This window comes from Mytilus californianus, unplaced genomic scaffold (assembly GCF_021869535.1).
Source record: "Mytilus californianus isolate M0D057914Y unplaced genomic scaffold, xbMytCali1.0.p SCAF_6, whole genome shotgun sequence".
Lineage (NCBI taxonomy): Eukaryota > Metazoa > Mollusca > Bivalvia > Mytilida > Mytilidae > Mytilus > Mytilus californianus.
Window position 1 is genome coordinate 61,262,201 of NW_026262712.1, and position 72,089 is coordinate 61,334,289.

The 72,089-nt window shown below is 31.9% G+C and overlaps 3 long non-coding RNA genes across 3 annotated transcripts; 2 read left to right on the top strand and 1 right to left on the bottom strand.

Moving 5' to 3' along the window:
• Positions 1-10,802: 10,802 nt before the first annotated feature.
• Positions 10,803-14,529, bottom strand: LOC127704172 (uncharacterized). Its single transcript, XR_007983173.1, has 2 exons — positions 13,851-14,529; positions 10,803-11,918 (listed from the first exon to the last, which is right to left on the bottom strand). It is a non-coding gene; the product is annotated as an uncharacterized LOC127704172 (long non-coding RNA).
• Positions 14,530-39,878: 25,349 nt separating this feature from the next.
• LOC127704165 (uncharacterized) lies at positions 39,879-42,461 on the top strand. The gene is made up of 2 exons (XR_007983165.1): positions 39,879-40,011; positions 41,803-42,461. It is a non-coding gene; the product is annotated as an uncharacterized LOC127704165 (long non-coding RNA).
• Positions 42,462-68,068: 25,607 nt separating this feature from the next.
• LOC127704168 (uncharacterized) lies at positions 68,069-69,849 on the top strand. Its single transcript, XR_007983169.1, has 2 exons — positions 68,069-68,409; positions 69,055-69,849. It is a non-coding gene; the product is annotated as an uncharacterized LOC127704168 (long non-coding RNA).
• The last annotated feature ends 2,240 nt before the right edge of the window (positions 69,850-72,089 follow it).

The following is a 72,089-nucleotide window of genomic DNA, read 5'->3' on the forward strand; positions in this document are numbered from 1 at the left end:
ATTCATTGTGTTGTTACTGTGTGTAGGTAAATACTAGTCTACACGTAGTCTGCACAGGTCTTTTAAACACTGCTTGGATATAAATAAACGTAAGGTTTTAGATCAACATTGGTTTACTAGTGTTGCCAAATGAGGAAAAAAAATTTAAGTCTTCTTTTCTCAAATACTGAATTAAAGACACTTTCAAAACATTGATATTTATAAAATTACATTATACATTATCAACTTTACCTTGTAAAATGCAACATACTAGGGATAATATTTGTATACATGTTTTCATTTTAATCATGGCCACCATCCCATCAGTATATTCAATATAATATTTTTCACAACGTTTGGTCCCACTTCAATATTATTATAGATAGCTTGAAATATTCGACAAACAGCCACAATGACAACCACAACAAGTTTAAAATATCTACACCTACGTTTGTTTTTGTGTAACATGTAAGTGCGTAATCAGTGTTCGCTTCAGTGGAGGATTAACTAGCATTTTAAAGAGGTTAGGCAAATGTATGCCAATTTCATCTTGGTTATATCATAGAAATTTCATTTCATAAGTATGTTAATCTTATCTATAGGTCCTTGTATGATAGCTTCATTTGTTTACTTTTAGATTCTGACAACAAAATGTCACATATCTGAACATTGCATCAAATGATAAAGCCATAAGCATGACGACAAATACAATTTGGAGATATATTTCCTATTATGAATATTTATCTAAAACATTAATAAAAATTTGCATGTCAAATCATCTATTGAAATTTTATCTACAATATTGCCTCTGAAATACAAATAAACTAGCCATTTGTTACCACTAACATAGGTACCAGAGGACAGTGGATAACTGATCATTTTTGTTTGAAATATTTCCAGCCTGTATAATGACACCACTTCCTTTATCTAAATTCTCTACTGTTTCCGTTGAATTGATTTTGAATTACCAACATGCGGGAAGGTTTACAGGTTTTGATATGTCTTGAATAAGAATAAAAAATTTCATTAAAAATTAAATTGTATATTCGCAATGTTATTCTCCTCGAGCTCCTTCGTTTGGATATCGAAAACCCTCAGGAGGTATAAAATTACGTTATATTATATATTCCATCTCTTACTTTTCCCTTCCATTAAAATGTTTTGTTTAGAGCGAAACATGAAATTGTATGTGTCCAGTTTCTCATTAACATCTTATATAATGCTTAAGGTGAAATACCACTACTGTTTTTCCCCTATTGATCTTTGTTAAATTTGCACTTTTCAAAAGATTGTGCAGAAATTATCTTTGTTTCAAATAAAGAAATACTTGGCATGAACGAATTTTTATCCTATCCAGTACTACAGACAACATTTTACATAACATTCTATTGCATATTAGACAATAACCATCGCTGGTAGTTAACCAATCAAGTTTCACTCTTTGTTTCCTGTGTACAAGCTTTATTTTTCATTTAAACATATTTTATTTGTTATTACATATAACAAAAAGGATCAGACAAAAGTTATCACAACTTAGATAATCCTCTCCTAAATATAATAAGCTATAATATATAAATATAAAGACATGCAACAACATTAGATAATTATAGATTTGTACAATAGTATAAGCTAGTACAAGCTTTAGTAACCATGTAACCTCAAGTTTCCAAAATATTCTATGAAAACACAAAAAAAAAGAATGGTGTTTTGAAACACCGAAGATATATGTTTATGACACAGACTTTTTTTACTGCAATGAAATGTAGGATTAATTTCCTACAACTGTCAAATTCAATGTAATATTTATTCGATCTTGTTAATTATGCAACCGGATGTGACGTACTATGATTTTGTGGTATTGCAAGTATCGCTTAAGTATACAGGATGTTAAGGTCAATTCGAAGAATTCGACAAATTTGGAATCATGCGAAGTGTAACTGTTTGATTCCTTAATTTATTATAAGATAAAACACATTTTCCCAGCAGTAATTGATAAGATGACTAAGACTATTAACTCACAAACTGAAAAGAATTAAGTGTACCAATAAGAGAATTTAAAGATTGACCATTTCATCTGCACGTCTCAAACGGCCATTTTGCTATTAACAACACCTGAATAGTCTCTGGTATAAATAATGATCAATCATTCATTCAAAACATTCAGACTGATCGACTGCGGTAAATTCAGTACTGTTAAGACATTTTACTTGCAGTCAATGCAATACTGTTGGGAAGCTTTTCAGACAATTCATTGTGTTGTTACTGTGTGTAGGTAAATACTAGTCTACACGTAGTCTGCACAGGTCTTTTAAACACTGCTTGGATATAAATGAACGTAAGGTTTTAGATCAACATTGGTTTACTAGTGTTGCCAAATGAGGAAAACAAAATTTAAGTCTTTTTTTCTCAAATACTGAATTAAAGATACTTTCAAAACATTGATATTTATAAAATTACATTATACATTATCAACTTTACCTTGTGAAATGCAACATGCTAGGGATAATATTTGTATACATGTTTTCATTTTAATCATGGCCACCATCCCATCAGTATATTCAATATAATATTTTTCACAACGTTTGGTCCCACTTCAATATTATTATAGATAGCTTGAAATATTCCACAAACAGCCACAATGACAACCACAAAAAGTTTAAAATATCTACACCTACGTTTCTTTTTGTGTAACATGTAAGTGCGTAATCAGTGTTCGCTTCAGTGGAGGATTAACTAGCATTTTAAAGAGGTTAGGCAAATGTATGCCAATTTCATCTTGTTTATATCATAGAAATTTCATTTCATAAGTATGTTAATCTTATCTATAGGTCCTTGTATGATAGCTTCATTTGTTTACTTTTAGATTCTGACAACAAAATGTCACATGTCTGAACATTGCATCAAATGATAAAGCCATAATCATGACGACAAATACAATTTGGAGATATATTTCCTATTATGAATATTTATCTAAAACATTAATAAAAATTTGCATGTCAGATCATCTATTGAAATTTTATCTACAATATTGCCTCTGAAATACAAATAAACTAGCCATTTGTTACCACTAACATAGGTACTAGAGGACAGTGGATAACTGATCATTTGTGTTTCAAATATTTCCAGCCTGTATAATGACACCACTTCCTTTATCTAAATTCTCTACTGTTTCCGTTGAATTGATTTTGAATTACCAACATGCGGGGTGGTTTACAGGTTTTGATGTCTTGAATAAGAATAAAAAATTTAATTAAAATTAAATTGTATATTTGCAATGGTATTCTCCTCGAGCTCCTTCGTTTGGATATCGAAAACCCTCAGGAGGTATAAAATTACGTTATATTATATATTCCATCTCTTACTTTTCCCTTCCATTAAAATGTTTTGTTTAGAGCGAAACATGAAATTGTATGTGTCCAGTTTCTCATTAACATCTTATATAATGCTTAAGGTGAAATACCACTACTGTTTTTCCCCTATTGATCTTTGTTAAATTTGCACTTTTCAAAAGATTGTGCAGAAATTATCTTTGTTTTAAATAAGGAAATACTTGGCATGAGTGAATTTTTATCCTATCCAGTACTACAGACAACATTTTACATAACATTCTATTGCATATAAGACAATAACCATCGCTGGTAGTTAACCAATCAAGTTTCACTCTTTGTTTCCTGTGTACAAGCTTTATTTTTCATTTAAACATATTTTATTTGTTATTACATATAACAAAAAGGATCAGACAAAAGTTATCACAACTTAGATAGTCCTCTCCTAAATATAATATATTATTATATATAAATATAAAGACATGCAACAACAACATTAGATAATTATAGATTTGTACATAAGTATAAGCTAGTACAAGCTTAAGTAACCATGTAACCTCAAGTTTCCAAAATATTCTATGAAAACACAAAAAAAAGAATGGTGTTTTGAAACACCGAAGATATATGTTTATGACACAGACTTTTTTTACTGCAATGAAATGTAGGATTAATTTCCTACAACTGTCAAATTCAATGTAATATTTATTCGATCTTGTTAATTATGCAACCGGATGTGACGTACTATGATTTTGTGGTATTGCAAGTATCGCTTAAGTATACAGGATGTTAAGGTCAATTCGAAGAATTCGACAAATTTGGAATCATACGAAGTGTAACTGTTTGATTCCTTAATTTATTATAAGATAAAACACATTTTCCCAGCAGTAACTGATAAGATGACTAAGACTATTAACTCACAAACTGAAAAGAATTAAGTGTACCAATAAGAGAATTTAAAGATTGACCATTTCATCTGCACGTCTCAAACGGCCATTTTGCTATTAACAACACCTGAATAGTCTCTGGTATAAATAATGATCAATCATTCATTCAAAACATTCAGACTGATCGACTGCGGTAAATTCAGTACTGTTAAGACATTTAACTTGCAGTCAATGCAATACTGTTGGGTAGCTTTTCAGACAATTCTTTGTGTTGTTACTGTGTGTAGGTAAATACTAGTCTACACGTAGTCTGCACTGGTCTTTTAAACACTGCTTGGATATAAATGAACGTAAGGTTTTAGATGAACATTGGTTTACTAGTGTTGCCAAATGAGGAAAAAGATGTAAGTCTTCTTTTCTCTAATACTGAGTTAAAGACACCATCAAAACATTGATATTTATAAAATTACATTATACATTATCAAATTTACCTTGTAAAATGCAACATACTAGGGATAATATTTGTATACATGTTTTCATTTTAATCATTGCCACCATCCCATCAGTATATTCAATATAATATTTTTCATAACGCTTAGTTCCACTTCAATATTATTAAAGATAGCTTGAAATATTCGACAAACAGACACAATGACAACCGGAAAAAGTTTAAAATATCTACACCTACGTTTGTTTTTGTGTAACATGTAAGTGCGTAATGAGTGTTCGCTTCGGTAAAGGATTAACCAGCATTTTAAAGAGGTTAGGCAAATGTATGCCAATTTCATCTTGTTTATATCATAGGAATAACATTTCATAAGTATGTTAATCTTATCTATAGGTCCTTGTATGATAGCTTCATTTGTTTACTTTTAGATTCTGACAACAAAATGTCACATGTATGAACATTGCATCAAATGATAAAGCCATAAACATGACGACAAATACAATTTGGAGATATATTTCCTATTATGAATATTTATCTAAAACATTAATGAAAATTTGCATGTCAAATCATCTATTGAAATTTTATCTACAATATTGCCTTTGAAATACAAATTAACTAGCCATTTGTTACCACTAACATAGGTACCAGGGGACAGTGGATAACTGATCATTTTTGTTTGAAATATTTCCAGTCTGTATAATGACACCACTTCCTTTATCTAAATTCTCTACTGTTTCCGTTGAATTGATTTAGAATTACCAACATGCGGGGTGGTTTACAGGTATTGATATGTCTTGAATAAGATTTCAACTTCTTCTTGCAACGTTGACTTTAAAAGGATTTTGCTACTTTTTTTGTCCTTTTTGGTTATATCACTGTTTCGGTTTTTATACATCCTTGGCTTTCACATCTTCGGATTTGAACATTTTTGATGAAGATAAATCCAGAAAGGCGCTTCCGACATATAAAAAGTTATTTTCATTTTGTTCTCAGTAGGAGTTTTAATTTTGAGACAAAATACATAAAAGATACCAGGGTTATAACTTTGTACGCCAGACGACGCTTGTAAAGTCTACAAAACTCTCATCAGTGACGCTCGAATCCAAAACAGGAGAAAGCCAAATAAAGTACGAAGTTGAAGAGCATTGAAGACTAGATTTCCGAAAGGTTTTTGACAGATGATTGTATAGAGTTACGTAAAGGCAGCTGAATTGCAGCATAATTCAAACAATTAGAGAAACTCGTTTGGTTTTACTACAGGACTATATCAATTTTCCTAGAAATTCCCTAATTGTTACCTTTCAAACGAACTACTACAGGTTATTATAACGAAGAGAACAAAATTTGGAAAAAATCGTCATTAAAGGACAATAACTTCAAAACGGATTCTACCGACGATTTCAGTAATGATGACTTAAGTTAAGATCTTGTCATGATGATCATTTCGCTTTTTAACAACTCTATCTTTCTATTAAAGTTTTTTAGGTAAGATATTAGGAAAAAACACAACAAAATAGTAAAATTTTACATTTAAGGTCAATTACTCCTACAAGAAGTCGTCTGACAGCTTTTGTGACTTCGACTGCAGGTATATTTCAACATTCTGAACATTTTTGCTTCCGTCAGATTTTATCTATTCATTGCGGTTTTCAAGATAATAGACATATCTTGCATTTCACCTCTATGTTCTTGTGTTAGCCATGTCGGCCGTGTTAATTGGCAAGCGGGATCATCGGAAACATTTTTTAAGCGTAATTTCCAAATAATAAAGTTTGGTCAAATTTGGCCCACAAGTTTCAGAGGAGAGGATTTTTGTAATAGTTAATGACGATGAACGAAGGAAGATGAACGACGGACGACGGACAATGGATTCCAAGTGACGAAAAAAGCTCACTTGGCTCTTTGGACAAGGTGGGCTAAACAAAAGGAATGAGCTATATTGTGATTAAACACGCCTGCATCTTTCTCAATCCACCATATTTTGCAGTCCGGGAACGAATCAGATCGGCCACAACATTTGGAAAAATAAGCAATGACAACGTATACCATGAATTTTTTTTATGGTTATTTTTTGTCAATAAATATACCAAATTAAAGCTTCTACCTTTTATATCCAATATAATGAGTCCTACTTCTGGGGGTTGCATTTTTTGGTGTTTAATTTTTGTGTTATCGCATATTTTATTGGGATTTTTTTTCTGTCAACTATTAATGTCAAGTTCGACATTTCTACAACAAATTATAGGATCATATCCACAACTGATCTATTACAATGAGTAATTTATGATATTCCAGTACCACATCTGACACAACTGTTGATGGCACAACGACTAAATATACAGGGCCAATATGCATAAAACATCTTAAATTAAGTGTTTCTTAAGCTTATATTTCACTAAGAATTTCCTTAGTAAAGTGAAATTCTTAAGTCGTATGAATAAAATTACTTAAGTCTTCAAGTGATTAAGGAGATCTGTTCTACTGGAAATACTATTCTACAATATTTCTTCCATTGGAAACTATTTTCACGAAGGACATTCTATTTAATAACATAGCACTTGACATTATATTGCATATCTAGTTTAAGTGTGGTAAGTGGGAGACAGCATCTGTGAATTGAATATTCGAAAACATTCTGTTCTACATCGTCTTTATATTTGTCAGTTTATCTACAGCTTCTCTCTTTTGCTGAACTCGTATACCGCGTTTTCCACTTGCACCATACTGATGTTGTCGACATGAGGAAAGTTTGTCTTTCAACTGAAATAGCCCAATGCGACGGACAGGACAACGATGTGCAGCTTTCACTTACTTCTTCAACTTAGAATGACTGCCTCCTAGTTTATTGGTATATAATGTCCACTGTCTTTTGTTCTTCTGTCCTGTATAGTGTATCCACAAATGTGTACGAATACTCTGTAGCATAGACAATCAGTTAGACGTTATCAATGTGAAGGGTGGTGTATGTCATAACGTAAGACTGCATGAGCAGACGGTTCAGTTATAGAATTACGCTGACGTCGTATCCGCTTAGAGGATTAGGTGGTCGTCTAACGACTGCACATGGCAATTGCGACCTATTTATGTACATTTAAGAGAAATACTTTAATACTTTGTTAAACGTCACCAGTGTCTGAGCAGAAAGTTGATGAACCAGGGGTATGTCAAAGAACGTCTCGTCCTTTTTCTAAAAAAGTTCATCGGAAGGTACCAAGACCTTGTTGATAAATATTCCGTATCAACTTCACAAACAATACATGATGGTCTTGAAGTATAGATTCTGCATACTGACGTTGTTTATCATCTTAACAACGTGTAATATTGTTCTTTCATTTGTCTTTGTTCTATTATTAATATTACTTTTACTGTTTGGTTTGTTTTCTGTGATATCCATTTGACGTGGCTAGGTACTTATACATCCCGTCAATGTGTTTGTATTATCTTTAATTTTTACTGGTGTGTTTTGTATATGCGACTTTTTGTGTTTCTGTGGTTCTTATAACGTGACTCTGTACTTTAAAAGATCCCGTCATTATGTTATTGTTCTATTATATGTCATTATGTTATTGTTCTATTATAAATTTGAAAATACTTTGAACGACAAACGACAAATTTATTTTACTCGCGTAGTGGTATTTACCATATGTGGATTCTTAAGGGTTCTGAAGAACTTCTGGACAATTATAAATCTCGGTCTATTTCTGAAATTAATTCTAACATAACTTTTGATTTTTTAACCCTGTATACCAACATTCCCCATGTGAAATTATAAAATTGTTTTGAATAGACATTGAATGACAAACTTTTTTCTTATGTGACGTTTACATTTTCTGACGTCAGACACGCGAAGCAATGAATGTGGGTCTTAATTTGATAGATGCTTTTGTGCTTTTTTTGTAAATAATTGTTTGTTTTGATATTGTAACACAGTGATGACTGCTGTACCCATATTTTGACTATTTTATTTATAATGTCTGTTTTGTTCACGCATCGTTGTAAATATAACGAAATTTGATAAGACTGTCGTACAAGTGAGAGGTTTAGCGCTATAAAACCAGGTTCAATCCACCATTTTCTACATTTGAAAATGCCTGTACCAAGTCAGGAATATGACAGTTGTTGTCCATTCGTTTGATGTGTTTTGTCATTTGATTTTGCCATGTGATTAGGGACTTTCCGATTGAATTTTCCTCGGAGTTCAGTATTTTTGTGATTTTACTTTTTTTTTTTATATATTTGTACAAATACTACAGATACAAGTGGACGTGGCCGGGTACTTATACATCCAAACAGACTTTTATCATTTTAGACATTTTACAAGTATGAGTAAGTAGATAATTTGTGATGAAAAGGTATCACAAAATGTTTACCAACTCATAGTCTATTTTAAACATTCATTACCTCTTTAAAAATGTTATATCATAATTATTTTTCCATTTAAATCTTTGATGTACATATTTAAATATCGTCAACTCCATTCTTAAAAAAGTTTTTAAACATCAAAAGGCAATTTATTTCATTTATTTGTTTACAATTTCATTTCATTAAATTGTGTATTTAAACCACAAAAAGAGCATAGTTTTCAACTGAAACCACACAAGATTAAGATTTTGTTTTACTATTTCTTTTTTAATAAAATTTTCATTTGAAACAAATTTCTTATCATCTTTTTTTTAAATTGAAAAGGGTTCAGTACTATTTTGTACGTATTTCCGAAGAATTCACTTTTGTCTTTGAGAGTTCCAGATGAAGGTAAATCCAGAAAAGCGCTTTGGACGCATGAAATTTAAAACGTGTTTTATTTATTTTTTTCACCATATCATTAATGCTTAAAATGACTAAAAACTTAAATTCACATAAATCTTTGAAAAAATTAACAATTATTCAAAAACTGTCGAGAGGGATCATACCAAAATTGTATTGAAAGTATTTACATAAATTGCCTTTTAGATAAAGTAAATCTTTTTCAATAGAAACTATAGAATTGATTTATATACTTGTTTTTTCTGTGTGTGTTTGTGTAAAACTGATAGCCGAATTTCTGTTTCAAAATATATTCTATGTTTTTCCGTCCTGTATATGTATGACATATTTACCACTGGATTTATACCAACAAACAATTAACCATATACATTTTGTAAGCAGTCATCCCATTAATCAATCAATAACTGTTATTCTGACAATGACGTGAGTTTTCCACATGATAATCTTGTTTATCTAATTGTAGTGGAATTAGTCGAAGTGAAATCATGTAAATGTAATATATATAATGATAATATAGTTAAATGTTGTATTTAAACTGTAATACTGGGTTCAATGGCGATTATACTATGCGCCTCATGTTATGCAGTTTGCTATACACGTGTAATAGTACAATATGATTTGTGACGAATTCGACATTGCAGTCTCTGTAATAATTATTTCTTCTAATCAATCAAACTGTTAGTAAATATTCGTAGGACATCAAACTGTGAAACTATTTTGTGTCGATATGCTCATTATCGTCACTGTGTTAAACTTTAACATCTGTTACAAATCGTGAGGTCAGATTTGTTAAAGGGTCCTGGTGAATGTAATCTTAGTGTAATGTCAGCAAACTAGATTCAATAATAAATTTTGTTCACGGAACCATAGGTACTAAAAAATACTGTGTAAACGTACTATATTTATTATGAATATTTTTACACTCAATAAAATGAAAATGTAGTTTCTGTACTAAATAAAACATATTAAATTGTTTGGCCTTTGGAAATCACTCAACTATCTGAAAAATAATTTTGCTTCAGGACTTTGTCAGGAACCGGTTCTTTCGTGGAAAGTACACAACTGACAAGCCACTATGCCCAACTTGAACAAGACAACTGATATAAGAATGACAAAGCGAAGCTTCATCATTCCGCGTGACGGTGGGCTACAATGTTTTAAGGTGTTGAGTTGAGATTGGAGATGTTAAATGAAAAATGCTTAGAAAATGAATGAAAATTATGAATGATAAGTGAAATATTTCAAAAGGTGCCTAGAAACTCTGAAGAAATAGCGATTAGAAATTAGATGAGTCTGAGAGACCCGCAAAGTATTTAGAATGAAGAGTCCCTCCGGGATCACCTTCAATAAGTCAACGAATAACACAATGATAAGGCAAATGAAAGAAACAAAATATACATATAAAGCAAACGTGCAGTTCTTGTGTCCATAAATTCAAAACTGACTATAATATAATCTATGATAAACAGACTTAGCTAGTTGCTGTTGTGCATGTTTTATAGAGGTTGGGTGAGTGCGAATATAACGCACATAGCAATCTGAAGACCAACGGCCTAACGTTTTTATCACGTGATCCTCTATTTTAGCTTGACCAGCTACGGTTCCAGGACCTATTCTAAATAAGTGACCTGAAAAGTTTTTAGGATCATAACCGCATGACTCTGAAACATGTCCGATTTTTGTTATAAAAAATTTTCTTTCCATGGCTAAATTGCCAATTGATAAGACGATATACACGTTTTCCTGATCTCTAAATATCTTTTTAAAACACGATAAGGACAAATATGACTATTAATTTGATGTAACTGAATATCTATACCCTTACAAAATGAATCAGTTTTTGACTGTTTTAAGTGTAGGTTAGTAACATTGTCTGTGAATGAAATATCTGATATACATAAATTAATTGCAGGTTTAAATTGTTCAGATTTGATAACAGTTATTTCGCAGCATCGGAGGAAGCCAAAGAAAGAAATCACGCTAGCTGTTTCTATCATGAAGTCAATGAACTTTGAAAAAAACTCCTTTTTGTAATCTCTTTATAATTTTTTCAAGAATATCAAAGTGATTGGTAGCCTTACTCTCTTGTTTTGATTTTGAGATCGTTTGACAGAATTTAAGATCAATGTAAGCTATGGAAATAGTATGCCGTTATACAGTTCTAAGGGATCACTACAATTTTTCTTTTAACAGTTGTACCTTATTCCACATAGATAAAGTTTAAGGGTTGAATAATGAAGTTTCAGAACTGTTTGACAATGGGCAACACAATATATGAGAATTTCTTCCGAAACTGGGCATACTGGGCCAAGTTATTTGTAAATGTCACATTATTTAACAGTAAAAATCTCTAAAAATGCATGAAACCAATATCATACACGTCCTTGGTCCTTTTAGATATAGACGTCGTCCATAGTTGTTTGACAGTTTGTTTTAACACCAAATTACATCTGAGATATTGGGACACGGTTCCGGAAGAGAGTCTGCATCCGGTGCCATGGTTCTGAATCGTTGTATCTGAAATCGAGATAAGGCATCACTTATATCGTTATGTAAACCTGGCACGTGTTTTGCACTAAAAAAGGAGTTGTTTGTACATGCGCACCATGTTAATTTTTCCATGAACTTCATAAAATACAAACATTTTGATCTGCCTTTCCTTATAATTTCGACTGTAGACATATTATCAGACCAAAATAACCCTTTTTTGTTTTCCATGAGACACCCCATAAAACAGCTGCCACAACGATTGGATACAATTCAAGAAATGCCATTGAATGTTTACTGTTTGTGATCTTTTTTATTTCGGTCGGCCATGACGAATAAAACCACTTTCCACCAAAATATTCATTAAAACCTATAGTTGACGATGCATTCGTGAATAATTCCATATCGTAATTAGATATAAATGTAGAATTATGATACATATTAATTCCATTCCAATTCTTTAGGAATCGTAACCAAAAATCGAGATCTATCCGACATTTTTTATTTAAACGCACATAATGATGTAATTCTTTCGCTTTGGTTGATAAATTGATTAGATAAGACACAAATGACCTGCCCGGTAATATAACTCTTGATGCAAAATTTAAATGCCCAAGGAGCTGTAGAACTTCTCTCTTAAAGCAAGAGGATCTGACACTTATACTTGAAATAAACTCACAAATTCGATCAACTTTTTCCTGAGGTAAACGGGCTTCAATTTTTTGTGAATGTAGGATGATGCCAAGATATTCAAGACACGTTGCAGGGCCAACAGTTTTGTGCATTGCTATTGGAACATTTAAGCGTTTAAAAATCATAATCATTAATGCCATTGATCCCTCTCCGTCTGCGTGTGGCGGATCGATAGTTAAAAAATCGTCTAACAGGTGTAAAATGTTATTGACCTTGTAATTGTTTTTGGCAATATAACATATTGCTTGTGACAAAGTATCGAATGTAATGGTACTAGATCGGCAACCGAAAGTTAATCGCACATAGAAATAATATGTTTCCTCCTATTTAATGCAATTATTACGACATTCAAGGGTTGGTAAACTAGTCACAGATACCTTAGTGTCAAAACCATATTTTAAACCATTGCATAAGTTAAATACAAAAGATGTGTCACTGTGATTTTTAAGTTCATTTTGTAATACGTCTACGTGAATCGGAGTAGTAGCTTGTAGGGCAAAGTTAATATTTGATAGTCATTTTTCGGAACCGAAATTCTGCTTTGGTGTAGGAGTACCAGTCTTAGCAACAGTGTTTTTAAATGTGTGGTTCTCTCTATTTTTCTCGGTATCGTTTTGTGTAGATTGACGATGACAGGCGGTTAAGCTATGACCAAAGTTACGACAATTAGAGAACATGTGTGAGAAGAGGCAACGACCGTCTTTATTACAGCCAGACATACTATTGAAATTATTGCAAATTTCTTTCCCGTTGTGGTAAAAACGCTTCCTACCACGAATATCGGAATTACCGCCATTTCTCATCAGATGTGGGGTAGATACGCTTTTCTCTGATAATACAGTGGACAGAATTTATTATCATGGTCAACCATGTGACAAAGCTTGCAAATATTGATTTCAACGCCCGCACCTATCAAAATAATTAGGTCGCGATCCCTTTTGCTCCAATCGACTTTGATTTGTTTTTCATGAAGTAGTGTCGCGGACTTTGCTGAGAATAATTTATGGTAGTCGTAGAACTTCTGACCATAAAAATTACTCTATTATATCCTCGTAGGCGTCTAATTCAAATCTCCTACCTGGAAAAGCAGATGTCATTACACGCTTGAATTTTCCGAAGGCCTTGATAAATTCCTGGATTGTTAGTTGTTGATTTAAGCGCGGGTCTGGCTTATTCCCTACATTATTCCCATACTGTCTGTCAAAATGGTATGTGATTGGGGACTCTCGAAACAAGGAATAAGGAGAAAAGCTAAGTTAATGTCCTTACCGTGTATTATTTGTTTCTGCAAAGCTGTAGAAACTATGTCGACATTAGGAAAACCATCAGAACGAACTCCTGTTCTATTAAATCCATGAGGTAACGCATCCGGTGTGTTTAGTATCGACGGTCCGGTTTTACTGGAATCGTACCATTGTTGTACATTATACGGTTTGTTAGTATTATAGAGCTTCTCTGTCATCAGGGTATCGACGAATTTCTGAAGGCCATTTACGCATTGTGACATAGTGTTAAAAGCAGCCACCAATATATTAATTAGTGTTAACATTTTCCGTAGCAGAAGAAGTATTGTCAATGCTTTCACGGCTTTGTGTCTCTGTTGAAGCAGTTTGCGTATCAGATGGAAAACTGTCTGCTGCACTTAAAGTATTTTCGATGTCTCCTACGCGAGCATCACTGTTTTTGTTACCAATGTTTTCTGTATACAACAAGAGTTTTAACAACGTTTAATGTGAAGTTTGTAGGCACTTTGAAACTAATTTTTGACAGTTCATCCACCATTTCGGTTTTTGTTTTCTCAGAATTAGTTTTTGTCGCAACCGTTTCAGTACTATATGGTTGGAAACGGGATTTTCGTTTCGTCGGATTTAATTTGTTTTACTTGGAGGCATAACTTATATCTTTGTAAACAGTGTTTTGAGAATAAGATTTAAAAGCTGTTGCCACAAAGAGCAATTACTAAGACTGTTATTTAACTTGTTTCTCACGTGACACATTAATTATAAAACTGGAAGTACGCAACTTTATCTAACCTATATGTTTTTGTGACCTCTTAACCGATATTTAATGTCGAGTAACGGATTATGCAGAAACGGGTTAAGAAAAGTCAACAACACCATTAAACAGCAGTGAATAATCAACTCATCTATAAACCATGATTATACAATTCTATAATCAACCAAAATACCATGCCAATCTACAACCCCACCCCACCCTCAAATGAAAAGAATTTGTGCGAGCAAACCGATTTTCATAGCCTTTTCAGATGTTAAACATTATGCATTTGTACAAAATAACATTTAAGGTTATATACATATATTAAGTAAGCACGTACAAATAAATCAAAAGAAAAAAAATAGCATGATTGTCATGCGTGCATACATAGTGAACACTTTTCGGAATACACATAAGTGAGTTTGAGACTAAAGGGTATGATGTTATTAATCAAATATCCACTGCTATCTCTAATTTGTTGATTATAATATTTAGCTATAAAAAAAAAAAAATTATTTCTGAAATTATTATTTACTGATTTATTGGAAGCAAACACATTCTTTTTTCTGCAAAACCGCATACTTCCGGTACTTTTTGATTTAATTTAAGGTACCTTATAATTAAGGATAATCTGAGGAGCTATCTTAGTTTTAGTAGTTTCATACATACCACATGTATGGCGTGACTTAAAACGACGAAAATTTTACTAAGGCAATATTTAGTTTAACATGCTTTATGCATACCACTAAGTTTAGTATGGAGGAGTTTCCTTAACTTAAGTGTTTGCTAAGGAAACTTATGACTTCAGAAGCTTTATGCATACGGGCCAAGATTTTGTTAACATGAACTCAGCTTAACAAGGTAAACTACGCGAATCATAGGGGAAAACAATTGTATATGACTGTGTATGGACTACGAATGCATTCCTAAAGTAAAATAAAAATATACACGACGAGAAACAAAATAGAATATAAAGCTTGCAGTAAAACAACTCTTTGTGTATGATGTATTTAAACTAACCTTTATATCATTGCTGCTATTCCGTCGTGTAAAATAAAATTCATACACTAATTTATTTGTCACATGTGGTGTTCAAGGTATTTCGCTTTTCCTAATCATCGTAGGAAACGTTTGCCTTCGTTTGTAGTTTTATAATACACTTTCAATACGTTCCAACTTATGATCATAAAACGTCAACACGAAATTGAAATTATTCTGACTAAAATCTAGAGTACAGTTAGGCGCGAAAAAACGCGAGACAAAACTGAAAAACCCATGACAAATAAGCAAAAGACGACACGAAATGACGAATAAGTCCACAAAACACAACATTAAACAATAAAGACTTGGCAACACGAGGTAAACCAAAAAATTCGGATTTTAATAGGTGCTTTGGAAGGGTAAGCAAATACTGCTCTTCTAGTAGCACTCACTAGCTTTGTGTAGTAGAGAGCTCGTTTTAATTCTGTCCTATCCCGTATTTTTGTTAATTCCTATTCATTTTTCTGTTTAATTAATCACAGATACAGTTAAGATTTCCTCACATCTGAACTTAAATCTAGAAAATGACAAGGACATTCGGTTAAGAACAAAAATTTTCGACAAATTGGATGAGCACAGCATTTTTTTTAGAGTCATCACCGAATTTGTACTCACCATTAGCACAAGACGGATACCTCATGTGGAATCTGCTCACCTGAGATCATCCCCATTTTTTGGTGGAGTTCAAGTTTAGAACTCTTTAGTTTTCTATATAGTGTTCTGAAGATTTATTTGTCTTTCCGTCGTTTATTTGATTATTGCCATGACTTCTCAATTTAAGTTTTGAATGTAATCTTGTAATCTTGCTGCCAATTTTTTCTCATTTTATTATACCGGGGCTTTTATAGCTTATTTTTTGTGAATATTAATTCAAATAATGAATAAAAACATTCAAACAAGTATTTATTCAAAAACTTTATTTGGTGTATGTCATTGGTCCTTGTTATAGATTCGAAATTAGCTTTATTGGCCACGAGACTTGAAGAGTCGATGTCAAATACAGCTTATGGAGAATCTATAACAGGGCCAATACAGAAACTTCAAGTTTATAACACTTTTATTAAATGATTCAGAATCTGATTCAACAAACCTACTGTGAAGTAGTTGCAGGAGTTCGTGCTTGAACTGTCGCAGTCTAGACGAATATTTTGTCAACATTGATGAAATATCTGATTTCTCGTCCATGTACTATGTTAATTCAATTTATTTTATCTGGCAAGTATGAAGTAGCATGGAAGATAAATTAGACTTTTTAACCATTCATACTCATAATCATCTGCGTTCTAATGATTGGTCGACGAAAAGTAACATTGATAATATTTTAAAGTTTCACAACCGAAAGGCTGGATATATTTCCGTTTCAAATCGTTATACTGTGAAAGTACTTTTATTCGTGGGATACCAATTTTCGTGGTTTTCTAGGAAGGCTTTATCCACGAATTTAAGTGTCCAACGAAATAAATCAACTCTTGTTTAAAGCAAGACATGAAAAGATCCACTGTAGGTTTGACTACATGGATACGGGCTTATAATATAAAGAAACAAATCAACAAACCTTCTATGAAGTAACTTATGCAGTGGCGTAGCACCAGTGTAGCATGTACAACTTTAGATAGGATTTTAATCTTAAAATAACCTAAGTTGTACGACTGTTAACCTTTTTTATTCTCATGAAAAAATAGTTTTGAAAGATGAAAGTCAGACTTCCGGTGAAGATATACGATGATGAAGTGTTCATTTTAACTCTTTAAAATTCTCAATAAAAATGATTAGTGTCAACACTTCTGATTACACGTCTGCATCAATTAAAATGTTTACTTTGCAATTTCCTTCAATGAGACAACTTGTATTTATAGATAAATCAGATTATTTCTGAAAGTAATTATTCTATTAAAAATTTGATGAATGTTGTTCGAACGAAAGACAAACATGTAAGTGAAAATGATACCATATGATTATTTTTAAGAATGTTTGTTTCTAAATTGTCCATCCGACTGTTTTTCCCAGAAAACTAAAATCCACGAATTTAAGAATCCACGAACATGTAACTTTTGCTTAACGAAAATTGATACCCACGAATTAAAGTACTTTCACAGTATACCACGGAACATGATTTAAACTGCTTTGTATGTCATTGTTAGTTACAAAATTTAATAAAGATATATTTAATGTATAAGATACGTAAAACGCTAGGTGAAGCGAAAACGTCCCGTATAAACCTACGGGTTAGTTCAGATTTTTTCTGTATTGGACCGGGCAAAACGATATATTGATATCAAATGGACAACGTTATCAGTATTGCACATGCTGATTTGTACGTTTTAGGGCTTTTTTGATCACATCATTTAACAATACATTATAACTAATTGGAATAATCTGAATGATTCTGTCCAGTATATACGACACCTAATTATTAATTCAAAAAGTCCGAAGGTGTTTATGTGCTTATTAATTCCATTGAACACTTAATATATACAATGATTTTTAAACGTTTGTTTTTCAAAAGTATTTAGTGGAATTAATAAACACTATCTTCGACATTCTTCTTATCGATTGGTTTACTTCAGCAGAAAAATGGATTTTTTGTGTAACTAACTGGCTTGAATTTATTTGAATACCAGTTTCCCGAGCAAAAATGTAATATAGTTCGAGGCAACAGTAGTTTACAAATGCCCAAATCTTATAAATCAATTAAGAAGACACAAATCAAGGTGATACAAAGGAATGGAATCGCATCAACTCCAAAATGAGCAAGTTCGACTGCATTGAGAAGGTAGGCGTTATTTGCTCTATGAATCCAAATACACACGCAATTTTTATGATTGAAGTTTCGACATTTAAAACAAGTAAACTGTAAAATGTAACAAAAACATTACGTGGACCGAACTTATGCATATGTTTGTCTCTGGAACGACATAATACTATTGAATGAAACAAATAATAAAACCTGATATAGTTTGTTAAGTGTATTCTAATTGAAATAGTTTCTTTATATTTTTTAAAATCAAATGATACAAATTATTGATTGTCATTAGAAACACATGTAAGGTAAAATTTGATGCATGTTTTACATGAGACGCTAAAAAGCAACTGAAAGAATTGAACACAAAGAATGTCAATCTCAGTATTTTCCTGGTTGATCATAATATTGGCTGATATTATGTATACCGAGAAAGTTTCTTACAAAACATGAAATATTAATGAAGCTGTGGTGTCTTCCGCTATCTTGGATTTTGAAATAGCAGATAACAATGATCGGTCTAGATCTTTAATGAAATGCGCAAATGTTGAGAGTAGTCTGAATTCATGTGTAAGACTTTTCATGTTTATATAGAAAACTATGTGTTGTATCATATTTTACGGCTGTATTTTACAAAGAAAAAACATATTTTTGTTTGATTCATTTTTTTTTTCCAACTTTGTCAAATAAGGGGAGATAACTCAGATAAAGTCACTTTTATAATAGAGTGTGTCCAATTTTTTCTATTTTTTATCTAAAAGCATATTATCAGAGCTGCCTTCTCATATTTAATCTTAAAATTCTATAGTGTAGTTTTCTTTTTATCACACAAAATTGTGTTTTCCATGCATAATTTATGCAAAATCTGACAATTTTGCATAACATGTAACGTGAAAAAAAGGCCTGGTGACCAATACTTTTTATTATATTTTTGAAAAAAGCATGGTTTCAACTACATTTTTACAAATTATCTGAAATTCCTATGGAGTTTAATTATGACCCCCAATCTACCTTTAATTACTTTACAGTAAATAATGAATTCATGTTTAGTCCTGTATTGTATTGGATACCTAAACTACATAAGTGTCCTTACAAACAAGGGTATATTGCTGGGTCTTCAAAGGGCTCCACGAAACCTCTTTCTAAATTATTAACATCTATTTTATCTGCAATCAAAGCCGGGCTCCAAAGTTATTGTGAAACTGCCTATTCTAGAGGTGGCGTGAATCAGATGTGGATACTAAAAAATTCCAAAGATCTTTTAGAGTACATACAATCTAAGACTCTCTCATCTTGCAATAGTATTAATACATTTGACTTTTCTACACTTTACACAAATATTCCCCATTCCAAACAAAAAGACGAATTGAAAGAGTTGGTATTACTGTGTTTCATTTAAAAAAAATGGCGAAAGTAGATACAAGTATCTTGTCTTGGGGAGGGATAAATCCTACTTTGTAAATAATCACTCTGATTCAAACAAAAAATTCTCTGAAACTGACATTATCAAGATGCTTGATTTCTTGATTGACAACATATTTGTTACGTTTGGAGAACGTGTTTTTCAACAGACTGTTGGATTTCCAATGGGAACCAATTGTGCCCCTCTTCTTGTCGACTTGTTTTTTTATTATTATGAGGCTGACTTCGTACAGGAACTTCTTAGGAAGAAAGATAAGAAGTTAGAAATATCCTTTAACTTTACGTTCCGCTATATAGATGATGTTCTCTCACTAAATAATACAAAAGTTGGTGACTATGTTGAATGAATCTATCCCATCGAACTAGAGATAAAGGATACTACAGATACAGTTAAGTCTGCCTCATATCTTGACTTACATCTAGAAATTGACAATGAGGGTCGGTTGAAAACAAAACTTTACGACAAAAGAGATGATTTCAGCTTCCCAATTGTGAACTTTCCATTTCTATGTAGCAACATTCCAGCAGCGCCTGCATACGGAGTATATATCTCCCAATTGATACGATATTCCCGGGCTTGTATTTCCTATCACGATTTCTTTGATAGAGGATTGCTGCTCACAAGGAAGCTATTAAACCAAGAGTTCCAAATGGTGAAGTTGAAATCATCCCTTCGTAAATTTTATGGACGCCATCACGAGTTGGTTGACCGTTATGGATTAAGCGTTTCACAGATGATATCGGATATGTTCCTTATGTCGTAACTACACTACCCTTCACTTTTCACGAATGTGACCTTCCGAATTAGACTATTTACCGGATTTGTAATAACATAAGCAGCACGACGGGTGCCACATGTGGAGCAGGATCTGCTTACCCTTTCGGAGCACCTGATATCACCCCCAGGTTTTGGTGGGGTTCGTGTTGCTTAGTCTTTAGTTTTCTATGTTGTGTCATATGTACTATTATTTGTCTATTTGTCTTTTTATTTTTTGCCATGGCGTTGTCAGTTTGTTTTCGATCTATGAGTTTGACTGTCCCTCTGGTATCTTTCGTCCCTCTTTTGTTGCGTTTAGAGATAAAGTACATGGATAAGTGGATAGTGCTTCTGCTTTTTGTTTATCTAATACCACAAGGTAAAGTAGATGTTGTTTGTATTAAGTAACTGTGCATTTGTGATAAATTTTTGCTCAGATCATTTTATAACGATTTCTTATTTCTTTCGCGTTGCAGATATAATATACAATTGTTAAAAACGACATAAACCCGCTGCATTTGTTTGCACCTGTCCTAAGTCAGGAATCTGATGTTCAGTAGTTGTCGTTTGTTGATGTGGTTCATAATTGTTTCTCGTTTCTCGTTTTTTATATAGATTAGACCGTTGGTTTTCCCGTTTGAATGGTTTTACACTATTAATATTGGGGGCCCTTTCGGTGTGAGCCAAGGCTCCGTGTTGAAGACCGTACTGTGACCTATAATGGTTTACTTTTATAAATTTTGACTTGGATGGAGAGTTGTCTCATTGGCACTCATACCACATCTTCTTATATCTATATACAATGTAAACATCGATCTTGTTCAAAAGAGATAAATATAGATTCTACTACTGCATTGAGTGTGATACGATTTTTATCCACTCGAGACAGTTAAATTTTCAAATTTAAAACGTGAAGCTTGCCGAGCGTTTTAAATATTTAAAATTTAACTGTCGAGAGTGGATAAATATCGTATTGTACGATATCTGGTGGTGGAATCTGTTTCTCTAATGATTTTTGAACGATAAGCAGAAAATCTTAATCCTTCTTTTCGAACGACCTGCAAAAAGATGTGTTCTTTCTACGTGACGTCATCAGGCATGGTCGCCTTTTTTCATGACGTCATGGGAATTTCAGAGGAAAGAAAGAAATTTTAACGTCATAATTGAATTTTGACCAATGCAGAACTGAGTTCAAATAAACCAAACGTTGATTGAATAAAGATAATCAATATGTCAGGAAAAGGATAAATCGAGTAAGAATTAGAGAAAAGAATATTCAAAATCATAAGTCAAACTCGTATGTCGAAAACAAACTGACAACGCCATGGCAAAAAACAACCAAAATACAAACAGTACTCAAAAACAACACAGAAAATTACACAACAACACGAACCCCACCAAAAGCCAAGAGTGATCTCAGAGGTTTTAAATTTCTATTCAAAATAATAATATACACTACTAGATGCTTTAGATCTATTTTATAAAGTCTTAAAATATGTCATATCAGGTTGTACTGTAGTTTTAGTGGTCGAGAATATAAAATACATGTGTTTGGAACAGTGGATAACTGGATATCACGTTTGAATGTATTTTATAATTTTTCAAAATCGTTAAACTATAGGATTATTCAAAAGGCAAAGCTATATGTCAATTTTTACTTTAAATATTTCGGTTGTCTTGTAGTTGTAACATATTTCAAAACCATCCGTACAGGAAACTCTACGCATGCATTTCGCAGTGTGGCACTACATAATTAAAATTTTTGGTTGTTCTTTAATGAAATATATTCAATACTGTACACTTTTAATATCTAAAGAATGTAAATATGAATTTCATCCGGAATGGAGAATATCAAAAAGAAAGAAAAAATGCATTACTGTGTGTTATATTATTTACCACTCCAGCACTGATGCACACGACGGTGTCACATGTGGAGCAGGATCTGCTTACCTAAACGGAGCACATTATATCACTCCCGTTTTTTTTTTTGTTGGGTTTGTGTTGCTCAGTCTTAAGTTTTCTATGTTGTTTTTTGTGTACTGTTGTTTGTATTTTGGTCTTTTTCTCTTTTTTTTTTGCCATGGCGTTGTAAGTTTATTTTTAACTAATAAGTTTGCATGACCCTTTGTTATATTTCGCCTATCATTTTCAGACAAACTTTACACCTAAAATGTTTTTAGAACTGACTTGTTCAGGAAATGGATTTCCAACAAAATGGACACAAGCATCATCAGGTGTTACCATGGTTATAGACTGATTCGTTACAGAAACTTTTAAACGACAACGTACTTCCAGTTACACCAAGACAGATTTCTACAGGACTTTAAATATTTAAGTAAGCAATAAATGTGGTTGTTATATTTGATAGATGCCTTTTGTGCCTCTTTGTTAAATGTTTGTTTGTTTTGAGATTGTCACACAGTGATGACTGTTGTACCTATATTTTGACAGTGTTACCTTTTATGTCTGTTTTGTTCACGCATTGTTGTAAATATAATGGAATTTGATGCGACTGTCATACAAGTGAGAGGTTAAGCGCTATAAAACCAGTTCAATCCACCATTTTCTACATTTTTCTACCAAGTCAGGAATATGACAGTTGTTGTCCATTCATTTGATGTGTTTAATCATTTGATTTTGCCATTTGATTAGGGACTTTCCGTTTTGAATTTTCCTCGGAGTTCAGTAATTTTGTGATTTTACTTTTTTGTTGAATAAAGAGGGATATTATTCAGTAAATAATAATAAATTGTTAGTTTTACACTCTATGTCTACTACAGATCAATTCTACGTCTACTACAGATCAAATCTATATCTACTACAAATCAATTCAATGTCTACTACAGGCCGATACGGCATATATTTATTCTATATGAATGTAACATCTGAAGTCATGATTTGAAAGAATAATTTAAGCATCTATAAGAATAGCTTTTAACATTTCTTTTTATAACAATAGTGTAACTATGTGTGTTAAAGGGAGAGGTGATAATATTAAGAAACATGAATTAGACGTTCTGGAACTATTCTGTTGGATAGCTTTCCACATGACTAAATTTGTACATGCATTTTCATTTTAGGGGTATTTCTTAAATGACATATTTAATAATTTCTCATTAAAGTAATATGATTTTTTAGCATACAGTTTTGTAAAATCTTGTTTGGCCTCGGTGCTCTCTGCTCTTTTTTATGGGAGAGGGGTGAGGGTGAAATATCTAAGTAGTCTAATTGGTTTATCTGCAGTGATCACTACCATGTCAACACCGACGTTGTGAGTTAGAACCCAGTTCATGGCAAAAGTAAGTTCAACTCTGATCTTAATTGCTTATTTTGGAAATTTTCTGCAGAAGTTCGTTGGTTCTCTCCGGCTTCATCCACCAATAAAAACTGGCTGCGATGAAAATCTATATGTACTGAGAGTGGCATTAAACACTATAAACTCACTTAATGTTGTGTTCATTTTCACATTCTCACTTTCAAATGTTATCCTTTATTAGTTTTAGAACTGAATTGGATCAATTGTATTAAACATCTGTCGACGCTATTAGCTTGTATCTATAAAGCTAATCCATTCTACAGAACTTTCAATTGTCTTGGAAATTGGCCTGCAGAAATTAGAGACAATGCTTCATTTGGTGGTTTTATAGTTATGGAAATGTACGACGATTTACCTTGGCCATACTGTGGTGTGAGTAATTAACCTGTGCAAAATTGCTCTTTTTTGTAATGATTGATTTCCAATCACTACATAACCTTGGCGAATGTAGACACAGTTTTCCAGATGCAGTAAATTTTGTATTGGATGCGAATAGGTATAATACTGACACTTCCTTATCATTAAAGATATAACTTTTAAATAGTTATCGGTTTCTGGACGAGTGTATCACTTTACTATGTCTTGACATATTGCATTTAGGCAACTTAGAATTGTCTTATACATTGTTACTTCCTAATTTTAATCTGGATACAGTTTAATTGATTTTAATGTTTCATTTTTCACAATTACAATGAATGAACTACTTCACTCGTTATGGCTTTGTCGTTGTATGTTGAGCCTTCGTCTTACAACTGTGTTATCAATGGTTTTCTTTTTAATTTCGTTTATTTTTTACAATTAACACATAAGTTGTCGTGTTATAGAAAGAACAAACGATGTATACTGTAGTAGAATTGTTTGGAAACTTAACTATTATATTGAATTAATCGATTCGAAATTTAATCAAATCGTGCCAATGAACTAAAAACCTAATAGGTCATAAACCATCCCAATCTCGGATAAGTTATGAAATTCCGATAATAACGCCAAATGATATACATACTTTATTATAATATAAAAGCATTATTTATCGATTGATGTTAAAATAATATTTTTGTAAACGATTAACAATATGCAGTTTATCTACCTAAAGATTCCTTGAACTTCTGGTACTAATGAAACAGGCACCTTCACTGAGATTGCTGTGTCAGTGGAGTAATTGTTAACAGCGTGTGCAATAAAAAAAACAAAAAAAAAACCTGCTAGCCTTATTAGACAATTATATATCATTGCAGTAGTGCTTGAACCTGCTTTGAATTAATTATAGTGGCACCATGTGATGTGTACGTCAACAACGAGGCAGCAATTAAATAACAAACAATAATTTGAAAAATATATCTAGTAAAAGTATAGTTCATGGCATCATCACTGGTCCATTTGTACATTGATGTAAAAAAAATTAAACATTCTACGCGTCCGTCATACAAGTGAGAGGTTTAGCTGCTAAAAACCAGGTTTAATATACCATTTTTTACACAAGAAAATATCTGTGCCAAGTCAGGAATATGGCAGTTGCTTACCATTCGTGTGATGTGTTTGAGCTTTTGATTTTGCCATTTGATACAGTGCTTGCAACCTTAGGCGTTACTGTTTGACGTGAACTTGACTGATCGGTGAATGATCGGTGACGGATGTTAGACTGATTGATGACTGATCGGTGATCGATGACTCATAGAATCCGTCAGATACGTCAAATAAGTTATGTGAGAGTTACCGTGACAATGGTCAGCGATCGATCAGTAAAGTAATTATATGCATGGATCGGACGGATACTTATATAATTAAAATTCTTATATAAAACGAACTCCACAGTATTTACATTCGATAAACGCGGAACTCTACGAAGACACCTTTACTCGTTAATTTATAATCAACTTGGTCGCAATAACACATAAAAAATATATAAATTACTGTTCACGCATTATATGTATTACTTCATATTCTCTTATTTTGATAGAGAATGCAATCACTTCTTTATTATTATGGAAGTTATTGACCGCCAGACTAAAATGTTGTTCGCAATGTATAAAATTACTAATTTTTCTTCTTTTGATAAAAAATATTGCAATGTTATTTGTAACTAGTTATTTCAAAGGCCTCGAGATAAGTTTTTTTATAAGAATTTTAATAATGTAAGGAGAATAATACTTAAACTTTTGTTTGTGTTGAATACATATACAATAATTTCTTTATTTTCATAAATATTATGAACCGCCATTTGATTTCAGTACTTTTTGTACATCAGGATTGGTTGTTTTTCAAAAATTATGTTGAATTTCAAGGCAAAGATACTCAATTGTTGTTCGTGTTGCTTAAAATGCAAATATTTCTTCTTTTTTATCAGAAATAATGGAACGTCAATTGCAATGAGTCATTATAAATGCCTTTAGATAAGTAATTTTGTATCAAATTTGAATAATTGAAGGAGAAATATGCATTAACTTTTGTTTTTGTTGAATAAGAATGCAATCATTTCTTTATTTTAATGGAAATAATTGACCGCCATTGGATTTTGTACTTTTTGTAATTCAGAATTGGTTTTTTTCATAAAATTAAAAGAATATCAGAGAAAATATACTAAAATGTTGTTTGCATTGTTTAAAAATACCAATTTTTCTTTTTTAAGATAAAAAAAAATGCAATGTTATTTGTAACTAGTTATTTCAAAGGCCTCGAGATAATTTTTGTTTTATAAGAATTTTAATAATGTCAGGAGAATAATACTTAAACTTTTGTTTGTGTTGAATACATATACAATAATTTCCTTATTATGATAGAAATCATGAACCACCATTTGATTTTTAGTACTTTTTGTACATCAAGACTGGTTGTTTTTCATAAATTATGCTGAATTTCAGGGGGAAGATGCTAAATTCGTGTTGCTTAAAAATGCAAATATTTCTTCTGTTATATCAGAAATAATGCGACGTCAATTGCAATCAGTCATTATAAATGCCTTTAGATAAGTAATTTTGTATAAAATGTGAATAATTGAAGGATAAATATGCATAAACTTTTGTTTTTGTTGAATATTAATGCTATGATTTCTTTATTTTAATGGAAATAATATTAACTGCCAATGGAGTTTTGTACTTTTTGTACATCAGAATTGGTTGTTTTTTTATAAAATTAAACGAATATCAGAGAAAATATACTAAAATGTTGTTACATTGTTTAAAATTACCAATTTTTCTTTTTTTTTTTTTTTTGATAAAAAAATGCAATTTTGTTTGTAGCTAGTTACTTCAAAGGCATCAAGATAAGATTTTTTATGAGAATTTTAAATATATCAGGCTTAAACTTTTGCTTGTGTTGAATATGAATGCAATAATTTCTTTATTTTGATAGAAATTATGAACCGCCATTTAATTTCAGTACTTTTTGTACATTAGGATTGGTTGTTTTTAAAAAATTATGCTGAAATTCAGGGAAAAGATACTAAATTTTTTTTCGCGTTGCTTAAAAATGCAAATATTTCTTCTTTTATATCAGAAATAATACAACGTCAACTATAATCAGTCATTATAAATGCCTTGAGATAAGGAATTTTGTATAAAATTTGAATAATTGAAGGATACATATGCATTAACTTTTGTTTTTGTTGAATAAGAATGCTATTATTTCTTCATTGTAATGGAAATAATTGACCACCATTGGATTTTTGTACTTTTGGTAGTTCAGAATTGGTTGTTTTTCATAGAATTAACAGAATGTCAGAGAAAATATACTAAAATGTTGTTCGCATGGTTTAAAATTACCAATTGTTCTTTTTATGATAAAAAAAATGTTATGTTATTTGTAACTAGTTATTTCAAAGGCCTCGAGATAAGTTTTTTTATAAGAATTTTAATAATGTAAGGAGAATAATACTTAAACTTTTGGTTGTGTTGAATACATGTACAATAACTTCCTTATTATGATAGAAATCATGAACCGCCATTTGATTTCAGTACTTTTTGTACATCAGGATTGATTGTTTTTCATAAATTATGCTGAATTTCCGGGAAAAGATACTACATTTTTTTTCGCGTTGCTTAAAAATGCAAATATTTCTTCTTTTATATCAGAAATAATGCAACGTCAACTGCAATCAGTCATTATAAATGCCTTTAGATAAGTAATTTTGTATAAAATTTGAATAATTGAAGGAGAAATATGCATTAACTTTTGTTTTTGTTGAATAAGCATGCTATCATTTCTTTATTTTAATGGAAATTATTGACCACCATTGGATTTTTGTACTTTTGGTAGTTCAGAATTGGTTGTTTTTCATAAAATTAAAAGAATATCAGAGAAAATATATTAAAATGTTGTTCGCATTGTTTAAAGTTTCCAATTTCCTTTTTATGTTAAAAAAAATGTAATGTTATTTGTAACTAGTTATTTCAAAGGCCTCGAGATAAGTTTTTTATAAGAATTTAATAATGTAAGGGGAATAATACTTAAAATTTTGTTTGTGTTGAATACATGTACAATTGCAATAATTTCTTTTTTATGATAGAAATCATGAACCGCCATTTGATTTCAGTACTTTTTGTACATCAGGATTGGTTGTTTTTCATAAATTATGCTGAATTTCAGGGAAAAGATGCTAAATTGTTTTTCGCGTTGCTTAATAATGCAAATATTTCTTCTTTTATATCAAAAATAATGCAATGTCGATTGCAATAATGGGTTGTTTTCCGCAAAATTAAATAAAAATTAGAGAAAAGATACTAAAAGTCTTTCGCAGTTTTTAAACTCTAACAAATTACCAATATTTCTTTTTTTTTTTTTATAAACAATTCAGCAATATTATTTGTAACTAGTTATTTTAAAGGCCTCCAGATAAGTTTTTTTATAAGAATTATAAGGATGAAAATACTTAAAAAATATTGAAAATAATACACAAAAATTTGCAATAAATAATTATATCATTTCATTTTCCATAGCATTTTCGGAAAAAAAATCCCAATCGCGATAAAAATCGTTTTAGCACTCTTCGGGTATGAAAATATATAACCTAAATAAAAACGAAAATCACCATTCTTTTATAATAATATTTAAAATCAGTTTTATTTGCACATTTCTTTTCTTTATAAATTCTTAAAACTTTGCTGAATAATTGCTAAAAAAAATGTTGATCTTTTGTACTTGAACGTTTCGTATTTTCCGTGGCGCCATTTTAAATAAATGATACGAAACTAAGATTCCGTAATTTGTATTAGTTCATCATTTGACGTTGTAGAGTTCAGTCCGTCAGAAAGGTCTATTGGTTCATCCGTCAGATCCGTCCGATCAGTCAAAATTTTTACTATAAGTCTGACGGATTGGTGACGTGAGTTTCACGCGAACTTGACTGATCGGTGACTGATTGATGACCGCTGACTGACTGCTAAAAAAGTAACGCCTAAGGTTGCAAGTACTGTAGGGACGTTCCGTTTTGAATATTCCTTGGAGGTCGTTATTTTTGTTTTATTTTTACCTTTTTAAGATGTATAAAAGGGACACACACTATTTGCTTTATACCTAAACTTACATATATTAATATATACCAGTGGACAATTGAACATGAACTATACTTGATAATAGAAAAAAAACTCACTACCGTTGTTTTTGTCTTTGTACATAAAAATTAAATATTGAATCGTTTAAAATGAGATTTAGCTTTTAAAAAATATGATTCAACGATATATATTGTACGAAAGCATTTTTCAAAATCCAAGAATGTTTCTTAATAGTTTAATTTTGGAAAAAAATAAAGCATCAATTGCCAAGTTCTTGGTAGTTAATGGTAGTTAATGTTACTTGTATGTAACCCTCACCTCCATATTCCTTCTAAACCTGGTTTAGTGACCTTCGTTTGATCACTCACCGTCATAGTTGCTTCATCTCTTAAGTTGATTGTTTTATTCAGTATAATTTAATGTCGTTAATACAAAAGTTACTGTTCCTTAAAAGGAACCATGGTTGACAATGACTTTCTTTTAAAGGGTCAATAATCTGCTCTTTCAACACTTCAGCTATGTGCTATTAATCTTTTATACCGAATGTTGCGCTATTGTTGTCATTTAAATCCTTGATATAAAATTAAAATTAGTTTGTTTTGAAAAATAGTCTTTTACATTATTGATATGAAACTAGAATTATTGTCTTTCAATGACCGTATATTCGGATATTATTGCCAGGTATTCATTAATGCAAATAATGCGTTTGTGTGAGTGTCTCAATAATGAGAACTCGCATTCGAAAATCTGGTTCATACAACTGTATATCTGTATTTAACTGAAAATCGCAATAATTTTTCTCGCATTATTGTACATTCTTCAAAACTCGCAATAATAAATGCGATCAATAATTTCCGATTTACAGTATTGATTATTGATTGCCTAACACGAAAATATAGCATAAAACATGTATTTAGCGGACCCATGTAGTAGAATAGAATGTCAGTAAAAGCTAGAAATTTTAACATGAAGCGAACCTTTTATTAATAATAAAGCTGCGACTTCGAAGATAAATTTCGTGCTGACATGCATTATCATTAATATGGTAATAATTATACATTAACTGTTCACAAAACGTTGAATAATTGAAAATACGAAGGATTTTCTATCCCAGGAATAGATTAACGTAGCTGTATTTTACAAACTCTTTCGGAATTTTGGATCCCCGATGCTCTTCAACTTCGTATTTTTTTGGGTCTTTTTAACTTTTTTATTCGAGCGTCACTGATGATTCTTTTGTAGACGTGAAATTTTAAAGCTAGGTATATATGATAAGTTTATTCTTTAAGTACCACGGATTATAGTTGTAAACAAAGACGTTTCACCCCATTTATTTAATTTAAGGACAAGACTAAGATATAGCATACATATTTTTTTTATCTGAACGTTTTATATATCTTTCAGAGATATAAAGTTGCAACGGACGGAGTAATAACCTTGTCTTTGTACCTCTCATTGAGTGAAGGCACATGGCTTCCTGTACACTGTGACTCTCCATGGATAACGAATAATATGATCAATCTGGGTCCTCTAATTATGTCAGAATGCAGTTCATCCCTGTCGTTCCATGTATGTAGTATTAAGAGTAAAACGAATATTTTTTATAAACAAGTACATAACATCAGCATAAAAATCTATATATATACTCAAGGAAAAACATTTATTTTCACGAACAAATATTGATGTGTTCAAAAAGGTTGTACCATTTTTTACAATCAGTGATCAATTGATCAAATAGATCTCTCATGGATACCCATAATGCCCAAAAAGGGCTAAATATGATTGGTTATAGATTACATTATTTTCAAATTATTTAATATATAAAATTTATGCAGTATTGAAATACATGTATTTGTTTCTGCATTCTAGGGACAACATCTACAAATTCAACAATTATAACAACAATTAACGTTTCAACATCTAAGAAAGCAGAAACTGCAAAACTTCCCTTTGATAGACCTATGGGTACACAAACAACTGGTGTTCCTGTAATTCATGTAAAAACAGAAGATTATATTTTCAAAGTAGCAAATAATCTGACTACGATGACTCACCAGGATACAGATGTTTCTGTCCCTTCCATGGTACTAAGTTCTTTTACAGGTATTTTTTTTTAGTAAAATGAAAATCCTTCAATATGAATGAAATTAAATGGGAATTATTGTCAATGAGAGAGCTAACGAACGACATAAAATCCTAAGAGTAATGAGAGGTCAACATAGTTTTCATAAATAGGCAGATGTTTACACAAAATATCAAGCTTTAAATCTCCCTGTGTCTAATTGGGATTAAATTAACCAGGCTGTCTTTCACTTACACTACATTGCGTATAAAAATAAGATATATAAAAGAGACAACCAGACTGACTTAGGTCTCAGGCACATATGGCGGGGCTTAATAGTTGGTTAATCTATCTCAACCCTTCTCCCACGTAATAATCGATCAGTGGAATAACAAGATTCTCATTAGAATTGGTTCAGGAAAACACTTAACTCTTTGATACTATAGATTCAGAAATTATTGCGTGCATTTATTATTGCGATTTTGAAGAATGGACAAAAATGCGATTTCAGAAAAAAAAACGGCATATAGATATATGCATCAGATATTCGAATATGACTTCTTATTATTGCGATAATCACCCAAACGCATTATTCCGTTAATAAAAACTTCGCAATAATTTCGGAATTTACCTTGACACCATAAAATATAACAAAAGATGCAACTTCAGGCAATGATGATTTGTTCCAAAATGAGAAAAAAATTTGATATTGGCTAATTAATGTATTCGAACTTTAAGAAAGAACCAACTGCTGTTTAAAAGTAGGCTTATTAGAAATATATATCGTCACATAAACATAAAACAAATGTAATTCATTTTGTTTCCTTATTTACGTTTTATCTTACGCTCAGGATAAATTCGAATATCACGGCCCAGGCCATTTGTAAATTTCCAACAAATCTATAGTTTCCATGAATTAGTTCTTACTTAGATAAAACATTTGTAGTACTGAAATTATATTAATTAGTACTTGTATTTGATTCTGCACTCTAGGGACAACATCTACAAATTCAACAGTTATAACAACAATAAACGTTTCAACAACCGAAAAAGCAAAAACTGCAAAACTTCATTTTAACTGGTGTTCCGGACATTCACTTAGGACAACAGAAGATGCTATTTCCAAGTGACAAATAGTTTGACTTCGAAAACGCACCAAGAAAACAGAGGTTTCTATCACCTCCCTGGTACCAAGTATTTTTACAGGTTATTGTCTATAAGAAAGAAAATCCTTCAATATGAATGAAATTAAATGGAAAATAAATGTCAATGAGACAGCTAGCGAACAACATAAAATTATAAATGCTATCAAAGGTCAACAAAATCTTTAACAATAGGCAAATATCTACACTATATATCAAGCTTTAAATCTCCCTGTGTCGATTGTGAATAAATTTACAAGGCTGTCTTTCACTTACATTACATTGCATATAAAATATAAGATATATAAAAAAGACAACTAGACTGATTGAGGCCTTAGGCACGTATTGCGGGGCTAAATAGTTAGTTTTTTTATATCTCAACCTTTCCCCTTTTATTTCTTGATCAGTGGAATAACAAGATTGATATGCATATTAAACATATGTACATATACAATTAGAATTAATTTTTTAAAAAATCACTTAACTCTATGATAACTATATACGATATAACAAAAGATGCAACTACACAGGCAATAATGATTTGCTCAAAACAAACAATGAAATATTAGATTGGTATTTCTATATCATGTACATCTTTTTTATAATGTGACAAATATGCATGCATATATTGTCCGATTTTAGTGTTCTTTAGTGTGAGTAATATTATGCTGAAATGTCTCGTCTTACAGTACCTTCTTCGCGAGAGAGAAAAAACGCCTTAGTTTATTTTTGATTGTCTAACATCGACACTGATACAATTCTATCATGCTTTCAACACAATCAGCATTGTCTTCTATTATAACTTAGTATTCCGTTTTTTTCAAAATGATAATGAGTTTAATATTTACATGGCAACTGTATTATGATTTTAAAACAAAACATTTTAAAAGTAGGTTGATTAGAAATATATATCTTTACATAAACATACAAAATCTAAGACTTTTTTATACTTATTTGCATTGTACCTCGAAATAATCAAAAGAAGTGGTCTTAATGGAATCTTTGGAATACCTATCGTTTTCTTATTATAGGCATTGATTCATCGCTGGAAAAGGCCTTCTGAGACCAGACGAAAAATCTTCATTTGGCCTAATGAATACTACCTAATTTTTATTTTTATTTATTTCTCAGCTCTGGTTTCAAAAACTAATAAAAGAAGACAACATCAACGAAACTTTAACATTTCGATTGGCCTGCATCTTTATTGTTTTTTTTTATTATTTATTATTGATCTTTTTTTATATTTTTTTGTTCAATCTACAATGCATACATACACTGTGACAAGACATAAGTAAATAAGATATATGCATGTACCATTGGTATTATGCTACAAAGTAATACAAAGGCTTGCAACTTTGTGCAAATTCAATACTCCTCCTTACAATTTAACCATTGTATTGGTGGCATTACATTACGATATACGACTAATGAAAGTATTTCAATTTTCATTTTTTTTTTCATGTTTAAGAAAGTTCGCTACTTAGTTTCAAAATAACAAGCTTTTCATAACACTAGTATATATTGATAGGGGATAAATAGAGGAATTAAAAAAGTCAAAAAAATATATAAGTCAATGTGCTTGTTTTCGAGATATTCGCCATTGAAATTTTTGCGGGAAAATGTTCTCTCTTGATTTTTCATAGCTTTATCATTGACAAGTTTAAGTTCTCAAAAATTTTTAAAAATAGCAAAGATTTTATAAGACTTTTACATATCGCTTATAATTATATATGTAAAAAATTAATAAAAAGAAAAATGGGGGTCAATGGCCAAAATTTTTTAATGCATTCAAATGAATAAAACCAAAGGATTCCGAAAATATGACAAAAATACCAAAACATGACAAGCGAACATCCTTAATCTCCAATATATAGCATAGCTTGCTTATCGGATGTGTGTACCTAAAAAATATAACAATGCTAAAGAGCATGCAGCTTCTTCTCCGATTTTGTAAATCTTTACAAATGTCTTGATTAAATTGTAGTTATTGATGCAACTGTATATAACAGTTTAAAATTGAATATGTATAAAAGAGAGTAGTGGCTTACGTTTATAAGCAGCAGGCAGAAGAAACATAGTATCTGTCAATATTGATGCGCACGACTACATCTAAAAACTCTTCAGTGATGTTAAATGAAAAAAAAATCTGGGATTCTGAAACGCACAAAACCTTTTAAAATTTCAAAATTGTGAATGTTTAACGTCGATAACCTAATGTATGCAGTTATTCAAAGCAGAGGTCGTGATTGGTTAAAAACGTCCGAATCAATAAACAAGACGACGAGACTTTGTTTTCATTTTGGTGTACGAACGATAAAATTGCCCATAGGATCTCTCCTACTTGCAAGGGTCTAAAGTCCTAACACATTTAAAACTTTTCATGAATCCTGAATTTTGATTGGTGCCCTGTGGAAGATGTGACTAATCAGCAGTCAGCTGTATTTTATCGAATAGGTAAATCCCGATCTAGTTTTGAATGATTGATTGACAATTTTACATTGTCAGTGTATTCAGGCGTCAACGTAGCCAACGTAGAACATTGAAATATAACGACTGAGTTATTTGGGTTAAAATATACTAGAAAAAACATATTTTGATATGACCTATATTCGTTATGTTTAAGTAACAACTGAAGAGACATTTGAGGTACAGTACCATAATACAACTAGATAACTTTGTCAAATCTCTTGACACTTATCAAAACAGGGACAGACGCTTTTCCTTATCTAAAGATTAATTTTGTGCATTTTATTTTTTTTTTTTTTTTATTTTATTCTTTATTTTGATAATGAATGGATTTAGATTGTTTTTTTTCCGAAGTCAATATTATATACTTTTACAGTGACAGCAGCGGTAGCTGGCGAGGTACAGGATTTCGTGTAAAGCACTTTACGATTTCTTCGTTGTTGTAAGATTTTTTCATTCTAATACACCAATAAGGTGCTATTTTCGTACATGAAATGATACTTTTAATATAATCCTGAAGCGTTAGGTTTATGAATAAAAGTCTCGGATGTTCCTTCAGAAATTGCAAACTCAGAACTCTATAAAACTATATTATAAATGTATGTCAATGAGGATTCAGAATACGATTAACTACACTACTTTGTTATTATGTTATCCACTGATTAAAAGCCTATATTTTGAACTGACAGCAATCAAATAATAGTTCATTTAAGTAAGCGTATATTATATGATTGTAAAAAGGAGACATACGTACAGCATATGTACTCAACATCATTTTAATTTTAGAGTATGTAAAACAAGTTGAATAAACACGTGTGTTTACCTAACACTTTATATGTTTCATTCTTTTCTTCATTCGGTGTGATTTTGCTAAAAACATAACACACTGCGCTAGTAATAATTTATTTTGATATTTCGGCTGCAAGTGTGACCGAAATAAAACTTAACAGACGACTGCGTTGATGGTTTTGAGAAAAACAGTACTAACAGTTGTTTATTTTTCAATAACATTTGACGGTAATCATTATCTGGTAAAGTACTTTGTTTACGAATTTATCACACAATAACAGTATATTCAAGAGAGAACATTAAGACATCAACCGTCATTGACATGTTTTTAGTCTCCATTTTGTGTGTACGAAACGATGCACGAGACGTAGGTTTCTGTCTTGCTAATATCGCAATATGCACATAAATGTTTGTATAATTCTATATTTTATTTCTAAAATACCTTTAGAGAGACGAAAACATAGTTATGCAAATGGCTGATATTTTTGTTTGAGCATATAGTTTTTCTTAAATTGTTTAACATTTCATAGCGGTATAACATGTTACTTTTATTATTCTTCCCTAAGTTTAATTATTTTGTATTTACATTGTATCATACGTCAAATTTATTTGTTCAGTGTATGTTCACTGGTGTTAATATGTCCTTTGATTGAGTTAAGCAATTCCAGTTGATTTTTTATAGTGTTTCTTTCTATGATGTGTTGTTACACTATTGTTTCAGAAAAAGGGTGAAGGTTTGGTACCATTAAAACGTTTAAACCCGCTGCAATTGTTTGCACCAGTCCTAAGTTAGGAATCTGATGTTCAGTAGTTATCGTTTGTTGATGTGGTTCATAAGTGTTTCTCGTTTCGCGTTTTTGTTTTTTTTATATAGATTAGACCTTGGTTTTCCCGTTTGAATGGTTTTACACTAGTAATTTTGGGGGCTCTTTATAGCTTGCTGTTCGGTGTGAGCCAAGGCTCCGTGTTGAAGACCGTACTTTGACCTATAATGGTTTACTTTGATAAATTTTGACTTGGATGGAGAGTTGTCTCATTGGCACTCATACACCATCTTCTTATATCTAATTATGGTTCGGAAACCATATAATCACTGAATGTTAAGTAATAATTAACCTTTGAATCGTGAAATGATATCCGGGCTCACGATATCAAGAGTACGATCCAACGCTTATAAATTGTGTCTTTTATCCAAATTTGTAAAGTTTCTCAATCGATTTATGAATTTCGAACAGCGGTATACTACTGTTGCCTTTTTAATTCTGACGTCTTTTTAGAATTATAAATCTTTCACTAATTTGACCTTTCTATCAGTGAATTCAAATAACCACCTAAATGATGTACAAGGAACAACCATTCATAAGAAGAAAACAGGTAGTGAAACCCTAGAAATTTAAAAAAAAAAAAAACCACATTGAATATATTCATTTCTTTTAAAAAAGTGAAATAGCCAATAACGGGCAAATACGGAAAAATCGTTTTCAATGCATAAATATCAATAATAACTCAAATACAATTAAACTAAAGAAAAAGAACCCAAAACAATTAAAGACAGGAAATCCAAAAACTACAACTTTTTACTGTCAACAATAAAAAGGCGCAAACCCTGTGCGTCTATGTAACCGCTATGTATCATATTTCAAAATGTATGTATGTTAATAAGATTTATGGCTGACGATACAAATTGAAATTCATTTATAAGGCTAAACCACAGTTTTCTCTCATATAGAAATGAAATTTTAAGAATCCACGCAACGATAATAATAATAGTTGTCGCTGAGTGGAGTAAGATCGGCTTATCCTGCCGGAAAATCTGAGTTCATCTCAGGTTTATAGGCGTGGACCGTGTTGCTCAAAATTGCTGTGATGTATAAACTTACAGCGGAGTCTAATATGAGATGGAACGCTTGATCCCAGGCCTTGATGCTGAGAGTAAGCCAAACAATTTTACAAAATTCAATGTTTAATGTTTCATAGCTTAGTTTTTGAATGATACTTTTTTAATTTTCAGTTTGGTAGTTGATATAGACTTTTACTAACACACTTCTAAATCGAAGGGTAACATTACAACGCCATAGCTAAGCAAAAGAAACCCCAAAAAAACCAGGGTTGATCTCTGGTGCTTTGGAAGGATGAGAAGATTCTGCTCTACTAATGGCACCAGTAAGTATCAATTCAATGATACGTTTCTTTTTATAATATCAAAATCGAGGAAGAGAAGATAGGGTTGTCGTTTCAACAATTAAAACATACATAAGAATCTATTTAATGTAAAACTACATTCAAAATGGCTTCATACTCTTGAATATACTGCATGGAAAACAATTTTAAAGGCTTGACATGATGTTTTCATGGCCAGACATTTCAGATAGCGTATATATCAAACTTAAAAAAACATTTGATTACGTCACATTCCAAAAAGTGCGATAACATGATTTATATGTTTTCACATCACTGTCATAGCATTGGGGTTACCAATTTTACTGTACCAGATGCGACAAATAATGTCTCTTGAAATACACTCGCACTTTCAGTATAGGTTCCAAGTTATAAAAAAAGATGAAGGAAACCAAGAGAGCAAATAAAAAAACACAAGTCGCTTAGATGAAAAGACAAACAACAAAAATAAAACACAGAAAACACAGAATTCAGCAACACGAACACCACAAAAACCGAGGGTAAACTATTTTGCTACAGTAGGATAAGCTATTTCTGCTCAACTAATGGCTCCTGTTGTGTTGCTCATGCAGGTTAATACAAATGTATTATTTTCAATCAATACAGATGTCTAAGATAGTTTTGTTTTTATATGTCTTGATAGTAACAGAAAACATTTAGTTACATGAAAAATAGTATGAAATTAAAGGCGACAGAAGTTTACCGCTGTTCAAATCTCGCTAATTGATAAGGAAAAGACAAATCAAGGTAACAAACAAAATATGAGGGAATCGCATGAAATCAGCGAAACAGGTTGAATTGACGAGGTAAGCGATTACTGCTACATGTATGCATGTAACCGCAAAAAAAGTAAAATAACAAAACTATCGAACTCTAAGAAAAATTCAAAACGGAAAGTTCCTTATCAAATTGCAAATCAAAAGCTCAAACACATCAAACGAATTGAAAACAACTGTCGTATTCCTGACTTGGTACAGGCATTTTATGTAGAACGGACAAATAAATACCTGACAGAACTTGTTATCAAAGTTGAATATTTTTGCATTTTTCTATTTTTTTGAAACAGAATGAATACAGATGTTAAGTTCATTTTCCACAAGGAACCAAAGGATACCTTTTACTCGTGTACAACTTTGTTTAAAAGGCAAAAATAACCACAAAGTATCAGACCATATCAGCATAGTATATGTTTGTTGTACAACACGGAGACATGAAAAGTTAAAAACCATCCGTATATGCGAATTATATATCCCTTATTCATGATTGAAAGTAAAAGTTCAAAATAGAAGAAGTTATTCAACTTGTAGTAATAAATTGTACAAAAACATAAAAGAAATCATGAAATAAAAAGAAAGAAAACTTTTAAAACGTAAGGATAAGTAACACAAACCCATTAAATAACTAAGAAAGAACTTATTTTTCTGTATGGTAAGCTGTTCGCAATTTATGCTACACATGGTTACACAAAATTTCGTGAAGAAGGAAAACACATGAAAAATTACCTAGTCAGCCATGACTTAGATATTGAAAAAAATGTAAATTTTAGTAGTCCTTGTTGATGATCTACCTGGTTTCCTACTGCGGAACAGTATGTTAAAAACAGAAATAAAAATCAGTTATAAATCCTACATTGTAGCAATGAGCGTTGAATGTAGATCTTAATGTTAATGAAATTTGTTTTGTAGATCTATGGTAATAAATCCTGTGAGTGCTGTAAAATCTTGCTTAAATCTAAACTTTGTTTCGTTTGTATCTGTATAAATCTAGATTATTTCGGACAACGGCAAACTGTTTTCGTGTCTTTTTACAGATTTTATCAAAACCTAGCTAGCATGTAAAAACCTTGATTTTCAGAATATATATTGAAGTACAGTACATTTGTTTTACTATACTTTACTTACTTAGTGACTGTCATTCTAAATCTATTCAACAGCAAAATGTTTCGGATGATGAAACCCAGGATGAACGAATTTTTGCACATGAGGGTACAATAAAGAAATTGGAAAATTTAGTTGAAAATGTGACAAAATCAAAAGGTAATATTTATAACCTTAGGGTTTTTTTATTTGATAAAAATGAAGCTAAAATGCCTTGACTTTTTTTTATTAAAAAACAGATCTAAAAACTTCTTTATAGGTAATTTTGAAAATGGGGAGAGGTCGAAGACTACAAACTCACCACAGAACTATAATATGCGTATTGTATGACTAATTTAGAACATATTCACTCCTTTGCGTGACATAAAACAAATTAGCATTTGTAATAATCAAACATTAGAATGACCTCATTTTAAGTGTTAGCATAGCGAGTAAAAGGAATGAAAATCCTATGTTAATGGTCATTTCAACAGATGGAATGACATAGCAATGAGATAGTTTTGTGATAACCATGATAACAAAAAAGGATAAAATATTCAAAAATGGAGATTTCTTCTGCTTCAGGTTCAATTTAATACTTATTTTTCTAACATTCCTTCATTTTAATAAAAGCACACAATGTTCTATAAATCAGCTTTCCTATAATTGTATAATTTTTACATGTTTTAATAATGACAAAAAAAAAATAACAATCGTTTCAACATAAAATGCTTACTCTTATTATTGATCATTTTAAGGTCTCGTATAAAAAATTGATTAGATATCATTTCACCTACACCTATGGCCGATTTTTAGATTCTTTTTTTTTCTGTATGATATGTACCATTATATAACGTTTGCAAGGTTGAAATCTCAATGCAAATTTAAATCTTTTTATAGTTCTATTCTCCTGTTTTTACTTTTAATAATAAGACAAAAACAGTACTCATGATTTTTTCTTTCGTTCTTTTACTGTAGAAATTCCCTCCGGGGATGATACACTTCGTTAGTGAAGTTTTTAAGAGTTCATAATTATTTAACAATGAAAGGCCATTCGTGTATAGAATTTCATAGTACATGATACGCCATGTACTATGAGAAATATGTTCATTGGACGAGAATGGTTTTAACATATTTGACAATGTTTGATACCTTTTTTCGATTTTGAATTTTAGAATTATTAAAATTGTGTAACTGAATTAGTAGAACAAAACCATCGCTAATTAAAATGCAATTGCGTTGTTTCTATTACTTTCTTTATTTGCAAATAATTCAATGTTCAATCTGTAGAGTTTTATTTAAGATTTTGCTTGAAAGAATGTAGTATAGCGGACTGTTTGATGTTGTCAGAATAAAATTCAAAACTGTAGATATTACCCAAAATGTTTTCTTGAAAAACTTTCAGAGCTACGGTAAAACTAGAAAAAACCATACGTTGTCTCATGACAGAAATTATAGTTGTACTCGGCTCTAAGCAGGATAGAAATATTAGGCACAGACTCGCATTCTATCATAATCTCTTTCATAGTTTTGTACAAATAAAGTTTAAAGTTAAAGACTATATACAGTGTAGTTATTCTATATTCCTTTAATTTTGAATCCATTTTGATTGGTTAAGCCAGTTTGATAAATATTGATATATAAGACATCGATTTGAAATTTACACATAAACATACACGGAGCATTTTCTGTCAATCATTAGAGAAACAGATACTGCGACTTAAAACGACGTTTACGACAATATTGGTCCATTCCTGGTGTTTAAATTTTCAAATTTAAAAATATTTGGTAAACCTCGAGATATCTACCAACTTTTATCCTCGAACATTTCAGATGAAGATATATCCAACTGCACAGCTACATATGTACATATAACTCAAATTCTCTATATTTTTTATTGAATATAACGAAGGACAATTGAAGCTCTGTGGTAAGTTTAAAGATCATACTGACATTCATTTTTATTTGTAGATAAACCCGATCACCCTGTGATGTTTTACGCAAAAATGTCTGCAAGATCATTCACATTAAATATGTTATCGACAGTTGTGTTTGAAACCGTGATCCTAAACATCGGCGGCCATTATGATCAATTTGATGGGATCTTTGTTGCACCTAGGAAAAGCGTCTACATGTTTTCCTGGACTGTATCTATTGGTAGTGGCAATTATGTTGTAACTGAACTTGTAGTTGAAGATAAAATTATATCGGGAACAGGAAATACCGACAGCAATGGAGGATATCATTCTGCGTCGATGACGGTATTATGTAGGATGGAAAAAGATGAGCATGCTTTTATCAGAACCGCAAAACATGGTAGTACAAATCATTTTTACAGCCAACCAAACTATCCCCAAACGTCGTTTCTAGGAATGCTTGTATACGATGAAATGTGAATATTTGCAAACTTACATACTGAAATAGGTGTTTACTACCTGTAGCTTATGCATAACTCGATGAACGTTACCCGATAATTATGTTTCGATTTCTAACATCACTGAAGAGACATTATTTGTCGAAATCCGGATATGGTGTATAAATTTTTGCACCTCATGTTTGCGGTATACCATCTTCTCCGCAAGTTTATTGTTTTCTGTTTGGTATTAAATTTACAATTAATATCCATGTTACATCTCGTGATCAATTTATTTTGCAATCGTCAATGGCAGTCAGCAGGGTTTAAGAACATCAGTTGTTCGACCTGTTAGTCAAATGCGATTTGTTGAAATATACTTTTCACTTTTTTGGTCTTTTGGAAAATGTTATTTGTGCTGTATTTAGACCCCTCTACCAAGAAATTTGTTTTACATGCACACGTATAAAAATTGCGGTTTTTATCCAACGCAATCATAGGTTTGAACGTTGTTTTCAATTTAGACATATATATATATTAATATATAACACATTACTTGAATCACACAAATTTTCAACTAATTACGTATAAGAATTGTTTTGCTTATATGGAGTTTAATTTTTATTTTTTAAAGTTTAATGGTTGAATATATATGTGGACACGATAACAACCAATGTTAATACTCATGAGGCTAGCCTGCAATAATATTCATGAGCCTGAAATTATATTCATGAGATGACTTGCTTTTGATGAAGTTAAGTAAGAAACTATCGATCATTATAATAGAATAACGTGTTCTGAATATATTTCATATAAATAACAACAAAATCTAAAGTCAAAGAAGGTGTCTTCTCCCAGGTCCGCGCTTACTTAATTCAAAATGAAAGTAAATAGAAAAGATTAGTGCTCCCCTCAATATAGAACCAATAATCGATTCATTTAAAGTTTTGTGATTTGTGAATAATGTAAACTGAAACAACATTAAATGTAAAAGATGATTAAATATAAAAATGTTTCGATTACCATAAATAAAGAAATTGAACGAAAATGATGAAAGTATGCATGCTTCTTGAAAACCGGACATTCCCCCGGACAATCTATAGCTATACAGAACAGTTCTTATAAATATCTATTATTCCTTGAAGTATTTAAATATTTAACAATTATTCATAACATGTTAACTGAAAGGAATTGAAAGGAATTAATTGCCATATGGTCATTCCGTAATCTGTTCGTTGACGAATATAGTTACATACCAAAAGTACAACATGCCCTTAATACGTTCGTTTATCTTCAATTTTAAATATAGCTGATAAAAAAGAAGTGTAACCATTTTAGAAAAACAGACACAAAAATACTATAATAGTTACTATAGCAATGACCTAACAGTATTCAAAACTACGGAGACCAATCAGAGTCTTAATATAATCAGACCATTGACACTCAGAGGTAGGCATTGGCTTTAAAATTACCATTATCACTTATTACCTCGACCCGTACCAGTTTTTCATTTTGAAATGGGACTTTATTCAACGGACAGATTATTATGGAATGCCCAAATGACAATCAATTCCCTTTAATTCCCATTTTCAAGAAGGATGTCAATATTTCATCGCTTTTGTTCAATTTCTTTTTTTACAGTAATTGCTTAATTTCTATATCTAAAAATCCTGTTATTCATTATTGTTTCAATTAACAAAATTCCACTAATCACAAAATTTTAACGAATCGTTTCTTGGTTCTATGTGTAAGGAGGCATTAACCTTTTATTTAAGCTTTCATTTTAAATGGTGTTAAAAGACGCGAACCTTGCAAAAGACACCTACTGATTTAAGATTTCACTTTGCTATAAATAGAAGAACCAATTGAATATTTACAGCAAGAAGTAATTTTATTGTCATAATCTATTAATTACCAACACCACCTCATCTAACGAGGTCACATCTCATGAATATTATTGAATGCTAGCCTCATGAATATTAACGCCGGCTAGCTTCACACCAGTTATCTTTCGTATGTCTGTCTTTTTATCTATGCCAACAGATTTTTCTTTGATTTTTGAAAATATTTCTGGAATACTATACATACTAAGCTTCAATTTCTGTTTTCATGAAGGCATTTTAAAATTGGTTGTCTTGTAAGTCAGTCATTCGACTAAAACTATTCTTGGAATTCAAATTCCAAATTCCATTCTTGTGTTAAATAACTAGGGAAAAATTTAATTGTCCGGATAGTAAGCTATTCATGATTTATGTTGCACATGGTTAAACAAACATTTTTTGAAGACATGGAAAATGAGAGATCAGATGCAACACATGAAAAATTACCTGGTCAGCTATGACTTACATATTGCATAATGGTCCCCCAAATCATAATGGTGATCGAGACACTTTCAAGACGACGACTTGCCATACAAAACTCTCTGTGTTCAATGCCTTCCTTGTAAGAAACAATTTGCTGTCAAACAAAGTACACTACTGTGGTCCTTGTTGATCATCTACCTTTTTCCTACTGCGGAACGGTATATGTGTAGAACAGATGAAAAAGAAATTGGATGTTGTTATAGATTCTACATTGTAGCAATGAGTGTTACATGAATATCTTTAATTTCAATGCGATTTATTTGGTCGATCTATGGCAATAAATCCTGTGATAAGTTCCCTTTTCTACACTGTTATTAATTATTTTGACAAAAAGTACGAGTACACAGCCAAGTACCATCGAGGAAATTGCCGTAAAGATACGTGATTGGAGTGCTGTAAAACCTAACTTAACCCAACATTTTTTGTTCTCGTTTGTATCTGTATAAATCTAGATTATGACGGTCAATGGCAATCTGTTCCCATGTGTTTTACTGATTTCTACAAAACCTAGCAATCACTTAAAAACCTGGATTTTTCAGAATATACACATATCTTATGGTGTTTATATATCTCAACTTGTACGATTCGCTCGTGTATGTAACAACGTATTAGATTTTAGCGAGAGAAATTTATGTATTACTGAAAAATTATTACATCAGGGTTTTCGATATCATAAACTAGTCAAAACATTTACTAAATTTTATCATCGGTATAAGGACATCATTCGTAAATATAACTCAACATGCAGACATCTTATACGTTCGGGTATTTCACATCCAATCTTTTATGGTAATATTCTTTACAAACACAAAAATGTCAGTATTCACCTCAAAAGCTAACAAAACCTTTGAACAGACTTATTAAGAAGGGATATAGTTACGATACTGTTGTCAGGTCATTAAAGATTGCATATTTTGGCTTTAATATTGATTCACTTATAGGGTCTTTGCATCGGAATTAAACATATTTATTCTAAAACCAGTTGTTGGCATGACACGGGTTATGTTCTTCTCATATATTTTATGATGGTATAATACTAAACCCCTAACAGGAGGGATTGTGCCTGATATTCATATGATGAAGACATAATCTTTCAATCAGTTTAATTGGGGTCTGGAGCTGGCATGTCAGTAACTGCTAGTAGTCTGTTGTTATTTATGTATTATTGTTATTTTGTTTATTTTCTTTTGTTTCCTATTCTGACATCGGACTCGGACTTCTCTTGAACTGAGTTTTACTGTGCGTACTGTTGTGCGTTTGTTTTTTCTACATTGGCTCGAGGTATAGGGGGAGGGTTGAGATCTCAAAAAACATGTTTAACCCCGCCGCATTTTTGCGCCTGTCCCAAGCCTTTTGTTAGTCTTGTATCATTTTCAATTTTAGTTTCTTGTGTATAATTTGGAGTTTAGTATGACGTCCATTATCACTGAACTAGTATACATATTTGTTTAGGGGCCAGCTGAAGGACGCCTCCGGGTGCGGGAGTTTCTCGCTGCATTGAAGACCCATTGGTGGCCTTCGGCTGTTGTCTGCTCTATGGTCGGGTAGTTGTCTCTTTGACACATTCCCCATTTCCATTCTCAATTTTATTTATCATTGTCATTTTGCTTCGTTTCTGTTACCTACTCAAATATCGGACTCGGACTTTTTTATTATATATTTGCCAGAGATATAGGGGTTGATATCTAACAAAACATGTTTAACCTGGCCGCATGTTTGCGCCTATCCTAAATCAGGAACCTCTAGCCTATGTTAGTCTTGTTTTTTTTTATTTTGATTTAGTTGTGTGTTTCAGAGTGTGGCGTCAATTTTTCTCTTTGGCATATTCCCTGTTACTATTCTCTATTCTATTGAAGTATAGTACATTTGTTATCCTCTACTTCACTCTCTTTTCTTATTGAGACAGATGTTAATTGACATTATCAAACCCATACGAATCCACTTCACAAAATCATTAATTTTACTACACTTATACCCTCTTCTGCCGTATTATCAAGGAATTTTAAAAAAAAAAGAAGAAAAGTACATTGGCAAAGTGCAAATGCGTTATTCAATTACTTGGCAAAATTCTGTAACAAAGCACATGCATGAATCTATATGTGTTCCCTTTTTTTTTTGTGGTGGTTGTTGTTGACATTTCTGTATTTAACGTTTTAACTCTTGTAAATACAACATGGAGATTAGAGCGTCTGCAGTCATTGTGATTTACTTTTATTTAGTTACTGTCATTCTAAGTCCATTCAAAATGTTTCGGTTGATGGACCCCAGGATGAATGAATTTTTGCAATTGAGAGTACAATCAAGAAATGGGAAACCAAGTTGAAAATGTGACAAAATCAAAAGGTGTCATTCATAGCCTTAGTTTTGTTTTTGTTGTAATTTGAAAATAATGACATTAAGATGCCTTGAAAATATGATTGAATAAAAACAGATTTAAAAAACATTTATACCGGGTGGTTGGGACTACAACCTCACCACATAACTATAATTGACTTATATTGTGTAAGACTCATTTTTTTTTTTTTAATTTAATTAATTTTCTTATTCAATTATAAAAATATGTTGTAATGGAATGAGTAGAGCAACATTATCGCCAAAGAAAAGAAAACATACAAAAACAATCAGAATATACATACAGAAAAATATAGATTGGGTAATACATGTACAAAATTGAAAACAACACGTTTAATTATTTCATGCGTCCGAAGCGCTTTTCTGGATTTACCTTCATCAGGAACGCTCAATGCCAAACATTTGAAATCCGAGGGATGTATAAGTACCGAAACAGTTGAAGAGCTATATGACAAAAATACCTAAAATAAATAGTCAAATTCATCTAAGGTCAACTTTGCCTGAGGGAGTTGAAACCTTAGTTCCTTTATAATTTCAAAATTTATAAACGGACAATTTTAGAAAAGTTTGTTATAAATCATGTCAGTACCGAAGTACTGACTACTGAGCTGAAACAAACTGCATTAAGAATCGGAGGTAAAGGTAGTTGCTCAGGAAGGGTAGGTAGCTAAAGTAGTTGAGCGAGATGTGTTTAAAGAAAAATTATAATGTTAAAATACGACAATACGATCAATTCATAGCGAGACTTAGAGATTATCAGAAAAACACATGCACATGTGACAACACACAACATACTGAACCTTAAAAGAACGACCATTTGATGATTTTGAAAATGAATATCCTAGCTACGATAAGCATACATAGCAACAGATGAAATTGGAAATGCAATCCGACAAAAATCCTCCTTAACCCCCCCCCCCCCCCCTTTTTCCCCGATAATCAAACGGGGGTACCATGAAGAAGTGATAATGGGTTCAGGAAGATCAGTCTTCAAATCAGTAATGCGATTGCAAGGGACAGTTTCATCAGTGTCATGTTTTCAAAAACTCGGGTGAAACAGAAGTAATTAAATTTGAATTCGTTGGGCTTATTCGTTTAGGAATAAAACCATTTATTCATAGCCCCATTGCTATCTATGTTAAATTTTGCAATTTCAATATAGAAATAAGGAGAAGTGGTATGATTAATATTGCCAATGAAACAACTATCCACCAAAGTTCAAATGAAGTGGATTTTAGCAATTATAGACACCCGTACGGCCTTCAACAATGAGAAAAATCTAATACCGTATAGTCGGCGATAAAAGGAACCGACATGAAAATATGAAACTAATGGCCTAATGTGTAACAAAATAAACGAAAAAAACAAATATGACAGACATGAATCATCGACAACCACTGAACTATAGACTCCTGGCTTGGAACAGGCACATAAAGAATGTGGCGGGGTTAAACATGTTTGAAGTCTCTGATGCATGATTTTTTATTATTAATTGTTTTTGGCTTTTAACTAGCTGTCAGTAACTGCGAGTACTCTCAAATCGTTCTTTCTTTTATTTGACCTGTTGATACTAATTATAAATATAAAAAAGAAGATGTGGTATGATTGCCAATGAGACAACTCTCCACAAGAGACCAAATGACACAGAAATTACCCACCGTACGGCCTTCAACAATGAGCAAAGCCCATACCGCACAGTCAGCTTTTTTGTTATTTAATGTTATTCAGGGTTATATCTGGTATATATACCAGCTTTGATAAGTGTTTGGTATTACTATAAATTTTCACTTCGTACTATGAACATCAAAATTATTTATTTTGTAAAAATATTTCCTTTCTCTATTTGAACTGTACACGTATACCAACAAAATTATTTTAATTTACCTGTGTTTAAAGTAATTGCATATGGCTGATATTTTTGTTCGAGCATATTGTTTTTCTTAAATTGTTTAACATTTCATGTTACTTTTATTATTCTTCCCTTAGTTTATTTATTTTATTTTGTATTTACATTGTATCATAGGTCAAATTTATTGTTCAGTGTATGTTCACTGGTGTTAAAAAGTCCTTTGATTGAGTTAAGCCATTTCAGTTGATTTTTTATAGTGTGTCTTTCAATGTGATGTTACACTATTGTTTCAGAAAAAATGTGAAGGTTTGGTACCATTAAAACGTTTAAACCCGCTGCAATTGTTTGCACCTGTCCTAAGTCAGGAATCTGATGTTCAGTAGTTGTTGTTTGTTGATGTGGTTCATAAGTGTTTCTCGTTTCTCGTTTTTTATATAGAGTAGACCGTTGGTTTTCCCGTTTGAATGGTTTTACACTAGTAAGTTTGGGGCCCTTTATACCTTGCTGTTTGGTGTGAGCCAAGGCTCCGTGTTGAAGACCGTACTTTGACCTATAATGGTTTACTTTAATAAATTTTGACTTGGATGTTTTTAAGATACTAGACAAAAAAAATTAAGTTGGTAAAATGCGTCATTTAAAGGGTAATAACTCCTATAAAAAGTCATATGACAGTTTTGAATGGACAATAGGCAGATCTCATCATTCCCAACATTTCTGCCCTTTTCAGATTTTCTCTATTTATAGTGGTTTTTAAGATAAAAGACACAACTTGCATTTTAGCGTTAGGTATTCATCACATTCGCACGAAACTGTATTCATTACCCCTTTCAAAACTTCATTCTCTGTTCAATTTATGTTTGGAAACCACTGTTACGAACCCTCATTCAAACCAATACAAACTTACAGCTATTATTTCGGATATTGCAAGTCACAGACTTTTCAAACCAGTTCGCATTGGAAAAGATGAAAAAGAGAAAAGATCTTTTCTTAAACTTTCCTTTGCCAACAAAGGTCTCGATGGCGTCAACTTAGGCAATATCCTTCATCATAAATTAGTTCAGTCGAAAATACCTCCTTATTTTAAAGATCAGTCTGTACCAATAATTTCTTATACCTATACCAAACCAATTGCAACTAAAATTTTCAATTACAAACACGTTTTGCAGGATCTCAACATTGACGACTTCAAGTCTAAACCTCCTGATTGCACCTGTGCTAGTTCCCAATTCACATATAATCCGGCTGGCCACGTTATTACCGGAGACCTCAACATTGTCGATAACACTTCCCTGCGAAATTTGTTATCCAAAGGTCCGAAATATCGTGAGCCTAAATCCATCAATTGGAAATACAACTTCAAAATACTGATGGATTCAGTCGAGGATTATGCCAGGCAATGGGCTTAACGCGAGAAAGAAGACGTAGATACTCTTTCCGAATGGATTAAGGCTGTGAGGTCGTTGATACAAATCCGAATTAAGAAACTAAATAGGCATATCAATACCCACGCTACATCAATTTTTATAGACCCAAATGTTGCAAAACACTTGTCCTACCTCCATGACAAATATGTTGTTGTCCCCGCAGATAAAGTTTGTGTGTAAATATCATTACATAAACTGCTTGATAAATGAATTAGGTATTGACAATTCACTTGGAAACTCAACATATACCCTCACGACACTTACCAAAGAGGAAATCCTAGATAAGCATAGGTCTGTTCTATGTTCCTTTGGAATTTCAACCAAAGACGAAGAACTGGATCTTCCATCACTGTATTGGATACCTAAACTACATAAGTGTCCTTACAAACAAGGGTATATTGCTGGGTCTTCCAAGTGCTCCACGAAACCTCTTTCTAAATTATTAACATCTATTTTATCAGCAATCAAAGCCGGGCTCCAAAGTTATTGTGAAACTGCCTATTCTAGAGGTGGCGTGAATCAGATGTGGATACTAAAAAATTCCAAAGATCTTTTAGAGTACATACAATCTAAGACTCTCTCATCTTGCAATAGTATTAAAACATTTGACTTTTCTACACTTTACACAAGTATTCCCCATTCCAAACTAAAAGACAAATTGAAAGAGTTGGTATTAATTTGTTTCATTAAAAAGAATGGCGAACGTAGATACAAGTATCTTGTCTTGGGGAGGGATAAATCCTACTTTGTAAAGAATCACTCTGATTCAAACAAAAAATTCTCTGAAACTGACATTATCAAGATGCTTGATTTCTTGATTGACAACATATTTGTTACGTTTGGAGAACGTGTTTTTCAACAGACTGTTGGAATTCCAATGGGAACCAATTGTGCCCCTCTTCTTGCAGACTTGTTTCTTTATTATTATGAGGCTGACTTCATACAGGAACTTCTTAGGAAGAAAGATAAGAAGTTAGAAATATCCTTTAACTTTACGTTCCGCTATATAGATGATGTTCTCTCACTAAATAATACAAAAGTTGGTGACTATGTTGAATGAATCTATCCCATCGAACTAGAGATAAAGGATACTACAGATACAGTTAAGTCTGCCTCATATCTTGACTTACATCTAGAAATTGACAATGAGGGTCGGTTGAAAACAAAACTTTACGACAAAAGAGATGATTTCAGCTTCCCAATTGTGAACTTTCCATTTCTATGTAGCAACATTCCAGCAGCGCCTGCATACGGAGTATATATCTCCCAATTGATACGATATTCCCGGGCTTGTGTTTCCTATCATGATTTCCTTGATAGAGGATTGCTGCTCACAAGGAAGCTATTAAACCAAGAGTTCCAAATAGTGAAGTTGAGGTCATCCCTTCGTAAATTTTACGGACGCCATCACGAGTTGGTTGACCGTTATGGAATAACCGTTTCACAGATGATATCGGATATGTTCCTTATGTCGTAACTACAATACCCTTCCCTTTTCACGAATGTGACTTACCGAATTAGACTATTTACCGGATTTGTAATAACATAAGCAACTCGACGGGTGCCACATGTGGAGCAGGATCTGCTTACCCTTCCGGAGCACCTAAGATCACCCCCAGTTTTTGGTGGGGTTCGTGTTGCTTAGTCTTTAGTTTTCTATGTTGTGTCATCTGTACTATTATTTGTCTGTTTTTTTTTTTATTTTTGGCCATGACGTTGTCAGTTTGTTTTCGATCTATGAGTTTGACTGTCCCTCTGGTATCTTTCGTCCCTCTTTTTTTAGCCCTATGTTCTATTTCTAGCCATGTCGGTCATCTTGGTTGGCAGGTGGAGTCATTGGACACATTTTTTAAACTAGATACAATAATGATGATGAGAAGACTTTTGTAAAATCACGGACCATTCGTTTGATGTGTTTGAGCTTTTGATTTTGCCATTTGATTATGGACTTTCCGTTTTGAATTTTTCTCGACGTTCAGTATTTTTGTGATTTTACTTTTTAGAATACTTTTTTGTTTGCCTTTTTTCTGAAATCTGGGTTAGGGGCCACATTAAAGTTCAATGTAGGATTAAAACCTTAATTCACATATATTTTCTTGGACTCAACTTCCATATATTGATTATTGAACATAATGAAAGGATAATTGAAGCTCTGTGGTCAGTTTACATATCAAACTGATATTTTTTTTTGTAGATAAATCCGAGCAGTCTGTGATGTTTTACGCAAAGATTTCTAGAAGAACGTTTACATTACAGGTACAATCCACAGTTGTGTTTAAAACCGTGATCCTAAATATCGGCGGCCGTAATAATCATTATGATGGGATTTTTGTTGCCCCAAGGAAAGGCATCTACATGTTTTCCTGGACTGTGTCTATTAGTAGTGGCAATTATGCTGTAACTGAACTTACAAGAAGATACAATTATATCGGGTACTGGAAGTAGCGATAATACTGGAGGATATCATTCTGCGTCAATGACGGCATTATGTAGAATGGAAAAAGATGCACATGCATTTATCAGAACTGCTAGTTATTCCAGTGCAAACGTATTGTATAGCCATACCAACTATCCTCAAACATCGTTTCTAGGAATGCTTGTATACGATGAAAAGTGATTATTGACGAGCTTATATACTGAATATCTGTCCAATAGTTTTATCTTCCTAATTTTTGAATAAAAATTTTTTGGGCTATTCAATATTGTGAAATTTTTAGATGTAAACATATAGAAATGTTCATGCCTAACGATCCTGTGCTTAACAATTACTATAGTAAAATTCTTTTAACCGAAGCTCTTCCTGTCGACTTGTTCGTTTATTCATTTGTAACAGACTTCAGTCAGGAGTTACTCATGAAGATATTAAAAGAAGATAGAATTATTTTTAGCTTCATGCTCCGCTATAAATATGATGTTCTCGAACTACATGATTTAAAGTTTGTTGAAAGTATCAATCCAATCGAGCATGAAATATGGGTAACTAAGATAAAGCTAGGAATCTATCATATTTTGACTAAAATTTGAAAGCAAATGTTACCACATAACAGATGATTTAAGCTTTCCAATTTGAGAAAAAAAAAACATCCTATAAAATTAAAACACATTTAAGCTACATTTAAAATACTTGATATACTTGTAAATTGACACTATAAATTACAATGTACCGATACCTAAGAATTAGATTCGAATATCAAAGTTGTCTTTCTTCTTCAAACAAAACAATTTCATGTCGTCTAAAATAATGAACGTCTGTTATTAAGAATTTTCTATTACTTATTTAACTGAATAAAACTCGTCATACTTACTAACTTTGAGCTTTGGTTCTGATTTAGTCTTCTTTTTTTTTACTTGAGGTTACTTTTGTCCTAATTCAAAAATGGTAATTGTTAACGTCATGGCCTAATGGCAATTTCTTATAACTTTGAATACAATGAACCAGACATCACGCATACTTTATATGTTAATTAATTAAATTCAAACGTTTTGTTAGGACTGGCTATGTCTTTGCATGTTGGAAGTTGTTTAAAGAAAAAGATCTAACAAAAAAGGATATTCTATACGAAAAGACTTGGCCTGGACACAATGTTGAATGGGAACATTTAGTAAAACTAATTATATATATATGTGTATATATATATATCGTGTAATAATTCCAATAGTATAAATATTGTGAAATATATACATTTATATATTTGACCACAATCATAAGCCTTTTCACTGATAGGGTATTTTTTTTTTCATCTTATTTTCATAGCACATCCAGTTATATTGTTTTGTGTTTCAATCTTAATTTGAAAAACCTCGTACATTAATTTATTATACGCCAAACTTTAAAAACAATGCCATGTGTATTTGAATAGCCGTAAATATGTGACCTCAAGATTTCATATTTGGAGTGAAATATCAGTAACGGAATGAATACAATAAAAATTATGTCGGTATATTTAGTTAATACAACGTTTATATTTCAAAATCCAATCTATACGAAGGTTTGTACAATGTATGACCACAGCGTATATTTAATTGCCATTAGCAGTACCATTTCATCAGCTACAAATGAAAGATCCTTGACAAATAGAAACAATATGTTGTTTAAACTTATGAATGGAACACCTGACCGGTTGCTGTTACGGCCAATCATTTACTCAATTACCTTTACATAAACCTCACCACTGGTGCTCAAACCAGGTGTAACCAGATGAATAGCGAAATGACAGGACATTAAAACCTAAAACAATTTCAAAATTTGCTAAATCTGGCAAAGGACAATCAAATCTCAGATAAACGTTTTGAAAAAGATAACATGTGCTTCAACTTCTACCCAAGGAATAGATTACTTCGCTGTATTTGACAAAACGTTTCGGAATTTTTGGGTCCTCTATGCTCTTCAAATTTGTACTTTATTTGACCTTTTTAAACTTTTTTTATTCAAGCGTCACTAATGCGTTTTGTGTAGATGAAACGCACGTCGTGCATACAAAACTTTGATCATTGTATATATAATGAGCTTATTGTCATCCACCGGGCCGATGCCACTGCTGGTAGAGGGTTTCAACCCGAGGGTATCTCACATCTAGTAGTCAGCATCTATGTGTTGACATGAACTATCATTGATATTGCCGTGATAAGAAATGTTTACAAAGCTTTGAATTTTTCGAAATACTTAGGATTTTGTACCCCCTGAATGGAGTACCTCAGCTGTATTTGGCAAAACTTTTTGAAGCGGTCTTTAACTTCGAACTTTATCTTTTTTTTTATTCGAGCATCACTAATGAGTCTTTTGTAGACGAACACATGTCCAACTTACACAATTTTAATCCTGGTATCTATGATAAGTTTATGCCAACGTCAAAGTTATTCAATATCAACAGAGGGGTTGTGACCTCTGAGCTTGTGATACCCTTAGGCACAAAAAGTCCTCTAGCAGTGATATTAATGCAGATGTCTTACATAACACTTCATTCATATAAATAAATGATAATAGAAAATATTCATAGTAAGAAAAAACAGCGATCGAAGAAGATCATAAACTTGTGTGTTATAATCATTAGTATTATATTTCCGTTTGTATTATCTCACCCTAAGACATTACAAAATTCTCTAACCTTCAGTACATGTATATACTTTATTTAAACCTTATTCATGAACAAGCAAGACAGTTTTAGATAAAACGAGGTTTTAAAACAACCAATACACAAGACACAGGAACAAAACATATATCTTCAAATAAGATATTAAATAGTACAAATCTTCAAACAACAAAAAAATCAACATGACCCCTAACAAAGTATGAGCAAAGTGAGGAAAAGTAAACGATTTCTGCTCCTCTAGTGGCAGTCGTTGTATTCATTATGGCTTTATAATTCCGATGATGAGTCGTATTCAGTGATGTCGTCAACGCGAAAATGGTGGCAGGTAGCGGTTATGAAAAATATCATATATCCGAGTCATCTGTGACACATATATTATATACAGTAAATCAAATCACGATTGCCTTACAAAATCTTAGATAGTGATTATACTAAAGTAACCATTAAAAACATTCAGGTCGATTCATTTCAAGCTAGAGTATTCATATAGTTCCTAAACAAAACAATATTGGAAGGTATATATACTGACGGATTTTAAATACGCTACACTAGATCAATCTTTTTCTATTTTCATTTTCAAATATGCAATATTTATAAAACAAATATATAAACATAAATTTCATTCGTTACTTCATTGTCTGAATAAAGTTTGCTGTTCGACAGTTGAATTGATTACGTCACGTTTTGTTTTGTTTAAATGATGTGGTTTGCACTGAAAATCTGATTTTCTCCTTATCAATGGATGTGCTTGAAAGTATACCATCTTCTGCTTTATTATACAAGCATTTACGCAAATAAATGTTGTGGACGCATACGTTTCATCATTAGCTTGGCAGTAATCTAACACAAAATACTTTCTGTAACCGCTTTTCTTTTTTCTGTTTCTGCGGAGTATAAAAGTAACATAGTTTACAGTCATAACAGTCTATTCAGCAGCAAAATGTTTCAGTAAATGAAGTCCAAGATGAACGAATTTACAATGTGACAAAATCAAAAGGTAATATTTCGTCACCTTAGTTTTTTGTATGATTTGAGATAAAACGACATATAACACAACACTTATTTACTATTTCTTTGTAGGTAAATTAATGGATCCGTGATGTTTTATACGAAAATAGCTAACAGAGGTTTTATATTACAGACTTGATCGACAGTAGTTTTTGAAACCGTGATCCTCAACATCGGCGGCCATTATGATCAATATGATGGGATTGTTGTTGCCCAAAGGAAAGGCGTCTATATGTTTTCCTGGACCGTGTCTATTGATAATGGGAATTATGTTGTAACTGAACTGTAGTTGAAGATAAAAGTTATATCGACCGCTGGAAATACCGATACCAAAGGAGGGCATCATTCTGCATCGATGACGGCATTATGTAGGATGGAAATAGATGAGCATGCGTTTATCAGAACTGCAAATCATGGTAGTACAAGTTATATTCATGCATGCATATCAGTATATTTATTTCAATTTAACGTAGAAGTGAGAAAGTGAGACAGTACTTTTGTTTTGCTATTGTTTTGCAGTAGACTTAAATTCGTATGTAAAGTTTCATTTGTCATGGTTAGCAAAACACCTTTAAGGCTTTCAAATGAATGTTTGATGAAATATCTTGTCCATTTTTTAAGTGACCACACATTGTATTCCCATTATCATTAAACACATAAATAAGAAATTAGTTTCAGTAGCCAGGGATAAGGTATTTGCTGATTTGAAAATACATGTTATTGTGCTAAAATCGAAATTGACATTTCCGCAGTCAAAGTTGCCTTTTGATGGTTTTGACTGCTCTGTTTATGTCATTTTGTCTTCTTCTCTCTCAAACGTTTCACAGTAGCCAGGGATAAGGTATTTGCTGATTTCAAAATACATGTTATTGTGCTAAAATCGAAGTTGACATTTCCGCAGTCAAAGTTGCCTTTTCATGGTCTTGACTGCTCTGTTTATGTCGTTTCGTCTTCTTCTCCCTCAAAAGTTTCACATGAAATAATTCAAGAAATAAAGTGTTCTCTGTAAGGAAATCATATTTGTTGTTTTCATGTAACTATTTATATAAATGGATACAAGAGAAACTAAAGATAATGGTTGGGTATATTTGTGGCCCCAAAGGAAGTTAAATCTTCCATAAAGTGTGACTTGTGGCCGTAATGTTTTCTGTTTTTTTTTTTTTGCTGTGTATATTTTATGTCTGTCTGTCTTGTGATTTATGCCAACAGATTTCCTCTATATAATTGAAAATATTTCTGGAATACTTCAATTTCTGTTCTCATGTAAATTGATAAACTTTAGCCATAACAGGAAAAATTACATGTTCACATATAACTCTGCTCTAGAGAGTATATTAGTACTGGCTTATGTTTCATATGAATAAAAGAATATTTTGTTAATGACCTTTTATATGCTATTGAAGTCTTCTATGAAAACAAAAGTGGGTGATATGGGGCAAAATATTTTATCCTGAATCGTAGGAAAAAAACAAGGAGTCCGAACATCTGACAAAAAATACCTAAACCTAACATGACTATAAATGCAACAAATGAAATATTACCTGTCAGCCTAGACTTAGATATTGCATGATGGTCAATCAAATCATGATGGCGCCCAAAACACTTTCAAAGCGATGACGTTACCATACAAGACTCTCTCGGTCAATAGCTTTATTAGAAAAATCAATTTTCTGTCAAACAAATGTAGACTTTAGTGGACCTTGTCGATCATCTTCCTTGTTTCCTATTGCGGAATGGTATATTTGAAACAAAAGAAAGGAATTAGATGATATTATAGATCCTAAACTGTAGCTATGAGTGTTACATGTGTGTCTTAATTTTAATGAAATTTATTTCGAAGATGGATGTCAAAAATTCCTATGATAATTTCCTTTTTCTACACAGTTATTATTATTCTAATAGAATGAACAAGTACAAAGCCAAGTACCATCGAGGATATTGCCTTAAAATTGTGATTGGAATGTGGGATGCTGTAATACCTGGCTTAACCCAACACTTTGTTTCGTTTGTATCTGTATATATCTAAATTATTACGGTCAATGGCAAACTGATCCCATGTGTTTTAAATGATGTCTTCAAACCCTAGCAAGCACATAGGAACCTTGAGTTTTCAGAATATACATTGAAAAAGTACATTTGGCATCCGCTACTTCACTCTATTACTTTTCTCATTGACACAGTTGTTTATTGACATTGTCAAAACCGAATCCACTTTACAAAATAACTAATTGTACTTTAAGTATACAGGTACATTGACACAGTGCAAATGCGTCATTCAATCAATTGACAGAGTTCTGTCAAAAAAACACGTGGCTGCACGAAACTGTTTGTGATCCCTTTCCTGTTGTTGTTGTTTTATTCTGCGTAGAATATCATTTACAATTCTCTAATTTACGCTTGAACTCTTTTGCATACAATATGGAGATTAGACATGTTAGAGCGCCTGCTGTTATTGTGTTGCTACTTTTATTTAGTAACTGTCATTCTGAATCACAAAAATACTGAACTCCGAGGAAAATTCAATCGGTAAGTCCCTAATCACATGGCAAAATCAAATGACAGAACACATCAAACGAATGAACAAGAACTGTCATATTCCTGACTTGGTACAGGCATTTTCAAATGTAGAAAATGGTGGATTGAACCTGGTTTTATAGCGCTAAACCTCTCTCTCTCACAGCAGCAAAATATTTCGGTTGATGAAACCCAAGATGAACGAATTTTTACACTTGAGAGTACAATCAAGAAATTGGAAATCATATTTGAAAATGTGACAAAATCAAAAGGCAATATTTATCGCCTTGGTTTTTATTTTTTTACGAATAGAATTAAAATTGCTTTAAGAAATAGATTTAAAAACATCTCTCCATGTAATTATACTATGAAAACGCGGAGAGTAGACCCATTTTTATTTTAGAATGTAGAAATAACTGAATGAAACAAATCACCATCGCCAAAAGAAAAAAATAACAAACCTACAAAAACATTTAAAAACAATATGCAGAAAACTAAGGATTGAGTAATACAGACTTCATCAAGAATCGGAGGTTAAGGAAGTTGCTCTAGAAGGGTAGGCATATATGGTAGTTCAGTGAGATGTGTTTCAAGAAAAACGATAATGGTAAAACATGTAGGACAATACGACCAATAAATACCGAGACTAAAAGATTATCATATAAACACACAACAAATTGAAACCTTAGTTGAGTAGAACAGTGATTAGGAAGATTTCTCTTTAAATCAGTTATGCGTTTGTAAAGGTCAGTTTTGTCAATACTTTTCAAGAATCATTCTAGCACTCATGTCAATCAAAAGTTCACTAATTCGTGTTTTAAAGTCTTATTTGACGTCACTTTTTTTGCGTTGATCTCTTTGGCTAACTTGGCTGTGAATTTTTATGTGCTGGTTTATGTTGTTTTATGTATCCGTTTTTATTCTGTAGTTAGTCACCACTTCGGTGTTATCATGTATTTCTATTATATAGTCATTTTTATAAATTTACTGTTCGCAAAAGTATGAATTATTCTAAATACTAAGAATTTTCTTATCCCAGACATATAACCTTAGCCGTATTTGGCACTACTTTTTGGAACTCTTGGTCCTCAATGCTCTTCAACATTGTACTTGTTTTGGCTTTTGAACTTTTTTATCTGAGCGTCACTGGTTAGTCTTGTGTGGACGAAACGCGCGTCTTGCGTATTAAATTTTAAACCTGGTTACTTTTGTTAGCTATTATTCGTATGTTGCTGTCATATATGTTCTCCCATTTATTTGTATTGTAGTCCTGTCGTGTAATGTTGTCATTTTAATGTTATATTTAACATTGCCATAAAAGCGGGAGGTTTTGCTAGCCACAAAACTAGGTTCAACCCACCATTTGTTTCTTAAAATGTCCTGTACCAAGTCAATCGGTTTATGAATTTCGAACAGCAGTATACTACAGTTGCCTTTATTTAAACGCTCAGATAGTTTTAGAGAAATCATTGATTTGTAAGGTGTATATTCCTTTCTCTAGGTCTGCCTCCATAAATAGAAATAAGAAGATGTGATATGAGTGCCAATGAGACAACTCTCCATCCAAGTCAAAATTTGTAAAAAATAAACAATTATAGGTCAAAGTACGGCCTTCAACAGGGGGCCTTGGCAGATCCGAACAGCAAGCTATAAAAGGCCCCAAAATGACTAGTCCATAAGCATGAACAATGCAATCCTCACAATAGAAAAGTCAAATTACATCTAAATTAACATTAAATCGTTTTATTCTACTATGTATGCTTTATCCCATATATTGCATACTTAGTATATACTACTTTTCACTGACAAGTTACTAGGTTCGATAACATTGAAACTGAGCAATTAGTTCAATACATTTTGCTGAAGTATTATCTTCATACACGTAGAAAATGCTTCATTTACCAAGATAATATAAAGAACTACATAATGAACTAACATTGGAAATATTTTATACGATTAAGATAGTGCAATAGAAAATTATCAAAGACGAGAAGGAACAAACATATTTTCTATCTTTTTATGCATACAATAATCACCAAGAAATCCACAATGTTTCGATTAGAATAATAATAAAACCATTTTCTATAACCCAATGACCTGTATATATAGCGGAATTGCTTTTACAAGTTTAAATTGCATTGCTATATTCACAACTGCACTTGATAATAAATGGTTATAAATATCCAAACAAAGTTTCTCCAACTATGATTTTTAAGCCCTTTTAAAACATTACCACCATCTTATTCTTCTTGCAAATCAAGACACCATCTGTAATACTTGAATTTCAACCACTCTCTAGAATTATAATTTTATAATATAATTTAAACCTTCAAGTTTGTAAAGAACATTTAAAGGGGTAATATACAGCTTCCAATTAAACAAATAACAGTTCCATGATTAATTTAAAAAGTAACATTGTCATATTTTTTTATAGATATAAGAAGATGTGGTATCAGCGCCAATGAGACAACTCTCTATCCAAGTCAAAATTTATAAAAATAGACCATTATAGGTCAAAGTAAGGTCTTCAACACGGAGCCTTGGTTCACACCGAACAGCAAGATGTTGTGTTAAATGTAGATTAAGTAATTTAGATTTCTTACAATCATAAGTGTCACTAATCATGTTGCAGCCAACACATTATCTTTGCCATAAATTGTAAAATTTCCCGCATTTGTTGAATGTCAGTAGTAGATGTCGTACGCTGTGAACCTATCAGTTTTGGTTCTTTTTTCATCGGTTAGTTTCGAATTGACCTCCGATTAAAATGTAATCGTGATTTCTTTTGTCTTTGTTATTTGCAACAAATTAGATTTTCAATCTAGAAACACAATTGTGTTTATGGTCTTAATACTGTTTACATCTTTCGTGTTTTATTCTGTCTTGAACTATTGTTAAAACCAATTTCTATGTGCACGCCATGCGTCTGTTAAATGACATTTCGTTTACAATCGACACAAACAAAAGATCAAGTAATGATCTGGCTATCATATTAAAATTTGTTTTTATAGGGGCGTATGACATTTTTGAAAATTTCATTTTTTCATTTGCGCCAAAACACCATTTTCATTTGCGCCAATTATCAATTTTTCATCTGCGCCAATCTAACTTCAACAGGTAAGATCTGATGCATTTAAGACTGCAAAAGACAAACAACGGCCCCGAGTCGTTTCACACGCACAACAATGAATAGTTTTACTCACACCACCCGAAAATTTACATTTCTATGGATGTCATAAAGAAGTCCAGGCAAAAACTTATGTAGAAATCAGATCTTTCGACATGCCAGCAGCCGTAAGAAAACATGAAAAGGAAAAAAGGACTTTGTTAGTGAAAAGTATCGGATTTATGGTAGAGAAGATACCACAAGGTCGCAGTTCATCAGAAGTGTTGCATAAAAATACTCAGCTAGGACAGACTTGTTATTATGCAAATGTGATTTTTACGTCAAACTGTTACTATTTTATTTCAAAGCGTGGCTATTTTACGTGTGAAGTTTATAGTTTTAGAAACTATTACAATAAAAATATCCTGCTCGAAATACCACTTCCAGTTCCCGTATTGAACAGGGGCAAGATGACAGGCGGAAGGGATATTTTTGTTATTATATAAATAAATTCTGTAGAAAATATATGTCTCTTGACTTGTGTTAACCTGTAAATTGGCGCAAATGAAAAAAAAATATTGGCGCAAATGGAACAACAAATTGGCTTAAATGAAGTGCAGATTGGCGCAAATGAAAAACGCCGTATTATAGCTCCCTCAGTAATGATATATATTTTGCTTTAAAATGCCACTGTGGTGCATTTCCGATGAAGGTATACACAAAGTCAGAGCTAACATCTTCACATATAACTAACATTTTATATAATACTCGTAGAATATAATGAAAGGATAGTTGAGGCTCTATAGTACGTTTCCAGATTAGGTTTATATTGAGTATTCTTTGTAGATAAATCCGAGCACCCTGTGATGTTTTACGCGAAAGTATCTGAAAGAACTTAACATTACAGATACATTCCACAGTAGTGTTTGAAACAGTGATTCTCAACATCCGCGGACATTACGATCAATATGATGGGATCTTTGTTGCCCAAAGGAAAGGCGTCTGCATGCTTTCCTGGACCGTGTCTATTGGAAATTCTAAATGTGGCAACTGAACTTGTAGTTGAAGACAAAATAATTTCAGGTACAGGAAGTACCGATAATGCTGGAAGATATCATTCTGCGTCAACGACGGCATTATGTAGAATGGAAAAAGACGAACATGCATTTATCAGAACTGCTTGTTATTCCAATGCAAACATATTTTATAGTCATACCAACTATCATCAAACATCGTTTTTAGGAATGCTTGTTTACGATGAAAAGTGAAGATTGACGAGCTTATTTTCTGAATCTCTGTCCAAAAGTTCTAACTTCCTAATTTCTGAAAGAAAATTTTTCTGGCTATTCAATGTTATGAAAATTTTAGATGTAAAATATAGAAATGTTCATGTCTTACGATCCTGTGCTTTACAATTATTATAGTAAAATTCTTTTATGAGTTCTTCTTGTCGACTTGTTCGTTTATTCATTTGCAACAGACTTCATTCATGAGTTACTCGTGAAGATATTAAAAGAAGCTATATAATTTAAAGTTTGTTGAAAGTATCTATCCAATCGAGCTTGAAATATGGGTATCAAAGACAAAGCTAGGAATCTATCATATTTTGACTAAAATCTAAAATATGACGGTCGTTTGAAAACAAGATCTTACCACAAAACAGATGATTTAAGCTTTCCAATTTGAAAAAAAAAACATTCTATAAAATTGAAACTCAGTTAAGCTTCATTTGAAATACCTGACATACTTGAAAATTTACACTATAAAATACAATATACCGATACCTACGAATTAGATTCGAATATCAAAGTTGTCTTTCTTCCAACAGAATTATTTCATGTCGTCTATTATAACGAACGTCTGTTATTAAGAACATTCTATTACTAATTTAACTGAAAAAACTCGTCATACTTACTTACTTTGAGCTTTGGTTCTGTTTTAGTCTTTTTTTACCTGAGGTTACTTTTGTCCTAATACAAAAACGGTAATTGCAAACGTCATGGCCTAATGGCAATTTCTTATAACTTTTGAATACAATGAACTAGATATAACGCATACTGTATATGTTAATTAATTTAATTTAAACGATTTCTTAGGACTGGCGATGTCTTTGCATGTTGGAAGTTGTTTAAAGCAAAAGATCTTACAAACTTTAAAGGATAATCTATGATTTTTAAAGATAGTCAAATTGTGAAAAGACTTGGCCTGGACACTATGTTGAATGGAAGATTCGTTTTTAGTAAAAAAAATTATATGTATCGTGTTATAATTCCTATAGTATACATTTTGTGAAATATATATATATTTATATATTTGACCACAATCAGAAGTCTTTTCATTGATTGTTTTTTTTATTATTTTCATAGTACATCCAGTTATAATTTTTTGCATTCCAATCTTAATTTCAAAATCTCGTACATTACTGTACGCCTAACTTTAAAAACAGTATTCGATGTCATGTGTATTTGAATAGCCGTAAATATGTGGACTCAAGATTTCATATTTGGAGTGAAATATCAGCAAAGGGATGGATACAATAAACTTATGTCGGTATCTTTAGTTAATACAATGTGTGTATATCAAAATCCAACCTATACAACTTATGACCACAACGTATATTAAATTGCCATTTGCTTGGAGTTCGGTATTTTTGTTATTTTACTTTTTGCAGTACCAGTTCATGATCATTAGCTACAATTGAAAGATCCTTGACAAAAAGTAAAAATTTGTTGTTTAAAATTACGAATAGAACACCTGACCGGTTGCTGTTACCGTCAATTATTCATTCAATTACCTTTACATAAACCTCACCACTGGTGCTCAAATCAACCAGATGTAACCAGATGAATAGCGAAATGACAGGACATTAAAGCTTTAAAATATTCCAAAAGTTGCTAAATCTGGCAAAGTGCAATCCATTCTCAGATGAACGTTTGGAACAAAAGATAACATGCGCATCCAACTTCTACCCAGGAATAGATTACTTCGCTGTATTTCGCGAAACGTTTTTGAATTTTGCGTCCTCTATGCTCTTCAACTTCGTGTTTTATTTGGCCTTTTTAAACTTTTTTGATTCAAGCGTCACAGATGAGTCTTTTGTAGACGAACGCACGTCTAACTTACACAATTTTAATTATGGTATTTATGATAAGTTTATGACAAGTTTATGACAACGTCAATGTTATCTAATATCAACAAAGGAGTTATGACCTCTGAGCTGGTGATACCCTTAGTCACAAAACGTCCTCCAGCAGTGGCATTAATGCAGATGTCTTACATACCACGTCATTCATATGAATTGTTGATAATCGAAAATATTCACATTAAGACGAAACAAAAATTGAACAAAATCCTAATCTGGTGTGTTATAATCATTAGTAGTTCTGGTGTTTCTTCCGAACAGATAAGCAGTACCTGTTCCATCGAGGATAAATGTCGTTTTACTTTTGATAAAAATGTGTTAATTGGTATTAACAAACAAAAAAGGCAGGAACTTTGTTACTGTCTATTGTCTCAAAAATAACAAAATTCTCCAACCATTAGTACATGTATATACTCCAAACCTTATTCATAAACAAGCAAGAAAGTTTTAAATTGGAAAAAAAACGTTTTCAAAACACAAAACACAAGAAAATGGAACATCACATATATCATCAAATAAATAATACAAAGTACAAATCTTTACACTAAAGCAGAAGCATGTTGATCACTTAGAAAGTATGTGCAAACTGTGGAAAAGTAAACAATTTCTGTTCCTCTAACGACAGTCGTCGTATTGCTCATGGCTTTACAATTTCGATGATTAGTCGTATTCACTGTTGTCGTGAACGAATAAATGGTGGTAGGTAGCGGTTATGACAAATTATATATATCCGTTATCATCTATGACACAGATGTTACATACAGTAAATATAATCACGATTGCATTACAAAATCTTAGATAGTGATGACTCCAATGTAACCATTTAAAACTCTCATGTCGATTCAGTTCAAGCCCGAGCATTCATATTGTTACGACACAAAAGCATATGGTAAGATATATATACTGACGGACTTAAAAAACGCAACACTAGGTTGTAGTCTTGTAATTGACTGTTCCGCGCTTACATGCAAAACAGCTGATCTTTTAAAAAATATTTAAAATAAAATGCTACATAGATTTTTTTTTTCATGTACATATCATGTATGTAGTAATGTGAAATTGTGATTCAATCGAACAAAAAATGACTCATGCCACGAAGAATAAAAAGTTATGAAACCCTGAAGTCAAAACTATTTTTTTCTACTTCCTGTTTGCTGTTTTTACTAGGCCGTACCACTTCCAGTAAACATGATATCCTTCCACTTTTCTGGTTTGATATCCAAAAAAAGATGTTTTTTTTTAAATCTTAATATATGTTTCAATTCAGCATAAGCCTTTAATCAAATAGATAAAAATGAGTCCAGAAATAAATTCAGAAAAAAAATGGATTTGTTTATTTCACTCCATGTTTTGACAGGCACCAAAAACTGGAGTTGTAATCAAGACTTGTAAATATTTTTTTTTTTTATTGTTTTTATTCTAAGATATGTAATAGTTTTAAAACAATTATGAAAACATAAAGGAGTAATTTCACGAAGGGTTAAAATTGACTCTAAGTTTTTAACATTTTTTTTTTAATCAAGCCAAAATACTACAAATTTAACATAGAAATAGTTGTGATATTACTATTAATACGAAATAGCTTCAGTTTCGTTCATCACATTAAAATGATGAAGTTTTGACTCCTTACGTAAGCATTAGTTGTATTGTAATGCAGTTTTGGTAAAATTTTCAATAATCAATTAGTTTTTAGCATAATTTAGTTTGGCCGCCACACATGATCCAGAAAGTTGTTTTGTGTCTAGAGATTTAATATCATTATTGGCAACTTTTGGTTACAGAAAAATTTGAATCCTATGTTGCAGCCAAGGGTTTCCTCAAGCTTTCTGGTCCGAAAAATGTGCAAAATCATCATATTTTGACAATATGTTCATAATGTGCTGAATATGAAGCCAAGAATTTACTCTTATGAAGAGTAAATTTTAACAAAGAAGTGAGGCTTTTGAAATAGATACATAATGAACCAAATCATGGCAATTTTGAAATTTTATGTTGAAATTCAAGGCCATATTAGGTCTATGAACCTTGTCCTTTCACAAAAAATGTTTGATTCATTACTTCATTGTCTAAATGAAGTTTGCAGTTCGAAAGTTTTTTTGTTAAAATAATGTGGTTTGCACTGAAACCAAAGTTTTATCCTTATGAATGAATATCACCATCACCGTCGAAGACTGCTTATAACCAACTCCTAAATGATTGACATAAAGGTCAACTAGATCTTTTGTACATGTTTTGACGTCTTTCTTTTCCATTATAGTCTGTTTTAGCAATTCTGTGGTATAATCTGTAGGCCTTAAAATGTTTTCTGCTGCCGATTCTATGGCATTGTATATTGGATACAATATTGAGGTTAATCTATCTGTTATGACACCAAAAAACTTTGCTTAGAGATTGACGTTGCAGTCGTAAACCTGTCTCGCAAATGACATTTTTATTGACGTGGCGTGGTCTGGTCTGGTCATGGGTGGTGATTAACAAAGCCCGTCTGTCTGTACCGTTGTTGTAAGGACTGTAAAAGGAGAGTCTGGCGTGAAATTGTCTAGCAACAACACGTTGACATATTCCTGCCTACTTCAAAGTATTTATGTTCTGATTCAGATTTTCATTGCTCTGTCTCGGCATCATGGAAATGCATCATTTTTTACAGATTAAAGTGGCAGTATGGATTCAATGTTTCACGAAAAAACATTCTTTAAAAAATCATCCATTGGTTTCAAAATTCGCTTTTTGAAATTCGTGCGACGTCAATAATCTGGTATATTCAATTACCTTGGATAATTTTTCTAAACAGAAAGAAGTATGATAAGCATGAACAGCAATTATATGAAGATGAATAATGATTTGGTAAAAAAATAATCACAAAAATGTGTGTTTCATTTTTGTAGTCCGTGAGTATATATTAAAGTTCAGTATTCTCTATTTTTAACTCTGTTGCATCTTTCAATGGTGCAGTTGTTTGTATACGTCATAAAACCATAAGAATCATCTTCGAAAAATGATTAGTTGAACTTTAAAGTATACCCCCTTCTGCTTTGTTATGCAAGCATTTACGCAAATAATGTTATCAACGAATACTGTTCTGCATTAGCTTGGCAGCAATATAAAACAAAATACATTCTGTAACCGCTTTTCTCTTTTCTGTTTCTGCGGAGTATCAAAGTAACATATTTTACTGTCATAACAGTTGTATACATACAATATGGAGATCGAAGCGATCGCAGTTATTGTGTTTTTACTTTCATTCAATTGCTGTTATTCTAAGTCTATTCAGCAGCAAAATGTTTCAGTAGATGAAGTCCAAAATGAACGAATTTTTGCACTGGAGACTACAGTGATGAAATTGGAGACTGTAATTGACAATGTGACAAAATCAAAAGGTAATATTTATTTCGTCACCTTAGTTTTAATTGTATGATTTGAGAAAAACGAAATCAACCATAAAAAACGTGGAAAAAAAATCTTTTTATTAAACTATTTTACATTTTGTAGCTTGCCTGAACTATAGTTGAAAAGTTGAACTTTGTCACAAATGCTATTAAGATTGAAATGTTCGTCTTTTATTACAAAATAAAAGAAAATTTTAAAAAATGTTAAAAAAGGGTATGTAACCGATATGTGTGCGCGCAACACGTTTTTGAAAATATACTTCTTTATGTACTTTCAATGCCAAAAGCTAAGAAAGCCAACAGTCAGTTGATGATATATCTGCTTAATATCATATTAAATTTTTGTATAAAATAAAAATTCATATTAATAAAAATTTTATTTCATCGACTATTTACTCTGAACGTTTTTGATATAAAGGTAAATTCACAAATACACACCAAACACACTCTATTTTAAATTTTTTAACTTAAATTCGCTAAAATGCGCTTGTCCTGAACATGTATAAAATACTTGCCACTGGACGTTTAGCAAACGTCAGTCAATCAATATAATGTGTATTCGTATATAATGAGATTGATAACTTACGTTCTATGGTAAGTTTACAGCTCATATTTATATTTAATATTTCTTTGTAGATAAATTAATGGATCCCGTGATGTTTTATGCGAAAATAGCTAGCAGAGATTTTATATTACAGACATTATCGACAGTAGTGTTTGAAACTGTGATTCTAAACATTGGCGGCCATTACAATCAATATGATGGGATTTTTGTTGCCCCAAGGAAAGGCGTCTACATGTTTTCTTGGACCGTGTCTATTCAAAATTCGAAATATGTCGTTACAGAACTTGTAGTTGAAGACAAAATCATATCGACCACCGGAAATACCGATAATGCTGGAGGACATCATTCTGCATCGATGACGGCATTATGTAACATGGGAAAGGATGAGCATGCGTTTATCAGAACCGCAAATCATGGTGGTACAAATTATTTTTACAGCAAACCAGTCTATCCACAAACGTCGTTTCTAGGAATGCTTGTATACGATGATAAGTGAACATTTACAAACAGAAATTCTGAAATCGGTGTTTACAAGATGTTGCTTCTGCATTGATCACTCGATGAAAATTATCCGATATATCAACATATTGCTTGAAACATGCAAATTTTCAAATATTTATGTATAACGATGCTCTGTGCAAGTGAAGTTTAAATATTATAATATGTGTTTTTGTATACATACGCATCTAGATTCGATGTTTTCTTTTCGTTTACATAATGACATGTATGTATCAGTAGATAAGTTTCTTGAGTTCTGACCTGATGCATGCGTATTAGTATACTTATTTTAACCTCATGCATACGTAAATTACATCTAATTGTCAAGCTTAACAAAACACCTTTCAAATAAATGTTTGATGAAATAGCTTGTAATCTTTTTTTTAAGTGAACACATATTTGATTGCCATTATCTTTATAAGACCCATTTGTAAACAATGAGTTTCAGTGAGTGCGATTTGTTCAGTAGCCAGAGTTTCTATATTGCCTGATTTGAAAATACATGTAGTTGCGCTAAAACTAACAATGTAACTTCCTCAGTCAACGTTCCCCTTTGTCAGTTTTTGGCTGTTCTGTTTATTTCACTCTGATTTTTATTCCAACAAACAATTTACATAAAGATTATTTCAGAAATAAGTCTTGCGCGTAAGAAAATCATATATTTTAATAAGGGGACGTGATATGATTGCCAATGAGACCAATATCCAGCAGAGACCAAATGGTGTAGATGTTAGCAACTGTGTAACGCCGTACGACCTACAACAATGAGCAAAACAAATACCGCATAGCAAGCTACAAAAGGCCTCAACATAAAACAATATCAAATCATTCAAATGAGAAAATTACCGGTCCGATTTGTGTTGTTTTCATGTTTTTACTATAGAATAGCTATATGCAAGAGAAACTCAAGATAATGGTTGGGTATATTTGTGGGCCCAAGAAAGCGGATAAAGATTCCTAGACCGTTGATGTAGAGTTAACTTATAAAATGTGACTTACGCTCGTAAGGTTATTTTTTGATTTTCTGTGTATATTTATACCCCCGCTTTAAAATAGAAGTGGGGGTATACTATTTTACCTCTGTCCGTCCGTCCGTCCGTCCGTCCGTCCCAAGAATAATTTTCGTCGCATCTTTCTCAGGAACTACATATAAGGATTTCTGAAATTTGGTTTCAGGGTTTATATAAGTCACCTATACCGTGTGATTCGTTTTCAGATTCATCACTCAACAACTTCCTGTTTACCGAACACTTACATCATTTTACACATGACATTCAAGTTGAAAATTTTCGTCACATTTTTCTCAGGAAGTACATTACAATGATTTCTGAAATTTTGTTTCAGGGTTTATATGAGTCAGCTATACCGTGTGATGCGTTTTCAGATTCATCACTCAACAATGTTTATACCGAAAAACATTTTGGTTTAAATATTCCAAATGCATATTTGGGTGGGGTATCATCAGTGAGCAGTAGCTCGCAGTTTCACTTGTTTTTATCTGTCTGTCTTTTGATTTATGCCAACAGATTTCCCGTTGAATTTTGAAAATATTTCTGGAAAGTAAAGCTTGAGTTTCAATTCTTGTGTAGGTTAATACACTTCATTCATAACAGGACAAACTGCATTTTCACCTATAACTCTGTTCTTGGGAGGTTTATATGAATGGTGCTTGAAATACATCAATTAAACGTAACAACACAATAAAACCAGATGATACATTTAAAGTTTTTTGATATTGTCAGATAGTCTTTCGATTTTTGCATGTTGATAGCTTCAAACATTCTCAATATACTAAATTTCAAGTTTCATTCTTGTATAGTTAAAAAGCTTTCCATATCTACTGCGATTTACATAGGATAAGATGTTTAAAAGTTAACATACACAGACAATTAAGTATAGTATGTGTTATTTAGGGGGCTTGGTATCATTTGATTTTTGGTTTATGTTTCTAATATATTCGTATTCACACAAGTCATTACTTCCCCTGATGAGTAATGAGCTGCATCTATATCTACATCCCAACAATCTACTCTAGAAATCTTCCAATTAGCACAGAAATGAGTTGGTTTTGGTATTCAAGAGCAGATTTGTTCTTGTCTTCGAGGCCATTTTTTCGAGCACGATTTTCCTACTCAGACTCAGAAATAATACAATCAAAATACTGGATTTGGTGTTTCGAGCACAATTTTTGTACTCAGAATACTGAGTAAAGTTTTTTGACCGAGAGCCGTTTGATCTCGTTCAGAGGTCTAAACCAAGGTACTAAAAAAAACAAAAATTTAAAACAGAACAAAATCTTAAGTCACGTATAATAGATAACGAAAATACAAGTAATAACAAACAGTAATAACCAATAGTACACCGTACCAAAGAATGGTCACAATTTCTAACAACAAGCCCTAAGTACTTATCCTGCTAATGTGAAATCATCTAGTTCACCACGCATCTACGAAAACGTTCTATAACTCCAGTTTAAAACGCAATCAGACAGCTGTCTATTGAATGATTTGACACAGTCATTTATACGGGTTTAAAGCACTTACATATAATAACTGGGAACTTGTATCAGCAAATTTTGATTAAAAAAAAATAAGATAAAAACAAATGA